This window comes from Ovis canadensis, chromosome 18 (genome assembly GCF_042477335.2).
Source record: "Ovis canadensis isolate MfBH-ARS-UI-01 breed Bighorn chromosome 18, ARS-UI_OviCan_v2, whole genome shotgun sequence".
NCBI classification, from domain to species: Eukaryota; Metazoa; Chordata; class Mammalia; order Artiodactyla; family Bovidae; genus Ovis; species Ovis canadensis.
Window position 1 is genome coordinate 37,742,601 of NC_091262.1, and position 72,089 is coordinate 37,814,689.

Genomic DNA, 72,089 nt, shown 5'->3' on the forward strand with positions numbered 1-72,089 from the left:
TTTGAAAGGAATGATGCTAAAGCTGAAACTCCAGTACTTTGGCCAACTCATGCAAAGAGTTGACTCATTGGAAAAGATTCTGATGCTGGGAGGGATTGGGGGCAGGAGGAGAAGGGGACAACCGAGGATCAGATGGCTGGATGGCATCACGGACTCGATGGACGTGAGTCTGAGTGAACTCCGGGAGTTGGTGATGGACAGGGAGGCCTGGCGTGCTGCGATTCATGGGGTCGCAGAGAGTCGGACACGACTGAGCGACTGAACTGAACTGAACTGAAGTAATTTTACTTATTCATTTGTCTTTGGTTGCACTGGGCCTCGGTTGCAGAAATCCAGCGCTCTCTATCTGCGGTGAGCGGGGCTACTCTCTAGTTTCACTGTCAGAATGAGGCTCCTCACTGTGGAGGCTTCTGGCTGCAGAACATGGGCTCTGGAGCACCAGGCTTCAGGAGTTGTGGCGGGAGGCCTCAGCAGTTGTAGTCCGGGGGCTCTAGGGCGCAGGCTCCACAGTTGTGGCACACGGGGGCTTAGTGGCCCCACTGATGTGGAATCTCCTGAGACCAAGGTTCCAATCTGCGTCTCCTGCATTGCCAGGCACATTCTTCACACTGTACCGCCAGGGACGTCCTAGAATTTATTCTTTAAGATGTTTTAAGACGACCATTCTGACCAATGTGAGTGCTTAGCTCCTTGGACTTGGAGTTGTGTTTTTCTAATAATTAGTGATGCTGAGAATAGTTTCATGTGCCTAAGTGCAATCTGTAGGTCTTCCTGAGATAAATAACCATTTTGATCTTTGCCCCATTTTGTTCCTGGTTGTATGTATTGTTGATATTAAGTTGCACAAGCTGTTCCTAGGTTTAGGAGATTAATCCCTTCTCGGTATCTTCCTTGGCAAATATATTTTCCTATTTCAAAAATTTATTCCTGATCTCAAAAATAGCAGAATAATCTGTTTGTTTCCAAGACAAATCATTCAATATCACAGTAATCCAAGTCTATGTTCCAGCCAGTAATGCTGAAGAAGCTGAAGTTGAACGTTTCTATGAAGACCTACAAGACCTTCTAGAACAAACACCCCCAAAAGATGTCCTTTTCATTATAGGGGACTGGAATGAAAAAGTAGGAAGTCCACAGATACCGGGAGTAACAGGCAAGTTTGGGCTTGGAGTACAAAATGAAACAGGTAAAAAGCTAACAGAGTTTTACCAAGAGAACACCCAGTTCATAACAAACACCCTCTTCTAACAACACAAGAGAAGACTCTACACATGGACATCACCAGATGGTCAACACCGAAATCAGATTGATTATATTCTTTGCAGCCAAAGATGGAGAAGCTCTATACAGTCAGCAAAAACAAGACTGAGAGCTGACTGTGGCTCAGATCATGAACTCCTTAGTGCTACATTCAGACTTAAATTGAAGAAAGTAGGGAAAACCACTAGGCCATACAGGTATGACCTAAATCAAATCCCTTATGATTATACAGTGGAAGTGAGAAATAGATTCAAGGGACTAGATCTGATCAACAGATCAGAAGAAGAACTATGGATGGAGGTTCATGACACTGTACAGAAGGCAGTGATCAAGACCATTGCTAAGAAAAAGAAACCTTTGCAAAAAAGGCAAATTGGTTGCCTGAGGGGGGCCTTATAAATAGCTGAGAAAAGGAGAGAGATACCCATTTGAATGCAGAGATCCAAAGAATAGCAAGGAGAGAGAAGACAGCCTTCCTCAGTGATCAATGCAAAGAAAGAGAGGAAAATAATAGAATGGGAAAGACTAGAGATCTCTTCAAGAAAATTAGAGATACCAAGGGAACATTTCATGCAAAAATGGGCACAATAAAGTACAGAAATTTTATGGACCTAACAGAAGCAGAAGATATTAAGAAGACGTGGCAAGAATACACAAAAGAACTGTACAAAAAAGATCTTCATGACCCAGATAATCACAATGGTGTGATCACTCACCCAGAGCCAGACATCCCGGAATGCAGAGTCAGGTGGGCCTTAAGGAAGCATCACTATGAACAAAGCTAGTGGAGGTGATGGAATTCCAGTTGAACTATTTCAAATCCTAAAAGACAATGCTGTGAAAGTGCTGCACTCGATATGTAAGCAAATTTGGAAAACTCAGCAGTGGCCACAGAACTGGAAAAGGTCAGTTTTCATTCCAATCCCAAAGAAAGGCAATGCCAAAGAATGCTCAAACTACTGCACAATTGCACTCATCTCACACGCTAGCAAAGTAATGCTCAAAATTCTCCACATGAGGCTTCAACAGTACATGAACCGTGAACTTCCAGATGTTTCAGCTGGATTTAGAAAAGGCAGAGGAACCAGAGATTAAATTGCCAACATCCGCTGGATCATCTAAAAAGCAAGAGAGTTCCACAAAAACATCTACTTCTGCTTTATTGACTACAAACCCAAAGCCTTTGACTGTGTGGATCACAATAAACTGTGGAAAATCCTTAAAGAGAAGGGAATACCAGACCATCTGACCTGGCTCCTGAGAAATCTGTATGCAGGTCAAGAAACAACAGTTAGAACTGGACATGGAACAACAGACTGGTTCCAAATTAGGAAAAAAGTACATCACCCTGCTTCTTATATGCAGAGTACACCATGAGAAACACTGGGCTGGATGAAGCATAGGGTGGAATCAAGATTCCTGGGAGAAATATCACCTCAGATATGCAGATGATACCACCCTTATGGCAGAAAGTGAAGAAGAATTAAAGAGCCTCTTGATGAAAGTGAAAGAAGAGAGTGAAAAAGTTGGCTTAAAACTCAACATTCAGAATACTAAGATCATGGCATCTGGTCCCATCACTTCATGGCAAATACTTGGGGAAACAATGGAAACAGTGAGAGATTTTATTTTGGGGAGCTCCAAAATCGCTGCAGATGTGATGTGACTGCAGCCATGAAATTAAAAGATGCTTGCTCCTTGGAAGTAAAGCTATGGCCAACCAAGACAGCATATTAAAAAGCAGAGACATTACTTTGCCAACAAAGGTCGGTCTAATCAAAGCTATGGTTTTTCAGTGGTCATGTATGGATGTGAGAGTTGGACTATAAAGAAAGGTTAGCACTGAAGAATTGATGCTTTAGAACTGTGGTGTTGGAGAAGACTCTTGAAAGTCCTTTGGACTGCAAGGAGATCCAACCAATCCATCCTAAAGGAGATCTGTCCTGAATATTCATTGGAAGGGCTGATGCTGAAGCTAAAACTCCAATACTTTGGCCACCTGATGCAAAGAACTGACTCATTTGAAAAGACCCTGATGCTGGGAAAGATTGAAGGTGGGAAGAGAAGGGGACAACAGAGGATGAGATGGTTGGATGGCATCACCAACTCGATGGACATGAGTTTGAGTAAGCTCCAGGAGTTGGTGAGATGGATGGGGAGGCCTGGCATGCTGCAGTCCATGGGGTCGCAAAGAGTTGGACTTGACTGAGCAACTGAACTGATTTTGAGGATTATCCTTGCCTTTCCTTGAGGATTTCCTTTAGGTATGCAAATGCTTTTAAGGCTAATTCAGTCCCACTTTCTGATTTGTGGTTTATTTTTCATTTTTCTAAGAGATGGACCCATAAAGAACTTGCTGCATTTTATGTCAGATTGTGTCCTGTTTATATTTTTCTCAAGGATTTCATAGTGTCCATCATTACATTTAGATATTTATGCTCTCTGGTGTTTATTTTGTGTTTGGTGTTAGGATGTTTTCTAATTTCATTCTCATTTTCATGGTTGAGGGAATCCTCATGGTGTCCTCCCGAGTGGGTGTTCCCCATTTGTATCCCAAGCTCCGTGGAGGAGGGTTCCCTTGTCTGCACACCCTCTCAGAGCTAATTGTTTGCAGAGTGTTTGGCAACAGCCATTCCTCCTGGTGTGATGTGATACCTCAGTGTAGTTTAGAATTGCATTTCTCTAATGTTTAGTGATGTTGACATCTTTTCGTGTGATTTTTTTAAAAAACGTGTGGTTTAAACTTACATCTTGAAATTGGCTTCTTTAACGCCTGTCTTGTTTTGGATTCTCTTTCGATGACAACGGACATTTCTGGAGGGCACGTGTTTTTTACTTACAGCCCCTGAATCCTGTGAAATAGTCAATTCCCAGCAGCATGGCTCGGCATGGTGTTATTACAGAAACTGGCCACAAGGCGGCAGCAGTACTTCACGCCGCATTGTCTCTCTCTCTGTCTTTTTGTCGGGGGGGAGGGGTGGTCTGTAAATTCCTTGTTGTTTTCTATTGGAATACAGTGGATTTCTGATGTGTTTGTGTCAGGTTACAGAAACTCGATTCAGTTACACATAGACATTTATCTATTCCCTTTCGGGTTCTTCTTCGCATATAGATGATTATAGTGTGTTCAATAAGCTTTCCTGTGCTATTCAGTGAGTACTTTAAATTATCTATTTGATATATATTAATATGTATATGTTGATTCCAATCTCTTAATTTATCCTGCCTGTCTCTGGAGGCTGGGGGCTCTCCAGAGGGCAACAGGCACTCCAGGTCCATTTTGGAGACACACTGCCTGCTACATGCTCCCAGCTCCCTCAGCCCCAGGACACTCCATCCTTGGGACCCGAACCAGTCAGGCTCCAGGGATATGACACCAGCCCAGCTCAGTATTTCCTGAGGGAAATAGTCAGAATTTCTTTTTCATTTTTTTTCTGTTTTCATCCCATCATTTGAACTGTGGGTTGGAAACATCCCCTGAAGGAGAGCATGGCAACCCACTCCAGTATTCCTGCCTGGAGAACCCCATGGACAGAGGAGCCTGGCGGGCTACAGTCCATGGGGTCGCACAGAGTCAGACACGACTGAGCGACTAAGCATAGCACAATGCAGCGAATTACAGTCTTGTGGGTGTTTTGTTTTTTGCTTTTCCTTCTACCACAAATTGTTTCGCTTTTGCGTAGATGTATATATGATTTGTTGGGGATTTTTCCCTCATAGATTAATACAGCGTGTGGAATAAGTTTCCTTGTGTTACACGGTGGGTCCCGATCACTTACTTTATCAATAGTAGTGTGCATATCTTAGTCTGAAGCAGCTCATTTCTCCATGCCCCATATCTTTATATCTGGTGACCGGAAGTTTCTTTTCTAAGTCTGGGAGCCTGTGTCTCCAGGCAATAAGCTCATTTGTATCCCTCTTTAGTTTATAGCTAGAAGTGATATCATCTGATACTTGTCTTTCCTCGTCTCCCTCACTTCACTTGGAATGATCATCTCCACTGTCTTTCCTGAGGCTGGACTTGGCATTATTTCCTACCTCTTTATGGTTGAGAAATAGTCCGCTGTGTACATGGACTTGTCTGAATCCATTCGTCTGTGCTTCTACAGCTAGCTTGCTTTCCTGTCTTGGCTGTTGTACCTACTGGGGCGAAATTGCAGGTTACGTGTCTCTATTAAAATTTTGGTCGTCTCGACCCAGCTGCCTCGACTCTAGCCCAGTCCAGACATGAGACTCAAGCCTGTTCAGGCTCCAGGAATGGGAGAGCAGCCCAACTCAGGGAGGTCGTGGGGAATAAACTAGGCACTGCTCTTCTGTTCCTTTTCTTTAGTCTCATGCCTGTGCTGTCTTGGAGTAGGGTCACTTTGCAGTTTCGTGCTTATCTTCAGATTGCAGCCACCTGACTCACTTATGACACATACAGACAGCATATCTGTTCTTTTCTGGATCCTGTTGCCATAGAGGTTACTGCAGAAGGTCGAGTAGAGTACCCTGTGCTGACCGTCAGGCCTTCCTGAGTGTCTGGAGAGAGAGATATTTCTGTGCATAGTAGGAAGGAAGGAAAGAGATAACCTTCTGGGTTATCTATTATAGACACAGATTTCTGTGTATATCTTAGCCCTGACGTCCTAATTCATCCTTGCTCTTTCACTTTTTCATGGGAACTTCTGGTTGTGTTTAAATTCTCAGAGTCACTATTTTTGTTGTAAATTTGTTCCGTTGTATCTCTTTTTGTATTTTGCCTATAAGGCAAAATTGTCTTTCTCCATCCAACTGATTTCACTTAGTCTATGATCCTCCAAGGTCGATCCTTGTGACAATTAGTGGCATAATTTCAGTGGCCATTTTTCATGACTGAGTAATAGTCCATTGTATGTATGTACACATCTTCTTTAACCTTTAATCTGCCGGGTGACAGCTGGCTGGTTCTGTGTCTTGGCTCCGTAGCGAATGATGGGGTGCCTGTGTCTTTTTCACTGGAGGTTTTCTCAGGATACAGGCCCAGGTGTGGGTATGTCAGGCCATGGGCTGAGCCCTTTTGAAGCTTTAGTTTCTGCGCTGAGGAGACTGTCCTTTCTAGGGGCTGTTTCCAGTGTCCATTCACACTGACCGCCTAAGGGGTCTCCTCTCCGCCTGGCTCTCGCCCTTGTTCACTGTTTGTAGACTTGTGAGGACGGCCATCCTGACAGGTGGGGACTGATGTCTTGGTGTCTTTTAGATTGGCATTCCCTCTGCAATAATTGGGGTGTTGAGCATCTTGTCCTGTGGCCGTTTGGGGATTGGGGGGATGTGAGGAAAATTTACCTGTTGCAGTTGGCTTCTTGAAAGTTCATTGTGTTTGGAATTTATTTCTTCAGTAGCCATCCCAGGACCTTTCCTGAGGGCAGCGGTCATTAACTGCCCCACAGACCTTGTGAGCTGGAGGTGCCAGTAAGCGCAAAAGATTGAGTTGTAGTTATAGGAAATGGCCACAAGGCGGCAGCACTTTCACATGCCCAACTCTGGTTCCCTCTGCGACCAGAGCCTTAGGGAAGGCCGGCTTCCTGGCCCAGTGAATTAGAGTGGCATATGTCTGAGCAAACACCCAAGTGCTTGAGTCTCACTACTCCTTCCCCCTAAAGCTTTACCCCTCCCCTCAAGATTCATGCCTACCTGGGGCACTGCTCCAAGTGCCTAGAAGGCTGCACTCTCAGGAAGGAGGCTTCAGCAGGGGACCCAGCACCAGGGCCCTGGATACTTGGTAGCTTTACCCTGTATCCTCGAGGCCAGCGGACCTCGCCACCATCTTTGGGTGCGATAGGGATGCTTGTCCCAGCCGGAAAAAAACAGACAGTACAGGTTTAAGAGGCATCTCTATGAAGGGGACCCTACCTGGCTGTCTCAACCCCACCCCAGTGCAGCCCTGGGACTCTAGTCTACTCAGGGTCCAGGGAGGGAATAGCACTGCAAGTTAGCAAGGTCGGGGGGTGGCGATATAATAGGCATTACTTTTCTTTTCTTTAATCTCATGCCAATGCTATGTCGAAGTATAGTCAATTTGCAGTTTTGTGATTCTCAGTGTACAGTCCACTGATTCAGTTAACACACACACACATATATATATATACACAGCATATCTGTTCTTTTTATCCATTCTTTTGCCATAAAGGTTATTGAACAAGGTTGAATAGAATTATTGTGCTAAAAATCAGGCCCTTGTGGATTATCTATTACAGATACAGAGTTCTGTGTATAAGGTAGTGGTAACCTCCTAATATGTACCTAGCACTTTCTTTTCTTTTTTCTTTTTTTTTTTTTTACAATTCTTCGTGTTTGATCTGAGTCTCTTTTTATGTTGTAAATTACTTCCTCTGTATGTCTTTTTTTTCCATTTTTCCCTCCAGGGACATCATCTGCTATTTTCTTTCTCTGTTGCTGACTCCACATAGTGTTTGATCCTCCAGGGTTCAGCCTTGTGGTGACCAGTGGCATAGTTTCATAATTTCAGTGGCAGTTTTCATGTCTGAGTAATGGCCCCCTGAATATAGACACCACATTTCTTTTAAGATTTAATCTGTCTATTGTAAGTAGTGGTGCAATGAAGGTGGGGGGCACATGCCTGTTTGAATGGTGGTTTTCTCAGGACATTGACCAGGTGTGGGAATGTCAGACCCTAGGGTTAGCTGCCTCAAGGGGCTGTCTCTACCCCACCCTAGTCCTTCCTTTTTTATTATCTATTTAGCTTTTTTTGTCCCAGGTTTGTATTTCGATCCTTACCAAATTCTAATGGAGCTGTTTAGTATGATTTGAGTATAGAGTCTTTATCTGATACGTGTTTTAGAAATGGCCTCTTTCAGTTTGTGGCTCATTATTTAATTTTCTGAATAAGATGTTTCATAGAGTGAAAGTTTTTAATTTTATAAATAATTTTATAAGTTTTCTTTTTCTGAGGAAGTTTTTAATTTTCTGGGAAAGTTTTTGGTCACGTGAAAGTGAGTAATTGTATGGAAGTGAGTAATATGAAAACTAAGATCACGGCATCCAGTCCCATCACTTCATGGCAAACACACTGGGTAACAGTGGAAACAATGAGAGACTTTATTTGCCGGGGGCGGGGGCGGGGGGCCTCCAAAATCACTGCAGGTGGTGACTGCAGTCATGAAATTGAAAGATGCTTGCTCCTTGGAAGTAAAGCTATGATCAACCTAGACAGCATATTAAAAAGCAGAGACATTACTTTGCCAACAAAGGTCTGTCTAGTCAAAGCTACGGTTTTTTCAGTAGTCAGGTATGGATACGAGACTTGGACTGTAAAAAAAGCTGAGCGCTGAAGAATTGATGCTTTTGAACTGTGGTGTTGGAGAAGACTCTTGAGAGTCCCTTGGACTGCAAGGAGATCCAACCAGTCCATCCTAAAGGAGATCAGTCCTGGGTGTTCATTGGAAGGACTGATGCTGAAGTTGAAGCTCCAATATTTTCGCCACCTGAGGCGAAGAGCTGACTCATTTGGAAAGACTCTGATGCTGGGAAAGATTGAAGGTGGGAGGAGAAGGGGACAACAGAGGATGAGATGGTTGGATGGCATCACCGACTCGATGGACATAAGTCTGAGTAAACTCTGGGAGCTGGTGATGGACAGGGAAGTCTGACGCGCTACATACAGTCCATGGGGTCATGAAGAGTCAGACACAACTGAGTGACTGAGCTGAACTGAGTAATATGAATGTTATTAATTTTATGAAAGTTATTAATTTTATGCCAGTTATTCAATTTATGAAAGTTATTTTTATGGAAGTTTTAATTTTATGGAATATATATATATTTATCTACCAAGAGATATAAATATCTATCTACCCAGAGATGTTCAAATCTACAGAGATATAAAAATTATATCTTGATAAAAATATCTATGTACATATCTGTTTATATTCTTTGGCTAGGTGTGTTTTTCAGCCTTTACCAAATGTAAATGGGGCTGTTTGGTCTAGTTTGAGTACAGATCCTTTATTTGATATGTATTTTGGAAATGACTTCTTCCAGGATATGGTTCATCTTTTGGTTTTCTGAATAAGCTGTCTCCCGGAATAGAAATTTTTAATTTTATAAATAATTTTATAATTTCAATATTATGAGGAAGTTTTTAATTTGATGAAGCAGGTTTTAATCTCATGAAGTTTAAATTTTCAGAAACTTCTTCATCTTATGAACCTTTTTAATTCTTTGTTGCTGTTCAGTTGCTAAGTTGTGTGCAACTCCTTGTGGCCCCACGGACCGCAGCACGCCAGCGTTCTCTGTCCTTCACTCTCCTGGAGTTTGCTCAGATTCATGTCCATTGAGTCAGTGATGCCATCCAGCCACCACATCCTCTGCCGCCCTCTTCTCCTCTTGCTCTCAATCTTTCCCAGAATCAGGGTCTTTTCAAATGAGTCCGTGTTTCACGTCAGGTGGCCAAAGTATTGGAGCTTCAACTTTAGCATCAGTCCTTCCAGTGAATACTCAGGGTTGATTTCCTTTAGGATTGACTGGTTTGATCTCCATGCTGTCCAAGGAACTCTCAAGAGTCTTCTCTAGCACCACAGTTCAAAAGCATCAGTTCTGCAGTGCTCAGCCTTCTTTATGGTCCAACTCTCATATCCATACATGACTACTGGAAAAAATATAGCTTTGATTATACAGACCTTTTTCAGCAAAGTGATGTGTCTGCTTTTTAACATGCTGTCTAGGTTTGTCATTGCTTTTCTTCAAAAGAGCATATGTCTTTAAATTTCATGTTGCAGTCACCATGAAATTTGAAGCACAGTGATTTTGGAGCCCAAGAAAAGAAAATCTGCCACTGTTTGCATTTTTTCCCCTCTATTTGCCATGATGTGATAGGCCTGGATGCCACGATTTTAAGCTGAGTTTGAAGCCAGTTTTTCACTCTCCTCTTCCACCCTCATCAAGGGGCTCTTTACTTCGTCTTAGTTTTCTGCCATTAGGGTGGTATCATCTGCATATCTGAGGCTGTTAATATTTCTCCCAGCTGTCTTGATTCCAGCTTGTGATTCACCCACCCAGGCATTTAGCATGATGTACTCTGCATATGGCCTTTATACAGTTCATGAGGTTCTCAAGGCAAGTGTACTGGGGTGGTTTGCCACTCCCTCCTCTAGTGGATCACGTTTTGTCAGAACTCTCTGCTATGGCCCGTCCATCTTGGGTGGCCCTGCATGGCATGGCTCATAGCTTCATTGAGTTATGCAAGCCCCTTCGTCGTGACAAGGCAGTGATCCATGAAGGGGATCCTTCATATTGTTGACCCTTTTCCAACAACACAAGGGATGACTTTACACATGGACCTCACCAAATGGTCATTACTGAAATAAAATTGTTACATTCTTTGTAGCTGAAGATGGAGGAACTATAATCAGTCAGCAAAAACAAGACCTGGAGCTGACTGTGGCTCATATCATCAGATTATCACAGAAAAATTCAGGCTTAAACTAAAGAAAACCTGGGAAAAACACTAGGCCAGCCAGGTATGACTGAAATCAAATGCCATATGGATTCACAGTAGAAGTAATGAATAGATTCAAGGGACTGGATCTAGTTAAGAGTGTTCCTGAAAAACTATGAACAAAGGTCTGTAATATTGTACAGGAGGTGACAAACAAAACCATCCCGAAGAAAAAGAAAAGCAAGAAGGCAAAGTGGTTATCTGATGAGGCTTTACAAATAGTGGAAGAATGAAGAGAATCGAAAAGCAAGGGAGAGACGGAAAGGTACATCCAACTAAATGCAGAGTTCCAAAGAGCAGCTAGAAGAGAAAAGGCCTTCTTCAATGAACAGTGCATAAAGCTAGAAGAAAACAACAGAAGCGGGGAGACTAGAGATCTCTTCAGGAAAACTGGAAACATTGAGGGAGCATTCCACCCAAAGATGGCATAATAAAGGGTAAAAATGGTAGAGACCTAGCAGACAGTGAAGAGGTCAAGAAGGATGAATACGTGGAAGCACTGCATAAAAAAGGCCTTGATGAGCCGCATTACTACGATGGTGTGGTCAGTCACCCAGAGCCAGACATTTGGGAGTGTGAAGTCAAGTGGGCCTTAAGAAGCACTGCTGTTAAGGAAGCAAGTGGATGCAATGAAATTCCAGCAGAATCATTCAAACCCCTAAAGGATGACGCCATCAAGATTTTGCATTCATTATGTCAGCAACTCTGGAAACCCAGCAGCAGCCACAGGACTGGAAAAGGTCAATCCTCATCCCAGTTCCCAAGGAGGGTAGTACCAAAGAACGTGCTAACCATCAGATAACTCATCTCCCATGCTAGTAAGGTCATGCTTAAAATCTTGCATGCTAGGCTTCAGTATTATGTGAATCAAGAACTTCCAGATGCCCAAGCTGGGTTTAGAAATGGAAGAGAAACTAGAAATCAAATTGCCAACATTCACTGGATTATAGAGAAAGCAAGGGAATTTTAGGAAAACATCTATCTCTATTTCATTGACAACACTAAAGCCTTTGACTTGGATTGTGACAAACTGTGGAAAGTTCTTAAAGAGATGGGAATACCAGACCATCTTATCTGTCTCCTGAGAAACCTGTGTGCAGGTCAAGAGGCAACAGTTAGAACCCTGTATGGAACAACTGATTGGTTCAAGATCGAGAAAGGAATACGACAGAGCTCTCTGTTGTCACCCTGTTTGTTTAACCTATACTCTGAGCACATCATGAGAAAGGCCGGGCTGGATGAGTTACAAGCCGGAATCAAGATAGGCGGGAGAAACATCAACAGCCTCAGATATGTGGATGATAGCACTCTAACGGCAGAATGTGAAGAGGAACTAGAGAGCTTCTTGCTGAGAGCGAAGGACGAGAGTGAATGAGCCAGCTTAAGACTAAATATTTAAAAAACTAAGATCATGGCTTCCAGCCTCATAACTGCATGGCAAATAGAAGGGAAAATGTGGAAGTAGTGACAGATTTCCCCTTCTTGGGCTCCAAAATCTGCAGTCGGTGACTGCAGCCATGAAATCAGAAGACGATTGTTTTGGCAGGAGAGCAATGACTAACCTAGACAGTGTGTTGGAAAGCAGACACATTAACTCTGCCGACAAAGGTCCATATAGTCAAGGCTATGGTCTTCCCAGTGGTCATGTGCGGTTGTAACAGCTAGACTGTAAAGAAGGCAAAATGCCAAAGAATTGATGCCTTCAAACTGTGGTCTTTGAGAAGACTCTTGAAAGTCCCTTGGATGGCAAGGAGATCAAACCAGTCAATTTTAAAGGAGATCAACCCTGAATATTCACTGGAAGGACTGATGCTGAAGCTCCAGGATTTTGATTATTTGATACAGATAACTCAATGGAAAAGTCCCTGATGCTGGGAAAGATTGAGGGTAGAAAGAGAAGAGGGCGTCAGAGGATGAGATTGCTGGATGGCATCACTGATGCAAAGAACATGAACTTGGGCAAACTCTGGGAGATGGTGAGGGACAGGGAGGCCTGGCGTGCTGCAGTCCACGGGGTCACAATGAGTCTGACACGACTGGGCAGCTGAACAACAATACTGCATGTAAGTTAAATGAGCAGGGTAACAATATACAGCCTTGACGTACTCCTGTCCCTGTTGGAACCAGTCCATTGTTCCATGTCCCATTCTAACTGTTGCTTCTTGACTTGTACCCAGGTTTCTCAGGAGACAGGTAAGGCGGTCTAGTATTACCATCTCTTTAAGAATTGTCCACAGTTTCTTGTGAGCCACACAATGAAAGGCTTTAATTGTTTGAAAATGTTTAATTTATGAAAGTTTTAAATTTTATGAAAGTTTTAAATTTTATTATATAAAAATATATACTTCTATTTCATATATGATATATTTGCATATATTGTCATAAAAGATATGCGAACACTTTCATATGATATACATATCTATATTGCCATTTTTGAAATATATATATAGATTACCCAGCAAAATAGCAAAATAAAAGTAGAAGATTTTTTAAAATAGAAGATTCCATTAGGAAACTAATTTTTATGAGAATTTTTAAAAATCACATAAAGTAGTTTTCCTCTTAATGTTTTCTTTACAAAGAATTTATCAGTCAAGTGTAGCCAATGAATCTAATTACAGGATCAGTTCAGTTCAGTCGCTTAGTCATGTCCGACTGTTTGCAACCCCATGGACTGCAGCACACCAGGCTTCCCAGTCCATCACCAACTCCTAGAGCTTACTTAAACTCATGTCCACTGAGTCAGTGATGCCATCCAACCATCTCATCCTCTGTTGTCCCCTTCTCCTCCTGCTCTCAATCTTTTCCAGCATCAGGGTCTTTTCTAACAAGTCAGTTCTTCACATCAGGTGGCCAAACTATTAGTTTCAGCTTTAGTCCTTTCAATGAACATTAAGGACTGATTTCCTTTAGGACTGACTGGTTGGATCTCCTTGCAGTCCAAGGGACTCTCAAGAGTCTTCTCTAGTACCACAGTTGAAAAGCACCCATTCTTCAGCACTCAGCTTTCTTTATAGTCCAACTCTCACATCCATACATGACTACCGGAAAAACCATAGCTCTGACTAGATGGACCTTTGTCGGCAAAGTAATGTCTCTGCTTTTGAATATGCTAAGTTGGTCATAGCTTTTCTTCCAAGGATCAAGCATCTCTTAATTTCTTGGCTGCAGTCACCATATGATCCAGCAATCTCACTCCTAGCCATACATACAGGCAAAGCTATAATTTGAAAAGATACATGCGATATTCTAAAAGAATGTGTGCATACCAGCTGCATATCTGACAGGCTGGGCTCCAAAATCACTGCAGATGGTGACTGCAGCCATGAAATTAAAAGACGCTTACTCCTTGGAAGGAAAGTTATGACCAACCTGTATAGTATATTGAAAAGCAGAGACATTACTTTGCCAACAAAGGTCCATCTAGTCAAGACTATGGTTTTTCCAGTAGTCATGTATGTATGTGAGAGTTGGACTATGAAGAAAGCTGAGCGCCAAAGAATTGATGCTTTTGAACTGTGGTGTTGGAGAAGACTCTTGAGAGTCCCTTGGACTGCAAGGAGATCCAACTAGTCCATTCTAAAGGAGATCAGCCCTGGGTGTCCTTTGGAAGGAATGATGCTAAAGCTGAAACTCCAATACTTTGGCCACCTCATGTGAGGAGTTGACTCATTGGAAAAGACTCTGATGCTGGGAGGGATTGGGGGCAGGAGGAAAAGGGGACAACAGAGGATGAGATGGCTGGATGGCATCACCGACTCGATGGACGTGAGTCTGAGTGAACTCCAGGAGTTGGTGATGGACAGGGAGGCCTGGTGTGCTGCGATTCATGGGGTCACAGAGAGTCGGACACAACTGAATGACTGAACTGAATTGAACCTTTACTCTCACATCTGAAATGTCAAATTTGTCTTCACATGTTGCCTGCTATATGTAGACCCTTGGTTCGTACTCTACATAATCACATACTGTCATGATTAAATCTATTTGAATTTTAGCTTTATTTTTAGGATGTGCTTTCCCTCTAACAGCATAGGAGCATTCCCTCTTCTCCAGGCCCTGTTTCCTTGGTATGACATTTCAACCCTCAAAAATGTTACCTGTTGATATGAAAATCAATTTCATTCTAGCTCACTTTGAACAGAGAAGCAAAAAATCAGGGGGCCTATGTTTTCTGTTTTCTTCATGGAGAAAAATGAAACTGTTAGAAGAAAAAGTACCTGCAGCTCATGTGCTCCTTGAATCGCTAACTGTTGGCAGGGACTTTCTTTTAAGTGTGACTCTTCATCCATAATATAACAAATAACAGAATTAGATGAAAGTAGTTTGAAATGATGGCTTGCTGCTACCTAGAAAATCTGAAACAAAGGAAACAAAGGAAATCGCAAAGATGAGGGTGCCAAGATTTGAAGAATATTTTAGGTTTGCAAGTAATAAGTAGTATGCTTGAAAACTCAACAATATATTTTTATACTGATAAAGTATTTTCCAAAAGACTTCCAGTGTGGTCACCTCCTGCTGGGAGCCTGGGATGCTGGAATCTGGCCACTTCCTGTCTGTCTTTACAGGACACTGGGCTGCACTCAGGAGTTCCTGGCTCTCCCCTGGATCCTGACCATCATGTGACCAGAGAAATTGCTAACATTGTTGTTTTGCCTATTGAGATGTTTAATGACATAGATCCTTTCGGTTTCCTGATGTGGGTGAAGTGTGGAGCCCAGCGATGATTTCTTCAAGAAATGTACATCCTAACTCCCACAGGAGGGTGAGCCCCCTGTCCAGTGATGACAGACCCTGCATACCAGTGACCTGTGCCTGCTGGAAGACCAAGTTTGAGCCTGACCAGGTTCTGTCTACATGGTAGATTTAGACTTCTCCAAGTCCTATCTACACTGATGATGTTTATGTTATGCTCCGAGCCCGTATCTCCGAACCAACCGAGAGAGCAAGTCCACCACAGTAATGCAAAAACAAGAAGGGAGTTTATCTCTAGCGCGCTAGGGCTCAAGTCTCATCTCACACAAGGGAATCCAACAAGAGCCCCGAACAAAGGAGTATGGCGGCTTATATACAGGCAGTTCTTTGTCTCAGTTACAGGAATAGATGGCGTTACATGATTGGCCAGGCAGGATGAGCGCATATCCTGTCTCTTTTTGGTAAACATGACTCAGGTCCTAGAGACCGTCGTTTGGTCCCTAACATTCCCCCCGTCCTTAGATCATATAGAGGAATCTTCCTCTTGGTCCTGAGACACAGTTTGATATTGTTGTCGAAGCACAAACAGCTGTACTGTATTTACGCGTTCCTTTACAAAGGCTACAAGTCTATTGATAATACATGGGCCAAGGGTAAGCATCAGTAGAAGTATTAGCAGGGGTCCCAGCAAGGTGGAGATTAGGGTGGTCAACCAAGGGGATTGTTGAAACCAAGACTCAAACCATCCTTGTTGAGCCTCACGTTCTCGTTTACGTTGGGCTAGTCCCTCTTTTACTTTGGCCATAGATTTTTTTTAACTATTTTTGTGTGATCAGCATAAAAACAACACTCTTTTTTAGGGCAGCACAGAGTCTTCTCTGTATTTCCCCACAGATCTTTTAGTTATGCCTGGGCGCACCTGGACATGCCCAGAATGCATGATTTGGGAGCTTGCCCCTCTTCCAGGGTACATTTACCACCGGCTTAAGGTCAAACTATAAGTCTGGCCACCAAGTATTTGGTGGATGTATTGCGGTGGTGGAGTTAAGCATCTCACGTGTTAGTCTATTTTCTATCTTCCAGGTGATTTTGACGGGTTGATGCGGGTTCACGCTGGCAGCTCCGGAGCAGAGTAACTGGGTCATCCACAAGACGGCCCAGCCAAGCTGTCCTGGTACTGTTGGCGCCTTCGAAGCTTTAGCCTCAGGGGGTTGGACGGGTGCAGAGATGCTTTCCATTTTTTTTTTTTTAGCGTCTTTCTGCTCTGCTGAAGCAGCTGGGCGTACGTGGTTGCAATGCACCCAAGGCCCAATACTGTCGACCTTTAGGGCAGTTGGGGTGGCAAGAAGAACAACATAAGGACCCTTTTATTTGGGTTCTAGTGCCTTGATTTGGTGCCTTTTGACCCATACCCAATCTCCTGGGCCAATGTCATGTGAGGGAATAGTTCCCTTATTTTGACCCACATGTATTTCCTGGAGCAGTTTTCAGACACGAGAGTGCACCTTGCTTAAGGCCATCAAGGCCTCTCGGAATTGTCTCAACGTGGGAGGCGGTAGTTTCTTTTCTTTAAATATTGGACATACAGGGGGAGGTCTCCCATACAGAATTTTAAATGGGGTCAGATTAAGTTGATAAGGAGTATTACGCGCACGGAAGAGGGCGAAGGGAAGGAGGGTCACCCAGTCCCCGCCAGTCGCTATAGCCAATTTAGTTAAAGTTTCTTTTAGAGTCTGATTTATTTTTTTTACTTGCCCTGAGCTCTGTGGACTGTATTTACAATATAACTTTCATTTAGTCCCCAGGGCTAGGGCAAGGCTCTGACCTATTTGACTCACAAAAGCAGGTCCATTATCAGAGCCGATGGTCACTGGCAGGCCAAACCTGGGAACTTTTTTTTTTTTTAATTTTTTTTTTTTTTTTTTGCCACTATCATCGCGGTTTTTCCTTTTGTAGGAAAAGCCTCCTCCCGCCCTGAGAAGGTATCCACCAACACTAACAAGTACCGGTAACCATATTTGCCTGGCCTTACCTCGGTGAAATCTATTTCCCAGCGTTGCCCTGGTCCTTTTCCCCGATACCTCAGTCCTGCATGTTGTCCTTTTCCTGGCCTCATCTGTTGACACGCCTTATAAGCATGCACTATGTTCTTTACAGTTGTCTGGTGCCGGGGAAATCACAGGCACGCAGTTTGAAAGAGCATCAGAGTCTTTTTTTTTTCCAGATGAGTAGACAAGTGTAAATGCTCACATAGTTGCCGTCCCAACTGAGCAGGGAGTATCAAGTAGCCGTCTGAGTCTCGGTACCATCCATCTTCACCTTTTTGAAGGTTGCTGTGTTTTTGGATCCAAGCAAGGTCTGTGGATGAGTACTCAGGGGTTGGGGGCAGAGTTCCCATACCTGGAGGTGGAAGTCCGATTGCCAACACAGGGGTGATGAAATCTTTATCAGCTACTTTTCGAGCTGCCAGGTCTGTGGCACGATTTCTTCGTGCCGTGGGGCTGTCACCCTTCTGATGTCCAGGTACGTGTACTGTTGACACAGCCCGAGGCATCTGTACAGCCTCTAAAAGTCTACGGATTTCAGGCAAGTTTTTAATTTCTTTTCCTTCAGCTGTTAAAAACCCCCGTTCCCAATATATTGGGCCCTGGATGTGTACCGTGCCAAAAGCATAGCGACTGTCAGTGAAAATAGTTTTTCTTTTTCCTTTGGCTCTCTCTAATGCTTGAATCAGGGAAATTAACTCTGCCTTTTGTGCTGAGGTATCCAGGGGAAGGGCCTCTGCCCATATCGTCTGTCCAGAGTCATCTACTACTGTGGCTCCCGCCCGTCTCTGTCCATCTTTTACATAACTGCTGCAATCTGTGAACCATTTTAGCTCACTGTTACCCAGTGGAGTATCGGTTAAGTCTTTTCGCATTGCTGTTACCCCGGCCAGTATCTCATCACGATCATGGAGGGGGCTATTTCCCTCCGGATTGGGCAAAAGAGTGGCCGGATTTAGAGTGCAGGGCGTTTGGAAATGAATCCGTGGGGTGTCAAGTAGCAAGGCCTGGTAGTGCGTCAAGCAGGCATTAGAAATCCATTTACCTGGGGGTTGCTTTAAAACTCTCTTTATGTCATGAGGAGTGTAGACCAAGAGTCTCTGTCCATAAGTCAGTTTATTAGCATCGTGGACTAAGAGCATGGTGGCCGCGATGATATGGAGGCAAGGTGGCCATCCGGCTGCCACTGGGTCCAATCCCTTGGAAAGGAAAGCTACAGGTCGCTTTCATGGTCCCCATCTCTGTGTTAGTACCCCTTTTCCTATTCCCTGCTTTTCATCTACAAATAATTGGAAAGGCTTAGATGGATCAGGGAGGGCAAGGGCAGGAGCTTCTAGCAAGGCTCGCCTAAGCTCTTGGAAGGCCTCTTTCATTGGCTCAGTCCATTTTCAGTCCTTGTTTTCTTTGGTCCCTTTATATAGGGGCCTGGCCTTTTCTGCAAACCCCAAGATCCATAACTGGCAATATCCCACAGTTTCCAGAAATTTTTTCACTTGTTTAGGGTTAGCCGGCTCAGGGATCTGGAGGATGGTTTTTCTTTATAGCCTGTGTTAGCCACCTCTGGCCCTGTTTTATCTTATAACCGAGGTATGTAACCTCTTGCTTGGCAATCTGGGCCTTTTTGGCACTAGCCCTGTAACCTAAAGTCCCCAAGGTTTGGAGAAGGTCACCTGTTGCCTCTTGGCACTCTTTTTCTGTAGCCGCTGCCAGCATAAGGTCATCAACATATTGTAATAAAACAACGGTAGGGTGTTCAACCCGATACTCATGGAGGTCTTCGTCCAGGGCCTCATTAAATAATGTGGACGAGTTTTTGAAACCCTGTGGTAAGCGAGTCCATGTCAGCTGCACAGGGGTCTGACCACCGTCTTCCTGCCATTCGAAGGCAAAGATCTCTTGGCTTGCGGGGGCAAGAGGCAAACTGAAAAAGGCATCTGTTAAATCTAAAACAGTGTACCAAATGTAGTTTGGAGGCAAGTTGCTTAGCAATGTATAAGGGTTAGGAACCATAGGATGAATATCATTTACCCGTTTGTTGACTTTTCATAGATCTTGAACCGGTCTAAAATCAGTTTCCCCAGGCTTTTTCACAGGCAACAGGGGAGTGTTCCATGGGGACCGGCACCTTTTCAAGACCCTAGCATCTATGAGGCATTGTATGTGAGGAGTAATTTTTTTCCGAGCCTCTTGACTCATGGGATATTGCCGCACTCTCACTGGTGAAGCACTGGCTTTTAGTTCCACAATAATAGGGGGCCTCTGTTTGGCCAGTCCCATTCCTGCTGTTTTAACCCAGGCCTGAGGGTATCTCCGAACCCATGGCTGTACTTCTGGACTTATTGTCGCTGGGGCCTTTGGCAAGTACAGTGTGTATTTATCTTTTAATGCCAGAGACAAGACCTGAAGAGGATGCCCGGTTCCATCTAAAACTGACACTTGCCCGTGGTCGAAATGAACTTGGGCATTTACTTTAGACAGTAAATCTCTTCCCAGCAAAGGCGCTGGACACTCAGGTATCACCAGAAAGGAATGGGTCACTTGGTGGGCCCCCAAGTTCACACGCCGTTTTGTAGTCCATCCATATCGCTTAGTCCCGGTTGCTCCCTGCAACCAGCTACTTTTCTTAGACATGGGTCCATCTTTTCGGTTTAAGACTGAGTATTGAGCTCCCATATCCACCATGAAGCCAACCGGTTTTCCCTCCACATTTATAGTTATCCAGGACTTGGGGAGGGGCTTCGAGCCCTGACCCCCCTAGTCGCTATCCTCACCCACATAGAGGATATGACTGTCTGGAGAGGGAGTCTCGTTCTTGGGGTTCTTGGGCCCCTCTTTTAGATTTTTCTTGGGGCATTTATCTTTCCAATGCCCAAACTCTTTACAAAACACACATTGGTTTTTCTCAAGCTTACGCCTTGTCGTTTTTTGTTTTTTTTTTTTCCAGTTTTTGAGTCCAATTTTTTTCCTTTCTGGAACCTGTTTTTGTTTTTAACCCCAGCAAAAAATATCTGGGCCAGCTCTTTTTGATTTTTACGGGGTTTTTTTTCAGCTCTAAATTTTTTTTTCTTTTCTTTTAATGTGGTCCTCTCTCTCTTCTGGGGTCTCTCTATGATTAAAAACTCTCTCGGCTGCCCTCACTATATCTTTCAAGGATTGTTCACTTAACCTCTCTATCTTTTGTAACTTTTTTCTAACATCGGGGGCTGCTTGGTTTATAAATGCTAACATAACTGCCGCTCGTGACTCATCTGCCTGTGGGTCCATAGGGGTATACTGTCTAAAAGCTTCCATTATCCTTTTCAGGAAGGCTGCTGGGCTATCATTTGGCTCTTGTCTCACTGAATTTATTTTGGCCAATTTAGTTGGCTTTTTGGCGGCCGCTCCAAGGCCAGCCATGAGAGTCTGACGGTACACTCGGAGACGCTCCTTACCTTCAGCGCGTTCGAAGTCCCAGTTGGGTCACACCAAGGGGAACCCCTCCTCAATGAGGTGAGGCTGTACTGTGGGCCTCCCATCCACCCCTGGCACATTTTACCGGGCTTCTGACAGGATCCGTTCGCGCTCCTCTGTAGTAAAAAGTAACAGTTGCTGACAATTATCTCAGGTGGGATTGTGAGTAAACAGGATAGACTCTAAAAGATCAATAAGACTCTGCGGTTTTTCAGAGAAGGAGGGAGTCTGGGTTTTCCAATTGTACAAATCACTAGTGGAGAAGGGCCAATACTGATATGTCCGTTTTCTACCCTCTCTGGCTGGCCCCGCCAGGACTGGAAATGCATGAACGGTGGAGGAGGGAACCTCCGGGTCTTCTTCTGCTATGCCGGCCATTTTTTTTTTTTTTTTTTTTTTTTGCCTTTCCCCGAGTTCCCTAGGCTGGGCCCCTTTTTTTGGGAGGAGCTGAAGGCTTGGTTTTCTTTCTGGCTTTTCCCAATGAAACCTGTGGAACCTGTGGAAGCAAGGGCAGGGAAGAGGGAAGGGAAGTGAGGGGCTGAAAAACAAAAGGCTTTAGCCAGGCCAGGGGGTTTTCCACCAGGTCCTGTCAGACCAAAATGTATGGAGTTTGGTCTGGCTGGGTGTCCCAAAGTGTAGGGGGCGAGCACCTTCTCTCTGACCGCTCGAATAGTAGGCAGGCTGAAGGTGCCTTCTTGTGGCCAGCTGACATCAAAAGCAGGCCACTCGGCAGAACAAAAAGTTACTAACTTGCTTTTCTTCACCAGCAATGATAGATTTTGTACTCTAGACTTGAAATCAGAGAAGTGGTTAATCATAAGAGATAAAGGAGTAGAAGGTGTTTGTCCCATGATCACAGGAAAGTACACTGGGAGCCAACAGAGCACACAAAGAGCACCGCAGACACCACGAATAGACAAACAGATAACAAACACAAGGTGGCCACCAACAATGTACTCAATCTTACCTGCAGGGTGTTCACAGAGCCAGCTGCCTCCCCAGCACGAAACCGGGCCCCGGCCTTACGCTGGGCTTACCTCTGCACTTTACACCCAGATGCCTCCCCAGCACGAAACTGGGCCCCGGACTTAATCTGGGCTTCTGCAACATTAGCACCTGTGCTCAGAGCTCTTATCTCTTAACGAGGTTACTCCCTTCTACCAGGAGAGTTGTCCTCCCTGGCGGGACGGAGATCCCGGACGAGCCCCCAAATGTTATGCTCCGAGCCTGTATCTCCGAACCAACCGAGAGAGCAAGTCCACCACAGTAATGCAAAAACAAGAAGGGAGTTTATCTCTAGTGCGCTAGGGCTCAAGTCTCATCCCACACAAGGGAATCCTACAAGAGCCCCGAACAAAGGAGTATGGTGGCTTATATACAGGCAGTTCTTTGTCTCAGTTACAGGAATAGCTGGCGTTACATGATTGGCCAGGCAGGATGAGCGCATATCCTGTCTCTTTTTGGTAAACATGACTCAGGTCCTAGAGACCGTTGTTTGGTCCCTAACAGTTTAGACAAGACCATGCGCTTTCTGCAGTGAGGACATGACCTGACTGTTCTGTGTGCGCTGGGCATGGAAAACTCCATGCCTGTGTCTGAGCATCAGTGCTCAGATGTCTGGGCTCTGGGGCTGGGTGGGCTTCTCTGGGAACCGTGCTCTCCTCTGAGTGGGCTTCCCTGGCCCTCCCGGGGGTCAGTGCTGCAGTTGGGCTCCTAGTCTCTCCCCTGCCAGATTCATCTTCCTGGGGCTCCTGGAGACCCCTCAGGTTGACTACATGGTAATCATTCCAATTTTCCAGCACATTCAGGTTGAGTAGGGAGGCAGGTTCACCTGGTGAATTGGTTCCAGGGCACAGGGATCAGGCAAAAAGTCAATGGGCAGCAGGTGAGGCTGCTGCTGTGCTCTCCTTCCCGTCGACTCTCTCCTCCGAAGAGAACAGAGCTGCCCCTCATCTCTCAGCCCAGCTCTCCTGTTTTCTCAGCACCTCAGCGGGACGAGAAAGAGCCTGCCAGAACCAAGGTAGTGTGTTCACTTCTAGCATGAGCTTTCAAAGCTGCAAAAATCACACAGATCCAAAGTGAAAACAGGAGGGGCCTGACTTCTCAGGGACGACTGAGGGGAGAGGAGATGGTCCCTGCACTTCTTTCTAGGGTCCCAGTGTCCTGGCTTGTTCACACATTGGGGGCCGGCTGACCACAGCCATGGTGTCCTGACCGAGGGGACATGTGACCCCAGGTGGGGGGTCTGAGCACTGTGTGAGTCTCACCCCGTCTGCATGGGTCAGGATCACATGTACGGGGAGACCACAAACAAAGTTGAGAAAAAGGGAAGAATACATGAGCGCTTCACTCGTGTTTAGGAATTAATGCTTCCCGGTATTCACTTTATACAGGCCTGTGCCTGTCTGCCTCTTTACCCCCGCGAGGTCCACCCTTCCTGGGGCTCCTGGAGACTCCTCAGGTAGGTGTCTACCTGGTAATTTTTCCAATTTTCCAGCATGAGCGTGGCGGGAGGGAGGCAGGTTCACCTGGTGAATTGACTGCAGGGCACACGGATCAGGCAAAAAGCCAATGGGCAGCAGGTGACGCTGCTGCTGGGATCTCCTTCCAGTCGACCGTCTCTCCTCGTCTCCCAGCCGTGCACCTGGCGTGTTTTCTCAACACTCCAGTGGAACAGGAAAGGACCAAGCCTGCCAGAACCAAGGTAATGTGTTCAACATTATCATGACAGCTGTAAAAACAGTTAATATCACACAGAACCAAAGGGAAAGGAGGAGGACTTCTCTGGGACAGTGCGGGGAGAGGAGACCGACCCTCCCTCTTTCTGCCATCCCAGGGGGTTACAGGAGCCCACTCATTTCCACCTTAGGGGCCCAACCAGTAGAGACCTGGGGTCCTAACCAAGGGTCGTGGGCCCAGGTGCAGGGTCTGGGGATTGTGTGGGTCTCACCCCTTCCACATGGATCAGGATCCTGTGTACACGGAGACCACATGTCTGCTCTTTGCCTGCAGTGTGTCTTGTCCCCTCTGAGATTCCCAACATCTAAATTGCGGGTGTTGCCCTGATTAACTGGTGGTCCTTTTTCTTCATCTTGTCACATTCATAAGAGATCAGGCACCTGTGAGTGGCTTGCTGCTCTGTGTTCTGCTGAGTGAAAACCTTTGCAGGCGTCATATTAATATCATAGCATATCCCATATCCAATTCATAGGGTCACCACTGTATGGTTCCCCCTACACCAGGCTCAGGTAATGTTATTTTGTGTTGGAGTGAGTTGCTTTCCAATGTTTTTGTTTGTATTGGATGTACATGAACTTGATTCAGTTATATATACATAGACATATATCCTTTTACTTTTTCCCCCTCATATATATTATTACAATTTTTTTCAGTACAGTTTCTTGTTCTATTCAGAAAACTTGATATATTATCAACTTGATATATATTAGTGTGTAGATTTTCATTCCAAACTCTCTTCTTTCTTTTGATAATTGGAATTTGGTTTTCTCAGGCTGTGAGCCTGTTCAGTACATTAGTTCACTGGTATGAATTTATATACCCCACCTGCACATATCACATATTTGTCTCTCTGACTTTCCTCACGTAGAATTGTAATTTCTTGGTTCATCCATGCCGCTGCCAATACCATTATTTCATCTTGCTCTATGGCTGAGTAGCATTCCAGTGTGTAACGTACCACGTGGTCTTCACGCTTCTGTCAGTGGACGCTGGTGGATTCTGTCCTGGCTGTTGTAAATAGTGCTGCCCTGAATATCAAGGCGCACGTGTCATTCTGAATGAAGACTTTTTTCTGAACCTAAGTCCAGGAATGAGATTGCAGGATCATATGATACCTCCAGGTTTAGTGTTTCAAGGAACCTCCATGCCGTTTTTCACAGTAGCTTCGCCATTTACATTCCCACCAAGATGTTAGGAGGATTCCTTTTTCCGTACGTTCTCGACGGTATTTATTCTTTGTAAATCTTCTCAATGATGGCCATTGTGACTAGTGTAAGGTGGTGCCTTATTGAAGTTTTGATTGGCATTGATTTAATAATTATTGATGAGTATTTTTCCATGTGTTTTTATTATTTTACGCATTGTGAGTACAGTTTACCTCCTGAAACTGGCCTCTAGAAACCTGACCCTGTTTGGAATTCTTTTGCGATGACTTACCCCAGGACATCTCTTGAGGGCAGGTGTCATTTGAAGCCCTGTGGAGCCTTTAAGAGCCGGCGCCACCTGCTTTACGGCTTCCCTGTTGGCTCAGCGGTAAGGGATCCGCCTACAATGCAGGACGCTTGCAGGAGACGTGGGTTTGATCCCTGGGTGGGGAAGATCCCCTGGAGGAGGAAATGGCAACAGACTCCAGTATTCCTGCCTGGAAAATCCCATGAACAGAGGAGCCTGGCAGGCCACAGTCCATGGAGTTGTAGAGTCACAGTTGAGTGACTAAACAGCAGCACCTGTTTTAATGTGTCTATAGTGATCTGAACCAGCTAATTACTCCCTGCCCCTGACCACATGTCTTTTTTGGTAAACATCAATTTCTTTTCCTGGTCTGTGAACCTGCTTCTCTTTTGTAATGAAGTCCATTTGTATCCGTTTCTAGGTTCTGCCAGCAGTGATGTCCTATGACTCTTGTCTTTCCCTGTCTCACTTCACTTAGTATGCTCATCTCTGGTTTTTCCCTGTAACTGGAAACGCCGTTGTTTCCTCCTTTATTTCCGAGTTATACTGCACTGGGTGTATGTGCCCCGCCTTCTGTGTCCACTCCTCTGTCTTCGTGCACTTCAGTCGCTCCTGCTTCTTTGCTACTGTACCTAGTGCTGCCATGATCTTTGGGATGCAGGTGTCTTTCAGTTTTGGTTTCCTCTGGATCTACGCCTAGGTGTGGTGTTGCTGGATCACTTGGTACTTCTATGCTTACCTTCCTAAGAACCATAATGCTCTCCCTAGTGGGTGTACTGATTTACACTCCCACCAACAGTGCAGGAGGGCTCCCTTCTCTCCACAGCCTCTGCAGAATTTACTGTTGTAGGATTTTTGATGAGGCCATTTTGATCAATGTGAGGTGACACCTCGTTGTACATTTGATTTGTTTTTCTCTAAGAACTCGTGAGGCTGAGCATCTTTTTATGTGCTTTATAGCCATCTCTACGCCTTCTTTGGAGAAATGTGCATTTGGACCTTTGGTTGATTTTTTTAATTGGATTGTTTGGTTTTTGATACTGCACTGTACATGCTGTTTGTATGTGTTGGATATAAACTCCTTGTGGGTATCTTTGTTTGCAAGAATTTTTTTCCATTCTGAGGGTTGTCTTTTTTCCTTCACTTGTGATTTCCTTTGCTGTGCAATTTTTAACATTTATTAGGTCCCATTTGTTTATTATTGTTTTATTTTTCATGATTCTGAGAGATGGATCACAAATGCTGCATTTTATGTCAAAGTGTGTTCTGATTTTGTCTTTAGTTTCATAGTATCTGTCCTTTCATTGAGATCTTTAATCTATTTGCAGTCTATTTTGTGCATGGTGTCAGGGAGTAGTCTAAATTCGTTCTCATTCTCACGCTAAGGAGCCTGCCCCGCGTTCTCCACAGGCCTGCTCCCAGTTTCCATTCCCAGCACCAGTGTAGGAGGGTCCCTGTGCTCTACACGCGCCAGCATTTACTGCTTGTAGAATTTCTGCCCGTGGCCATTCTGATCAGTGAGGTGATACCTCATTGAAGGTTTGATTGGCCTTTCTCTCATATTTAGTGATGTTGACATCTTTTCATGTGTGTTTTTTTAAACAGTATGAGTTAAACTTACTTATTCAAGTTGGCTTCTTGAATAAATATTCAAAACATCTTCCCTGTTTTGAATATTTTTCTGATGACCTCCCGGAGGACATTTCTTGAGGGCTGGTGTTTTTCACTCACAGCCCTGCAGGCCTTGGGAATATTAAGTGCCCGTGCACAACGGTTTCATAAGTTGTTGTTTTGGGAAATGGCCACAAGGTGGCAGCATGTCTTTATGCCGAACTCCGTTTACTGGAGGAACCAGTGCCTTGGGGAAAGTCCTGTTCCTGGATTGACGATTAGCACTTAAGGCTTGTGTCCCATTCCTTCTTCCTTCCTTACTCCTGTTCCCTGGCCAAATCCCAGTTCCTGCAACACCACTCTGGGGACGGTGCTTTCATCCACAGGTGGGACGACCCAAAGGAAGGAGGCTGGAACCCCACCACCAGGAGACATGGAGCCCACGGGGCTTTTCAAAGCTCTTTCAGCCCAGAGGCTCCACATCCTTTGGGCGCAGCACGCGTAGTTTCACTGCAGGAGAACCCGCCTGGATCTGGAGTTGTGGGCCCGGGCAGAGGGGAGTAGGCTTGCCAGGTCCACGAGGCGGGGCTCATTGGCTGGCAAATCCTTCCCAGCTCCGTCAACCCCATCACAGTCCATCCTTGGGAAACAAGCCTGCCCAGGCTTCAGGGCTGTGATAACAGCCCAGATCACTATGGCCGGAATGGAATAGAGTCAGCATCTTTTGTTGTTTATTCTGTTTTTATCCTGTCATTTGAACACTCCGTTTTCATTCAAACTTTGTCCCATTCTTTTCTAGCGGTGTATGAATTTTTTGATACTGAGTGGCAGGGGCTGTTTGTATATTTTGGAGGTGAATTCCTTGTGTTCATGTTTCATTTTTTTATTTCCTTTTGTATTCAAGTGCTTTTAAAGCTAATCAGTCCCCGTTTCTCGGAGAAGGCAATGGCACCCCACTCCAGTACTCTTGCTTGGAAAATCCCATGGACGGAGGAGCCTTGTGGGCTGCAGTCCATGGGGCTGCTAAGAGTTGGACATGACTGAGCGACTTCACTTTCACTTTTCACTTTCCTGCATTGGAGAAGGAAATGGCAACCCACTCCAGTGTTCTTGCCTGGAGAATCCCAGGGACAGGGGAGCCTGGTGGGCTGCCGTCTCTGGGGTCACACAGGGTCGGACTCGACTGAAGCGACTTAGCAGCAGCAGCAGCCCCTTTTTCTGGTTTGTAGCTTATTGTTCATTATCCTAAGAGATGGATTCACAAAGAATTTGCTGTAATGCATGTCAGATCATGTCCTGTTTATATTTTTCTCAAGAATTTCATAGTATCCGTCCTTATACTTAGATATACTATTTGGAGTTTATTTTTGAGTATGGTGTCAGGGTGTATTCCAACCTTATTCTCATTTTCATGGCTGAAGAAATCTTCAGAGTGTCCTTCATAGTGGCTGTTACCAATTTACATCCCAAGCATCAGTGAAGGGTTCCCTTTGTCTCCACACCCCCTCCAGCACTTGTTGATTGTAGAGTGTTTGACGAGGGCCGTTCTTTCCGGTGTGATGTGATACCTCGCTGCAGCTTGGATTTGCCTCCCTCTTTTATTTAGCCATGTTTCCATCTTTTCACGTGATTTTTTTTTTTTTCAAAAGATGTGAAGTAGTTCTTGAAGTTGGGTTCTTGAACGCCGTCCTCTTTTAAATTCTTTTTCAATGACCGCTTTTAGGACCTTTCTCAGGGGCAGGTGTTTCTCGCTTACAGCCCCTAAATCCTTATGAATATTAAATACCCAGCCGCACAGCTCTGCATGGTGTTGTTACAGAAAATGACCACAGGGTGGCAGCACTTCTCCAAGCTACAATGTTTCCCTTTAAAAAAAAAAAATTCTGTAATTTCCTTGTAATTTTTTGTCGGAATATAGTTGATTTCTGATGTCTTTGTTTCAGGTGTACAGGAACTCGATTCAGTTATACATAGCTGTTTATCCATTCTCTTTCAGGTCCTTTTTCGCATTTAGATGATTACAATGTGTTCAACAAACTTCCCTCTGCTTTTCGGTAGTTACTTCTGGATCATCTATCCGACACATATTAATGTGTATATGTTAACTCCAAGCTCTCAACTTCTCCTGCCTGTATCTGGAGGTTGGGGGCTCTGCAGAGAGGAAGAGATACTCCAGGTCCATTTTGGAGGTGCCTGCCACGTGTTCCCACCTCCCTCGGCTCCTGGATTCTCCAGCCTCCGGACGCAAGGCGATCTGGCTCCGGGGATATGACTCCAGCCCAGGTCACCACTGCCTGCAGGGAATAGAGTCAGCATTTCCCCCCGTTTATTCTGTTTTTAATCTATTATTTGAACTAGAATATATAGGTGAATTAAAATTTTGTTGGTTTGGGGATTTTGTTTTTTTCTTTTCCTTTTCAACGTGCTGCACCTGGTTCACTTCCACATAGATGTATACGTGTTTGGCGGGGGGTGGGGGTGGGGGTTCTTTTTCCATAGAGGTGATTACATAGTGTTGTGTAAGATTCCTTGTGTTACACACTGGGTCCTGGAGTCTTACTTTAGATATGGTTGTGTGCGTATGTTAGTCTGAAGCAGCTCATTTCTCCCTGCCCCACATCTTACGTTCTCGGTGACTGGAAGTTTCCCTTCTAAGTCTCTGAGGCTGTGTCTCTTTTTGAAAGGCCTTCATTTGTATGCATTTTCAGATCACACCAGAAGTGACGTCATGTGACACTGGCATCTCCCTGCCTCCCTCCCTTCTCCTGGAGTGACCACGTCCCCTTCCTTCCCTGCGGCTGGACTGTGCATCATGTCCTGCTTCCTGTGGTTGAGGTCGCTGCGTTGTGTGCGTGTACCCCACCCCGTCTCCATTCATGTTGCTCCTGTAATTAGCCCGCTTCCCTGTCTTGGCTGTCAGCGTTGACTACGAAGACCTTTGTCGGCAAAGCGATGTCTCTGCTTTTGAAAACACTGTCTAGGTTGGTCATAGCTCTCCTCACAAGGAACAAGTGTAGTCCGCCAGGCTCCTCTGTCCAACAAATTCTCCAGGCAAAAATACTGGAGTGGGTAGACATTCCCTTCTCCAGGAGAACTTTCTGACCCAGAGATTAAACCCAGGTCTATATTTCTGTATTTCATATATGAACATACAGGTGCATATTTCACATATGAAAGAATTTTCTGTATTTTATATACGAATATATAGGTGCATATTTCATGTATGAAAATAGAATTTTCTGTATGTCACATGAAAATGTGTATTTCAGTATGAAAATTGAGTTTTCTATATTTCATACAGAAAATATAGGTGCATATTTCACATGTGAAAATGGAATTTTCTATATTTCATATATGAAAATACCACGGCATATTTCACATACGAAAATAGAATTTTCTATATTTTATGTATGAAAATATAGGTATTTACATTTGTAGAGTGAACACATTTGCTATCATTCTTTAACCAAAAGGATCAAAAACATACAGTAATTTATAATGATATTATGTCTTTCCTTTCCTCCTTTACTTTTTGCTTCTCTTCTTTTCCCAGCTGTTTGTAAGACCTCCCCAGACCGCCATTTTGCTCTTTTGCATTTCTTTTCCACGGGAATGGTCTTGTTCCCCGTCTCCTGTACAATGTCACAAGCCTCAGTCCATAGTTCATCAGGCACTCTATCTATCAGATCTAGTCCCTTAAATCTATTTCTCACTTCCACTGTATAATCATAAGGGATTTGATTTAGGGCATACCTGAGTGGTCTAGTGGTTTTCTCCACTGTCCTCAATTTCGGTCTGAATTTGACAATAAGGAGCAGTACATGATCTGAGCCACAGTCAGCTCCCAGTCTTGTTTTTGCTGACTGTATAGAGCTTCTCCATATTTGGCTACAAATAATATAATCAATTTGATTTCGGTGTTGACCATCTGGTGATGTCCATGTGTAGAGTCTTCTCTTGTGTTGTTGGAAGACGGTGTTTGCTATGACCAGTGCCAGACCACCCAACCTGCCTCTTAGAGAAACCTATATGCACGTCAGGAAGCAACGGTTGGAACTGGACGTGGAACAACAGACTGGTTTCAAATAGGAAAGGAGTAGGTCAAGGCTGTATATTGTCACCCTGCTTATCTAACTTATATGCAGAGTATATCATGAGAAATGCTGGGCTGGAAGAAGCACAAGCTGGAATCAAGATTGCCAGGAGAAATATCAATAACCTCAGATATGCAGGTGACACCACCTTTATGGCAGAAAGTGAAGAGGAACTAAAAAGCCTCTTGATGGAAGTGAAAAAAAAAAGTGAAAAGTTGGCTTCAAGCTCAACATTCAGAAAGTGAAGATCATGGCATCTGGTCCCATCACTTCATGGCAAATAGATGGGGAAATAGCGGAAACAGTGTCAGACTTTATTTTTTGAGGCTCCAAAATCACTGCAGATGGTGATTGCAGCCATGAAATTAAAAGACGCTTACTCCTTGGAAGGAAAGTTATGACCAACCTGGACAGCATATTCAAAAGCAGAGACATTACTTTGCCAACAAAGGTCCGTCTAGTCAAGGCTACGGTTTTCCCAGTGGTCATGTATACATGTGAGAGTTGGACTGTGAAGAAAGCTGAGCACCGAATAATTGATGGTTTTGAACTGTGATGTTGGAGAAGACTCTTGAGAGTCCCTTGGACTGCAAGGAGATCCAACCAGTCCATTCTAAAGGAAATCAGCCCTGGGTGTTCGTTGGAAGGAATGATGCTAAAGGTGAAACTCCAGTACTTTGGCCACCTCATGTGAAGAGTTGACTCATTGGAAAAGACTCTGATGCTGGGAGGGATTGGGGGCAGAAAGAAAAGGGGACGACAGAGGATGAGATGGCTGGATGGCATCACCGACTCGATGGACGTGAGTCTGAATGAACTCCGGGGGATGGGGATGGACAGGGAGGCCTGGCGTGCTGCGATTCATGGGGTCACAAAGAGTCGGACACGACTGAGCGACTGAACTGAACTGATAAGGATATTAAGTCTGACAACTTGGGCTTGGTAAAATGTGAATTTTGCCTGGATTTCTCAAACTTCAGTGTGCTTCAGTGCTTCAGAATCACCTGGAGGGCTTATGAACTCAAATTGTCAGACGGCAGTTCCAGAGCTTTTGATTTAGTAGATTTGCAAATACCAGTCCAGGGATCAGAATGAAAATCATTGTGCCTTTTGAGTACTGCTCTACATCAAGTATACTGTCTTACATCTTAATACATATGAAAGTCTTAATTTGAAACCAGAAGATTGCTAAGTGACTTTTATTTATATGGCATTGTGAACTGAAATCAATATGTAGGCATCAAAAATAACATTAAACAAAGTGTTTGTTAGAGAACACTGAAAAAAGCAACTTTCAAAAAACCATATTTATTCTGTAGTTAGATTAATTGGCTTGACTAGTTTGTTGTGAAGCAAATTTTAAGAGACTAAACTACTTTATAGGTTATTTTAAATCTCATAAAAATTAATTTCCTGATGGATGGAATCTTCTATTTTTAAAAATACCCCAGTTTTATTTTGCTAACTTTTTTGTTGATTACTTTTTGTGTTAGTAGGTGGCCATTAACAATATTTTTAAACTGCAGCATAGCTGATTTACATCCCTATATTTGTTTTGGGTGTACAGCATAGTGATCCAATATTTTTATGGAACGTATTTAAAGGCATCGGAAAGTAACAGCTCCGTCTCCCTCTGCTGTGTGCTGCGTCACGGCAGCTTATTCACCTCACAGACAGCAGAGCGCGTCTCTCATTCCCCTGCCCCGTCCTGCCCCTCCCACCTCCCTCTCTGCTCTGCTAACCGTTAGTTCTCTACATCAGTGAGCTGGTTTCTGTTTCATAGATAAATTCATTTACATCATATATTAGGTCCCACATATAAGTGAAATCACATGGTATTTGTCATTGTCTTTCTGATTTCACTTAGTAGAATAATCCATGTTGCTAGTAGAACAGGTCCCTGTTGCTGAAAATGGCATTATATTACTACTTTCTATATTTCATACATGAAATTGTGTGCACATTTTATCTCCGAAAAGGGAATTTTCTATATTTCATATGTGAAAATAGAGGTCCATATATCATATATGAAAGTGGTTGAATTTTCTATATTTCATATATGAAAACAGGCACATTGAAAAGTAGAACTTTCTATATTTTATATATGAAAGGAGAGCTGCATATTTCTTCTATGAAAGTGGTAGAATTTTCTGTATTTCATATATGAGCAAGGAAGTGCATATTTCATATATGAAAGAGGTAAGATTTCCTTTACTTCATATATGAAAATAGAGCAACTGAACAAAGTCTGGTCTCTACTGTTTATGATTGGATGAAACTGTGTGCTCTCTGCAGTGAGAACACTTAGGCCTGACCTTGTACTCTTGGCACTGGGACATGGGGACTCGGGTGCAGGCCTGGCCTCTGTCTGGAAACTCCGTGCCTGCGTCTGAGCGTCAGTGCTCAGATGTCTGGGCTCGGGCTGGGTGGGCTTCTCTGGGAGCCGTGCTCTCCTCTGAGTGGGCCTCCCTGGCCCTCCAGGGGGTCAGTGCTGCGGTCAGGCTCCTAGTCTCTCCCCTGCCGGGTTCACTCTCCCTGGGGCTCCTGGAGACCCGTCAGGTGGGCAGCTGCTGCTGCTGCTGCGAAGTTGCTTCAGTTGTGTTCAACTCTGTGTGACCCCATAGACGGCAGCCCACCAGGCTCCCCTGTTCCTGGGATTCTCCAGGCAAGAATACTGGAGTGGGTTGCCATTTCCTTCTCCATTAGGTGGGCTACCTGGTAATCATTCCAATGTTCCAGCACATTCAGGCTGAGTAGGGAGGCAGGTTCACCTGGTGAACTGATTCCAGGGCACAGGGATCGGGTATAAAGTCAGTGGGCAGCAGATGAGGTTGCTGCTGTGCTCTCCTTCCAGTCGACTCTCTCCTTGGAAGAGAACAGAGCGGCCTCTCGTCTTTCAGTCCAGCTCTCCGGTTGTTTCTCAACATATCAGCGGGTCAAGAAAGACAGAGCCTGCAAGAACCAAGGTAGTGTGTTCACCTCTAGTGTGAGCTTTCAAACCAGCAAAAAAAAAAAAAAAAAAAATCACAGAACCAAAAGGAAAAGAGGAGGACTTCTCTAAAACAATTGAGGGGGAGGAGACAGACCCTACTCTTCTTCCTACCATACCAGGAGTTTACAGGAACCCATTCATTTCCACTTTAGGGGTCTAACCAGCAGAGACCTGGTGTCCTAACCAAGGGTCATGCAACCCCATGTGCAGGGTCTGGGGAGGTGGTGCCACCTTGGAGACTGTGGAAGTGTGTCCCCAGGTGCAGGCTCTGGGGACTGTGTGGGTCTCACCCCATCCACGTGGGTCAGGATCCTGTGCACACGGAGACCACATGTCTGCTCTTCACCTGCAGTGTGTCCTGTCTCCTCAGAGATTCCCAACGTGTGAATTGCGGGTGCTGCCTGATTAACCTGCGGTCCTTTTTCTTCTTGTCATCTTGTCGCATTCACATGAGGTCAGGCACTTTGGGTGGGCTGCTGCTCTGTGTTCTGCTGAGTGAAAACCTTTGGAGGTGTCATATTAATATCATAGCATATCACATGCTAATTCATGGGGTCACAACTGTCTGGTTTCCCCTAGACCGAGCTCAGATAATTTTGTTTGTTTTTTTTTAATTTTTATTTTTACTTTATTTTACTTTACAATACTGTACTGGTTTTGCCATACATTGACATGAATCCGCCACGGGTGTACATGAGTTCCCAATCCTGAACCCCCCTCCCACCCCATATCATCTCTCTGGATCATCCCTGTGGGTAATTTAGTTTGTAATTGAATTGTTATTTTATATTGGAGTCGAGTTGATTTCCAATGTTTAGTTTTAGGTGTACATGAACTTGATTCAGTTATACATCAGTTCAGTTCAGTCGCTCAGTCGTGTCCGACTCTTTGCGACCCCATGAATTGCAGCACGCCAGGCCTCCCTGTCCCTCACCAACTCCCGGAGTTCACTCAGACTCACGTCCATCGAGTCGGTGATGCCATCCAACCATCTCATCCTCCATCGTCCCCTTCTCCTCCTCCCCCCAATCCCTCCCAGCATCAGAGTCTTTTCCAATGAGTCAACTCTTTGCATGAGGTGGCCAAAGTACTGGAGTTTCAGCTTTAGCATCATTCTTTCCAAAGAACACCCAGGACTAATCTCCTTTAGAATGGACTGGTTGGACCTCCTTGCAGTCCAAGGGACTCTCAAGAGTCTTCTCCAACACCACAGTTCAAAAGCATCAATTCTTCGGTGCTCAGCCTTCTTCACAGTCCAACTCTCACATCCATACATGACCACAGGAAAAACCATAGGCTTGACTAGACGGACCTTTGCTGGCAAAGTAATGTCTCTGCTTTTCAATATGTTATACGTGGATCTATATATATTCTTTTTCTGTTTTTTTCTCGCATAGGTTATTACAGTATGTTCAGGAGAGTTCCATGTTCTAGTCAGTAGGTCCTTTTTCATTATCAACTTGACATATATTCATGTGTATACTTTCATCCCGAACTCTTAATCTATCCCTCCCTCCTAACTTTCTTTGGATAATCAGAATTTGGTTTTCTCAGGCTGTTTGTTTTGTACATTAGTTCAATGGTATGAATTTATAGATCCCACCTGTACAGGGTAACTTAGGATGTTTTCTTTTTCTCTCTGACTTACCTCACATAGAATTATAATTTCTTGGTTCATCCATGCTGCTGCCAATAGGATTATTTCGTTCTGTTTTAAGGCCGAGTAGTATTTTAGTGTACAGATGCACAATGTAGTCCCCATATTTGTGTCAGTGGACATTTTGGTGGGTTTTATGTTTGGGCCATTGTAAATAGTGCTGCCCTGAAAATCGAGGTGCACGTGTCATTGTGAATGATGATTTTCCTTGGATCGAAGCCTAGGAATGGGATTGCAGGGTCCTATGATACCTCTATGTTTAATGTTTCAAGGAACCTCCATGCTGTTTTCCATCATGGCCTCAGCAGTTACATTCCCGCCAAGACCGTAGGAAGATTCCATTTTCTGTACGTTCTCTACTGCATTTATTCTCTGTAGATCTTGTCGATGATGGCCGTTGGGACTAGAGTAAGGTGATAGCTTATTGAAGTTTTGGTTGCCATTGATTTAATAATTTTGATGTGGAGCATCTTCCCATGTGCTTTTATTATTTTACACCTTGTGAATACAGTTTACCTCTTGAAAGTGGCTTCTTCAAACTTGGCCCTGTTTGGAATTCTTTTGCAATGATTTTCCCAGGACATTTCTTGAGGGCAAGAGTCATTTAAAGCCCTGCTGGACTTGTGACTATTAAGAGCCCTTCAGCACCTGTGTTACAGCTTCCCTGCTGGCTCAGTGATAAAGAATCCACCTGCAGTGCAGGAGACATGGGTTCAATCCCTGGGTCAGAAAGCTCCCTGGTGGAGGAAATGGCAACCCACTGCAGTATTCTTGCCTGGGAAACCCCATAGACAGAGGAGCCTGCTGGGCTACAGTCCACGGGGTCACACAGAGTCAGACATGACTGAGTGATTAAACAACAGCAGCTCACGTTCTAATGTGTGTATATCGATCTGAACCAGGTAATTACTCCCTGCCCCTCCACATTTCTTTCTTAGTAACCGTAAGTTTCTTAGATTCTACGTCTGTGAATCTGTCTCTCTTTTGTAAAGAAGTTCATTTGCATCCATTTTTAGATTACAGCTAGGAGTGATGTATGATACTTGTCTGTCCCTGTCTCCCTTACTTCACTTGAAATGATCGCCTTGACCTTCTTTTCTGTGGCTGGACTTAGAATTATTTCCTACTTCTTTATGGTTGAGAAATATTGCATTGTGTGTATGTATCCCATTGTGTATCCATTCATCTGGAATTTCATCAATTAGCTTGCTTCCCAGACTTGGCTGTTGTACCTTGTGGGGCCAAGATTGCAGGGGTTCCTGTTTAAAAAACTTTAAAAAGTTTAAAAAACTTAAATTTTTTTTTTTATTTTCTCCAGATTTATGCCCAGACATGGGATTGCTGGGTCCTGAAGTACTTCTATGTTATTTTTAAAATGAACCTCCATGTGTTCTCCCTACTGGATGAACCTATGTACATTGCAATCAATGGTGCAGGAGGGTTCCCTTGTCTCCACACTCTCTCTAGCATTTATTCTTTTAAAAATAATTTTATTTATTCATTTACCTTTAGTTGCACTGAGTCTTGGCTGCTGAGCGTAGACTTTCTCTATCTGCAGCAAGCGGGGGGTACTCTCTAGTTTCACTGTGCAGCTTCTCGTTGTGGTGGCTTCTGGTTGCAGAATGTGGGCTCTAGAGCGCCGGGCTTCAGGAGCTGCATTGCAAGGGCTCAGCAGTTGTGGTTCCAGGGCCCTAGAGCACAGGCTCAGCAGTTTTGGTCCGTGGGCTTAGTTGTCCCACATATGTGGAATCTTCTCAGACCAGGGATCGAACCCGTGTCTCCTGCATTTGCAGGCTGATTCTTAATCACTACACCAGGGAAGTCCTAGCATTTATTCTTTAAGATGTTTTGAAATGGCCATTCTGACCAGTGTGAGTGCTTAGCTCATTGGGCTTTTGATTTGCGTCTCTCTAATAATAGCTCAGTTGGTAAAGAATCCAGCTGCAATGCGGGAGACCCCGGTTCGATTCCTGGGTCAGGAAGATCCCCTGGAGAAAGGATAGACTACCCACTCCAGCATTCTCGCACCTCCCTTATGGCTCAGCTGGTAAAGAATCCGCCTGCAATGCAGGAGACCTGGATTTGATCCCTGGGTTGGGGTGTTCTGGCCTGGAGAATTCCATGGGATGTATAGTCCATGAGACACGACTGAGCGACTTTCACTTTAGGGCCTCCCTTGTAGCTCAGTCGGTAAAGGGTCTGCCTGTGGTGCAGGAGACCTGGGTTCGATCCCTGGGTGGGGACGATCCCCTGGGGAAGGAAACGGCAACCCACCCCAGTATTCTTGTCTGGAGAATCCCATGGACAGAGAGGCCTGGCATGCTACAGTCCATGTGGTTGCAAGAGTCGGACATGATTTAGCGACTAAAGAGAGAGAATAATTAGTGATGCTGAGCATCTTTCATGTGCCTAACTGTAATTTGTAGGCCTTCCTTGGAGAAATACCCATTTCAATCTTTGGCCCATTTTGTTCTTGGGTTGTATTTATTTTTGATATTGAGTTGCATGAGCTGTTTGTATGTTTTGGAGATGAATTCCTTGTGGGTGTCTTTGTTTGCAAATGTTTCTTCCTGTCCTGAGGGTTGTGCTTATCTCTCATTTAGGGTTTCCTTTGGTAGGCGAATGGTCTTCAGGTTAATGAGGCCCCATCTTCTGATCTGTGGTTCACTTTCATTGTTCTGAGAGGAAGAGCCACAGCAGACTGGCTGCATTTTATCTCAGATCATGTCCTGTTTACATTTTTCTCAGGAATTTCATAGTGTCCATCATTACCTTTAGACATTTATACTAGTTGGAGCTGGTTTTGTGTATGGTCTTAGGAAGTTTTCTAGTTTCATTCTCATTTTCGTGTCTGAAGGAACCCTCACTGTGGCCTCCATTGTGGCTATTACAATTTACATCCCAATCCTCAGCAGAGGAGGGTTCCCTTGTCTGCACACCCTCCCTAGCACTTCCTGCTTGTAGCGTGTCTGGCAATGGCCGTTCTGACTGGTGTGATGTGATGCCTTGCTGTGGTTTAGATTTGCACTTCTCTAATGTTTAGTGGTGCTGACATCATTTCATGTGATTTTTTGAAAAGGGTATGAGTTAAACTTACACCTTGACATTGGCTTCTTTAATGCCTACCTTGTTTTGAATTCTTTTTTCTTGACCACCTATAAGACATTTCTTGAGGGCATGTGTTTAATTTTTTAGAGCCCCTAGATCCTCGTGAATATTAAATGTCCAGCAGCACAGCTCTTCATGGTGTTATTATGGGAAATGGCCACGAGGAGGCAGCACTGTTTCCTGTCCAACTCTGGTTCTTCAGGCAAACTGAGCCTTTGGGAAAGTGGTTTCCAGGGCTGTGAATAAGAGTGGAATGTGCCTGAGCAAACACCCAAGAACTTGTCTCACTACTTCTTCCCCTTAAGGCTTCACCCATGCCTTTCAGATGCATCCCAACCTGGGCTGCACTCTCAGGAAGGAGGCTTCAACTAGGGACCCCAGTACCAGGGGACCTGGTGGATAGGTGACTTTACCAAGGTCTTTGTGGCCAGAGGCTCAAGCCACCATCCTTTGGGTGCACGAGGGTCTGTGGTCCCAGCCAAGGCAAAACCTGTAACTACAACTTGTAGTTGTAGATGTAGTTACTTAAGAGCAGGCTCAATTAAGGGCACCCAGTCTGACTGTCTCAACCCCTCTCCTGCCCAGTCATGGACTCAAGCCATCTGGTCAGGTTCCAGATATGGCAAGCGGCCCGGGTCAGGGAGATTAGAGGGAATAAAATAGACATTACTTTTTTCTTTTCTTTAATCTCATGCCTACACAGTGCTGACCTGTGTTTGATTTGCAGTTTTGTGCTTGTCAGCGTAAGGGCTCCTGATTCTGTTATGACATATGCATACAGCACATCTGTTCTTTTTTCAATTCTTTGCCAAAGAGGTTATTGAACAAAGTTGCTGCGGTCCCCAATTCAAGGTTCTCTGAAGGGAGTGCAGCCTTGTAGGCCCCTCACAAGGGGCTGTAGCCAAACTTGGGAAGAGTCTGCAGAAGAGGGGAGAACCTTAGCAGTAGTGAGACACAAGCCTTTGAGTGTTTGCTCAGGCATTGCTGCTGCTGCTAAGTCACTTCAGTCGTGTCCAACTCTGTGCGACCCCATAGACAGCAGCCCACCAGGCTCTGCCTTCCCTGGGATTCTCCAGGCAAGAATACTGGAGTGGGTTGCCATTTCCTTCTCCAGTGCATGAAAGTGAAAAGTGAAAGTGAAGTCGCGCAGTCATGTCCGACTCTTCATACCCCATGGACTGCAGCCTACAGGCTCCTCCGTCCATGGGATTTTCCAGGCAAGAGTACTGGAGTGGGGTGCCGTTGCTCAGGCACATTCCACTCTAAATCACAGGCCAGGAGACCTGCTCTCCTTGTCTCTGGTTGCTTGAGGACGAGTTGGGCATGAAGAAGTTCTGCCACCTTGTGGACATTTCCTGTAACTACAACTTGTACACCTGTGCTTACTGGTACCTCCATTCACAAGGCATCAGTCAGTTCAGTTCAGTTCAGTTCAGTTGAGTCGCTCAGTCGTGTCTGACTCTTTGCGACCCCATGAATCGCAGCACACCAGGCCTCCTTGTCCATCACCATCTCCCGGAGTTCACTCAAACTCATGTCCATCAAGTCAGTGATACCATCCAGCCATCTCATCCTCTGTGGTCCCCTTCTCCTCCTGCCCCCAATCCCTCCCAGCATCAGTCTTTTCCAATGAGTCAACTCTTCACACAGGTGGCCAGAGTATTGGAATTTCACCTTTAGCATCAGTCCTTCCAATGAACACCCAGGACTAATCTCCTTTAGAATGGACTGGTTTGATCTCCTTGCAGTCCAAGGGACTCTCAACAGTCTTCCCCAACACCACAGTTCAAAAGCATCAATTCTTCAGCTCTCAACTTTCTTCACAGTCCAACTCTCACATCCATACATGACCACTGGAAAAACCATAGCCTTGACTAGACAGACCTTTGTTGGCAAGGTAATGTCTCTGCTTTTGATATATGCTATCCAGGTTGGTGATAACTTTCCTTCCAAGGCGTAAGTGGCTTTTAATTATGGGGCTGCTAATGACAGCTGCCCTCAGGAAAGGTCCTGGGTGGGTATTGCAGAAATAAATTCCAAACATAACTGACTCAAGAAGCCAAGTGCGGCAGGTAACTTTCCTCAAATCCTTAAAGGAAAAAAAGAAAAAAAAATGGCCACAGGACAAGCCCTTCAGCATCTAATTATTACAGGAGGAATGACAATACTAGGTTTAGCTTGTCCGAAAGGTTTTTCTTCCTTTGGCATGTGAAGACTGTCTGTTCTAAGGGCTGCTGGCAATGTCCATTCTCACCAACCGTGTAGTGGGGTTCAACCATCTCCTGGCTCTCTCCTGCATTTACTGTTTGTAGTCATGTGACGATGCCCATTCTGACTGATGGGATTTGATTTCTTGCTGTTGTGATTGTCATTCCCCTCACTGACCATCATGTCCTGTGGTTGTTCGGGGTTTTTTCCATAAAGAATTTAGGGTCTTTACCTGTCATAGTGGCTGATTGAATGTCGATCCTGTTTGGAATAAATTTCTGCAACACCTGCCCAAGATCTTTCCTGAGGGCAACTTGTCATTAACAGCCCTGCAAGAATTGTGAATTGGAGGTGCAAGTGTGCACTGGTGGTCAAGTTGTAATTACAGGAAATGTCCACAAGGCAATAGCAGTTCTGCCTGCCCAACTCTTGTTCCCCTTGCAAGGAAGTCCTTAGGGGAAATCAGCCTCCTGGGCTGTGAATTACAGTGGAAAGTGCCTGAGGAAGCCCTCAAGGGCTTGGCCTCAGTACTTCTCCCCCTAAATCTTCACCCCTCCCCTCTAGACTTCTCCCAATCTGAGCCACAGCATCCTGCCAAGGGGCCAAGGAGGCTCCGCTGTCAGGAAGGAGGCTTGAATTGGGCACCAGAGCACCAGGAGACCTAGAGTCTAGGTGACTTTCCAAGGTCCTGGAGGTCAGAGGGTTGGGCCACCATCCTTTAGGTGCCTGGGACTCTGTTCCCCGCCAAGCAAACCAGACAGTACAGGTTTGGGGGGGGCTCTATTACCAGCACCCTGCCTGCTGTCTGTACCCCATCCAGTCCAGTGTGGGCACCCATGCCTGCTCAGGGCCCAGGGATGGGATAGAGCCCAAGTCAGGGAGGCTGGAGGGAGCAAATGGACATTTCTTTTCCTTCTTTTCAGTTCAGTCACTCAGTCGTGTCCAACTTTTTGTGACCCCAGGGACTGCAGCATGCCAGGCTTCCCTGTCCTTCACCAACTCCTGGAGTTTACTCAAACTCATGTCCATTGAGTCGGTGATGCCATCCAACCATCTCATCCTCTGTTGTCCCCTTCTCCTCCTGCCTTCAATCTTTCCCAGCATCAGTGTCTTTTCAAATGAGTCAGTTCTTCACATCAGGTGGCCAAAGTATTGGAGTTTCAGCTTCAGCATCAGTTCCTCCAATGAATATTCAGGACTCATCTCCTTTAGAATGGACTGGTTGGATCTCCTTGCAGTCCAAGGGACTCTCAACAGTCTTCCCCAACACCACAGTTCAAAACCATCCATTTTTCGGCGCTCAGCTTTCTTCACAGTCCAACTCTCACATCCATACGTGACCACTGGAAAAACCATAGCCTTGACTAGACAGACCTTTGTTGGCAAAGTAATGCCTCTGCTTTTTAATATGCTATCTAGGTTGGTCATAACTTTTCTCCCAAGGAGCAAGCATCTTTTAATTTCATGGCTGCAATCACCATCTGCTGTCATTTTGGAGCCCAGAAAAATAAAGTCAGCCACTGTTTCCACCGTTTCCCCATCTATCTGCCATGAAGTGACAGGACCAGATGCCATGATCTTAGTTTTATGAATGTTGAGTTTTAAGTTAACTTTTTCACTCTCCTCTTTCACTTTCATCAAGAGGCTCTTTAGTTCTTCTTCACTTTCTGCCATGAGGGTGATGTCATCTGCATATCTGAGATTTTTTGTATTTCTCCCGACAATCTTGATTCCAGCCTGTGCTTCATCCAGCCCAGTGTTTCTCATGATGTACTCTGCATAGAAGCAGGGTGACAATATCCAGCCTTGATGTACTCCTTTTCCTATTTGGAACTAGTCTGTTGTTCCATGTCCAGTTCTAACTGTTGCTTCCTGACCTGCATATAGGTTTCTCAAGAGGCAGGTCAGGTGGTCTGGCACCAGTCATAGCAAACACAGATATTTTGTGTTTGTGGAACAAAGGAAGGGAAGAGATAATCCTTGTGAATTATCTATAGCAGATAGTTATAATACTGACAGAGATAGATTTCTTTGTATATGTTAGAGATACAGATGTCTGTGTATATTTGAAAGAAAGAGAGTAAGGAGAGGATAATCCTTGTGGTATCATTGTTGTTCAGTTGCCCAGTCATGGCCAACTCTGTGTGTGTGTGTGTGAAGATGACAATTCTTTTATTTTTTATTTTGTAAATGTGTTTATTTTAATTGGAGGCTAATTACTTTACAATATTGTGGTGGGTTTTGCCATATATTCACATGAATCAGCCATGAGTGTACATGTATCCCCCATCCTGAACCCTCCTCCCACCTCCCTCCCCATCCCACCCCTCAGGGTCGTCCCAGTGTACCAGCCCTGAGCGCCCTGTCTCATGCATCAAACCTGGAATGACGATCTCTTTCACATATGATAATATACATGTTTCAATGCTATTATCTCAAATCATCCCACCCTCACCTTCTCCCACAGAGTCCAGAAGACTGTTCTATACATCTGTGTCTCCTTTGCTGTCTCATATAGCATCATCATTGCCATCTTTCTAAATTCCGTATATATATGTTAGTATACTGTATTGGTGTTTTTCTTTCTGGCTTAATTCACTCTGTATAATCAGCTCCAGTTTCATCCACCTCATTAGAACTGATTCAAATGTATCCTTTTTAATGGCTGAGTAATACTCCATTGTGTGTATGTACCACAGCTTTCTTATCCATTCATCTGCCAGTGGGCATCTAGGTTGCCTCCATGTCCTGGCTATTGTAAACAGTGCTACGATGAACATTGGGATACATGTGTCTCTTTGAACTCTAGTTTCCTTAGTGTGTATGCCCAGCAGTGGGATTGCTGGGTCATAAGGCAGTTCTATTTCCAGTTTTTTAAGGAATCTCCACACTGTTCTCCATAGTGGCTGTACTAGTTTGCATTCCCATCAACAGTGTAAGAGGGTTCCCTTTTCCCCACACCCTCTCCAGCATTTACTGTTTGTAGACTTCTGGATGGCAGCCATTCTGACTGGTGTGAGATGGTACCTCATTGTGGTTTTGATTTGCATTTCTCTGATAATGAGTGATGTTGAGCATCTTTTCATGGGTTTGTTAGCCATCTGTATGTCTTCTTTGGAGAAATGGCTTTTTAGTTCTTTCATGGCAGACTCTTTGCAACCCCATGGACCTCAGCACACCAGGCATCCTTGGCCCTGACCATCTCCCCAGATTTGCCCAAGTTCATGTCCATTTCACTGGTGATTCCATCCAACCATCTCATCCTCTGAAACCCTCTTCTGCTCTCAATCTTTCCCAGCATCAGGGACTTTTCCAGTGAGTCAGCTGTTTGTGTAAGATGACCAAAATTTGGGAGCTTCAGCATCACTCCTTCCAATAAGTATTCAGGGTTGATTTCTCTTAAGACCAACTGGTATGATCTCCTTGCTGTCCAAGGGACTTTCAGGAGTATTCTCCAGGAGCATAGTTTGAAGGTATCAATTCATTGGCATTCTGCCTTCATGGTCCAGCTCTTACAACCACACAGGACCCCTGGAAGACCACAGCCTTGACTATTTGCAACTTTGTCAGCACAGTAACAGTACCGTCTCTGCCTGTCAACACACTCTCTAGGTGTGCCATAGCTTTCCTGCCAAGAAACAGTCATCTTCCCACTTCATGGCTGCAATCACCACGCACAGTGATTGTGGAGCCCAAGGAGAGGAAATCTGTCACTACTTCCACCTTTCCCCCTTCTATTTGCCATCAAGTAACGGGGCCGGATGCCATGATCTGAGTATTTTGAATACAGAGTTTTAAGCTGGCTCTTTCACTCTGCTCCTTCACCCTCATCAAGAGGCTCTTTAGTTCCTCTTCACTTTCTGCCATTATAGTGGTATCATCTGCATATCTGGGACTGTTGATGTTTCTCCCGCTTATCTTGATTCCAGCTTGTAACTCAGCAGCCCGGCCTTTCTCATGATGTGCTCAGCATATAGGTTAAACAAGCAGGGTGACAGCAGACAGCCCTGTCATCCTCCTTTCTCAATCTTGAACCCATCAGGTGTTCCAAACAGGGTTCTAACTGTTGTTTCTTGGTTTGCATCCAGGTTTCTCAGGAGACAAGTAAGGTGGTCTGGTATCTCTTTAAGAGCTTTCCACAGTTTGTTATGGTCCACACAGTCAGTGAAGTTGATGAACCAGAAGTAGATGTTTTTCTGGAATTCTCTTGCTTTCTCTGTGATCCAACGAACGTTGCAATTTGATCTCTAGTTCCTCTTCTTTTCCTACCCTGACCCTAACCTAACTGTCTGATAGTTAGCACATCTTTAACACTACCCTTCTTGGGAATCGGGATGCGGATTGACCTTTTCCAGTCCTGTGGCCACTGATGGGTCTTCCAGATTTGCTGACATATTGAATGCAACACCTTGTTGCATCATCCTTTATGGTTTTGAATAGCTCTACTGGAATTCCATTGCATCCTCTAGATGTTTTAACAGCAGGTACTGAGTTTCTCACGGCAAGTGTACCGGAGTGGTTTGCAGTTCTCTCCTCCAGTGGATCGCGTGTTGGCAGAGCTCTCCGGTGTGACCCGTTCACGTTGGGTGGCGCGGCTCACAGCTTCAGTGATTCTGCAAGTCCCTTTGCCACGACAAGGCAGTGATCCTTGAAGGGGGATTATCATTACAGATACGGACTCCTGTGTGTATGTTATTCGGGACCTCTGATTTTATCCCTGCCCATTTATTGTTACTTTTTTGAGACTGATTGATTATGACTGAATCCTCAGTATTTTGTGTTTTAAATGAGTTCCTTTGTATATTTTAAAAATTTTGCCTGTAAGAGATACCATGTTATTTTGTCTTCCTCTGTCTCTAGCTGACTTCACTTAGTGTATGATGCCCCAAGGTCCATTCTTTCAGTGCCTGATGGCGTAATCTCATAGCTTCAGTGGTAGCTTCTCATGGATGAGGAATAGCCCACTATATATGTTGCCACATTTTCTTTAATCTTTAATCTGTCGGTGGACGTTTTCTCATGTCTGTGTCTCAGCTGCTGTAAGCAGTGCTGCAGTGAACATTGGGGAGCATGTGTCTTTTGGATTCATGTTTTTCATGGGATATATGACCAGGTGTGGGTATGTCAGATCCTAGGCTTGACTCCTTTGCAAGTTTTTCCCTCGCATGGGGATGCTATCCTTTCAGTGGCTGTTGCCAATGTCAATCCCACCAACAGAGTCAGGCGGGGAGCAGGGGTGTTACATTTCTTGCCAGCCCACTACTGCATGTATTTGTAGCCTTCTTAGTATGACCATTCTGACTAGTGTGATTAGATTTCTTGTTGTTATTTTGATTGGTATTCTTCATGTAATAATTAGGGATGCTGAGCATCTCATCCTGTGTCCTTTTGGGGATTGTTTATCTTCTTCATTTTTCCTTAAAGTGTGAGAAGAAAATGTACCTGTTGCAGTTGGCTTCTTGAAAGTCAGTTGTGTTTGGACTTTATTTCTGCAATAACTGCCCAAGGACCTTTCCTGAGGGCAGTTGTCATTAGCAACCCCACAGTCCTTGTGAAAGAAGGTACCAGTGAGCAAGGTGTTTAAGCTGTAGTTACAGGAAATGTCCACGAGGGGGCAGCACTATTCCATGTCCAACCTGATGCTTAGTCCCTCAGTCTTGTCCCACACTTTGCAACGTCATGGACTGTAGCCCGCCGGCTGCCCTTTCCATGGGGATTCTTCAGGCAAGAATACTGGAGTGGGTTGCCATGCCCTCCTCCAGGGGATTAGCTCAACCCAGGGATTGAACCCAGGCCTCTCGCATTGCAGGAGGAATCTACCAGCTGAGCCACCAGGGAAGCCCAAGAATACTGGAGTGGGTAGCCTTTCCCTTCTCCAGGGGACCTTCCTGACCCAGGAATCAAACAGGGGTCTCCTGCATTGCAGGCAGATTCTTTACCAGCTGAGCTACCAGGGAAGCCCCCAGTCCAACTCTGGTTCTTCAGGCAAACTGAGATTTCAGGAAAGTCGGCTTCCTGGGCTGTGAATAAGAGTGGAATGTGCCTGAAAAACACCAAGGCCTTGAGTCTCACTGCTGCTTCCCCTTAAGGCTTCACCCTTCCTTTCAGACTCATCCCGACCTGGGACACTGCTTGCTGCTTACATGCCTAGGAGGCTGCACTCTGGAAAGAGATTTCAGCTGGGGACCCCAGAACCAGCAGACCTGGAGGCTAGGTGACCTTTCCAAGATCCTTGTGGCCAGAGCATCAGGCCACCATCCTTTGGGTGCATTAGGGTCTATGGTCCCAGCCAGAGCCAACCAGATGGTCAGGTTAAGAGGGGCTCAATTAAGGGCACCCACCCTGACTGTCTCAACCCTCTCCAGTCCAATCCTGGGGACCCAAGCCTGGTCGGATTCCAGGGATTGGAAAGCAGCCCAGGTCAGGGAGATCAGAGGGGATAAAGTAGTCAATAGTCTTCTCTTTTTTAAAATCTCATGGTGATACAATATTGACCTATATTTGTTTTTCAGTTTTGTGCTTATTGTTAGTATACAGGCTCCTGATTCAGTTATGACATATACATACAGAATATCTGTTCTTTTTCAAATTTTTTGCCAGAAAGATTATTGAATAAAGTTGAGCAAGCTCCCTGTGCTGAAAATTATGTCCTTCTGAAGTATCCATTCTGACTGTATGTGACACCAAGGACTGTAACCCTCTGAGATCCTCTTTCCATGGATTCTCTAGGCTTGGAAACTGGAGTGGGTAGCCATTCCCTTCTGGAGAGCTTTTGGATCCAGGAGTTGAATGCAGGCTCCCACATTGCCGTCATATTATTTACCTTTGAGCCACCAAGGAACCCCTCGTATCTATTAGAGATACAGATTTTTTTGTATATGTAGAAGAAAGGAGGAAGAAGATAACCCTTTGAATTATCTGTTGTGTTGTTCAGTCACTCAGTTCATGTCTGACTCTGTGACATCAGGGACCGCAGCATGCCAGGCTTCCCTGTCCTTCACCATCTCCCAGAGCTTGCTCAGTCTCATGCCCATTAAACTGGTGATGCCATCCAACCATCTCATCAGGCACAGATTTGTGTATATGTGGAAGGAAGGAAGGAGATATTCATTGTGAATCATCTATTACAGATACGGTTTGGGGTATATATGTTAGAGATACAGATTTAAGTGTATATGTGGAAGGAAGGAGGGAAGGGAAGGAAGGAGATAATCCTTGTAAAATACGTCTTACAGATACGGATTTCTGTATATACATTAGTCCTTAATTCATAATTCATCCCTGGCTATTTATTCTTTTTTTTTCGGTAATTCCTTATTTCTCTTTAAATTTTTAGAGTCTCTTTTGTGTTGTAAATTAGTTTGTATATATCACTTTATTTGCCTAGAAGGAACATCATATGCTATTCTCTTCCTGCCTGGCTGAATACAGTTAGTGTATGACCCTGCAAGGTCCATGCTTGCGGTGCATAATTTCATAATCTTAGTGCTGCTTGTGTGTGTCTGACTAATGCGAATGCATTTATGTACCACATCTGCAATAAGCTTTATTCTGTCAGAGGACATCTTGTGGTTCTGCGTCTTGGCTTCTGTAAGGAATACAACAGTGAATGTTGGGGTGCACGTGTCTTTTTGAACGATGGTTTTCTCAGGGATATAGGCCCAGGCGTGGATGTCAGATACGAGGCTTTGCTCTCTTCAGTGGTTTATCTTCTGGCATGCTGAGGCTGTCTTCTCTAGGGGTGGTGGCAATGTCCATCCCCACTAACTGTGTAGTGGGGTTCAATGATGTCCTGGCTCTCTCCTGCTTTTGCTGTCTGTAGACCTTTGAGGATATCCATTCTGACTGGTGGGATTTGATTTCTTGATATTGTTTTGATTGTCATTCCTCCTGTAATAATTACGATGCTGAACATCTTGTTCTGTGGCTATTTGGTTTTTTTTCTTTCTTTTCCATAAAGGATTTGAAGAAATTTACATGTCTCAATTGACTTCTTGAAAGTTGAATGTGTTTGGAAATTTTTCTGCAGTACCCACCATAGGACATTTCCTGAGGGCGGCTCTCATTAAAAGCCCCTCAATCTTGTGAACTGGGCTTGCAGTTAAGCACTGCCAGTCAAGTTGTATTTACAGGAAATGTCCACAAAACAGCAGCATTTCTTCATGCCCAACTGTTGTTCCTGGAGCACAGAGATCCTTAGGAAAGACTGGCCTCCTGGGCTGTGGATTATAGTGGAAAGTGTGAGCAAACACTCAAGGGCTTGTGTCTCACTACTTCTTCCCCCTAAAGCTCCACCCTCCCCTTCAGACACCTCCCCCCCGGGCCACAGCACCCTGCTGAGGTGCCTAGGAGGCTGCAACTCAGGAAGAAAGCTAGAACTGGGGACCCCACCATGAAGAGACCAAGAAGTGAGGTGAATTTTCCACGGTCCTGGAGGTCAGAGGACTGAGCCACCATCTTTTGGGTGCTCCCAGCCAACCAATTCAGATAGTAGGGGTTCAAAAGGGAGGTCAGTTAAGGACACCCTGCCCAGCTGTCTCATCCCCATCTAGTCCAGCCATGGGACTCAAGCCTACTCGGGCTCCAGGGATGGGTTGGTAGGCCAAGTTGGGAGTTCGGAGGGAAGAAAACAGGCATTCCTTTTCTTTCTCTTTTCTTTAACCTCTAGTGTTTTGCTTCAGGTTAGTGTACGGTCACCTGATTCAATTATGACATACACAAACAGCATCTCTCTTGTTATGGGACCTCTCAGCAAATGCTGACCGCATGTTTGACTATAAGGCTTCTAGGCAGATGCTCAGCTCACGTTTATCTAGAGACCTCAATGCTCTTGCTCAATTTGTGTCTCTATGAGGCCTCAAGGCAGACACTCACCTCATCTGTGACTATGAGGCATCTAGAAAGGCTCTCAGCTCATGTCCTCATCTTGTGTAGGCATTTGGGTTTTTCTTTTTTTTCCTTTCCTAAAAGGGTGCAAGGAAAGTTGACGTTGGAAATTAGCTTCTTGAAAGTCAGTTGTGTTTGGAATTCATTTCTGCAATACCTGCCCCAGGACCTTTCCTGAGGGTAACTGTCATTAGCAACCTCACAGGCCTTTTGAATTGGAGGTGCCACAGTCAGTACTGGTGGGCGAGTTGTTGTTACACGATACGTCCACAAGGGGGCAGCACTTCTTCACGTCCAACTCTGGTTCTACCTGCAACCGGAGCCTTAGGGAAAGTCGACTTCCTGGGCTGTGAATTAGAGTAGAATGTGCCTGAGCAAACGCCCAAGCCCTTCTATCTCACTTCTTCCCCCTGAAGCTTCACCCCTCCCCTCTGGCCTCATGCCTACCTGGGGCACCGCCCCCTGCTGAAGTGCCTAGGAGGCTGCACTCTCAGGAAGGAGTCTTGAGCTGGGGACCCAAGCACCAGGAGACTGGAGTCTGGGTGACTTTCCGTGTTTCTCAAAGTCAGAGGGTTGGGCCAGTAGGATTTGGGTTCACTAGGGATTCTGGTCCAAGACAGGACAAACCGAACAGAAAGGAGTGTCTATGATGGGCACCCTGCTGTGCTGGCTCTACCCATCCCCAGCCCTGCCCTAGGACTCAAGCCCGCTCCGGGTCCAGGGATGGGATAACAGCCCAAGTCTTGGAGGAGGCAGGGAATAAAGTAGGCATTACTTTCCTTCCTTTTCCTTAGTCTCATGCTGATGCTCTGTTGATGTCTAGTCCATTTTCAGTTTTGTGCTTGTCCTCGGTGTACAGTGAGCTGATTCAGTTATGACAGGTATATTCAGCATATGTGTAGTGTTGTTTTTTTTTTTTTTTTTTTGCCATAGAGTTTATTGAACAAGGTTCGGTAAAATTCTCTATTCTGATCTTCAGGTCCCTGTGGCGTATTTATTAGAGATACAGATTTTTGCACATGTGCAAGGAGCCAAGGAAGTAGTCCTTGTAGACTATCTATTCCAGCGACACATTTCTGTGTCTGTGTTAGAGACAGATGCTTCTGTGTATATGTGCACAGACGTGAAAAGTTGCCACTATGAGCCAGGAACGACGTCAGGATTCTTGGCCTCCGGAGGAGAGGAATGCAATCCAGGGCCAGAGACGAGGCTTGATCACGCAGAGCCTTCGTGTGATCAAGTTTTATTAAAGTATAAAAGAGATAGAGAAAGCATCTGACATAGACATCAGAAGGGGGCAGAAAGAGCGCCCCCTTGCTAGTTTTCAGCAAGAAGTTATATACCTATTAGCTAGCTGCTAATTAAAGAAAGGAAATGTCTCAAAACTCAGAAAGTGGCACCAGGCCCCTCACCCACAACATGCATTCTGAGATAACATTGGCACAAGGTGAGTCATCCAGGGCTATAAAACAGCTGATGTGAATCTTGATGAAAGGCAGTTTTCTGAGCAAATACCTAGTTTCGTTAACATAGGTTAAGAGAACATTTCCATGAGTAAAACATCCTGGTTTGCTGAGCCATTATTGGTTCTGAGTCTCAGGCAGAACTGACTTGAAGAAAGACAGAGTCTGACGTAAATACATAGTATATTAACGTAGCTTAAGAAAAGCATTTCCATAAGAAAAAGGCATTGGTTAGCTCCAGGTTTGAGAAAATTTCGGGTGGAACCAGGTGTCGTCATGGCAACACAGAATTTTAAAATAAACCTCTTAATTTTGTAGCGCCGAGGGGGAAACAAAGCCTGACACTTGTGGTTTGTTTCCTCCTGCCTCTTAAGAGAGAGAAAAAAATGTCAGACACTTGCAGCCCATTTCCTCAGTTTGGGGACCCTAGCCTTCCTGCCTGTAACCCTCTCAGCAGGAAGAAAGCAAGCAAGGAAAGAAGGCAGGAGATAAGCCTTGTGGATTAGCTCATACAGATTTCTGGAGGTTAGGTATACAGATTTCAGCGCCTATGTGAAAGGAAGGAAGGGTGGAAGGAAAGAGGCAATAATCCTTGCGGATTATCTACTACAGACGCAGATTTCTTTGTATGCATTAATACCAACCTCCCAATTCATGCCTGGCCCTTTCCTGTGTTTTGCTTTTATTTTTTTGAACTCTTAGTTTGTGTTTGCAACTGAGAGTTTCTTCTTATGTTTTAAATTACTTCCTCCGTATCTCATTCTTTCAGTTTTGCCCTCAAGGGACATCATCTGGTATTTTCTTTCTCTGTTGCTAACTTAAGTGTATTTTCCTCCAAGGCCCATCCTTGTTGGGACTGTTGGCCTAATTTCATAATTTCAGAAGTGGCGTTTCAAGTCTGAGTAATAGCCCTTTATATATATGTACCATATATATATACACACCATATATATCATATATGTATATAAGATTTCATCTGTCAGAGGGCCTGTTCTTGGTTCTATGTCTCGGCAATGGGAGGAACCACCGCAGTGAACGTTGGGTGCGTGTGTCACTTTCAATGGCGGTTTTTTGTGACATAGGCCGAGGCGTGGGTATGAGAATCCCAGGTTTAGCTCTCCTGAGATGTTTCACTCTGGCCTGTGGCTGTCCTTGGGGCTGTTGCCAGTGTGTGTTCACAGGGAACATGAAGGGGTCCCATCATCTCCCGGCTCTCTCCTCCATACACTGTTTGCACACAGTTAGGATGGCCATCCTGTCAGACAGGATTGGATTTCTTGTTGTCATTTTGATCGGCACTGCTCCTGTAATAATTCAGGATGCTGAGCATCTTGTCCTGTGGCCATTTGGGTTCTTTCCTGGTTTTTTGTTTTTTGTTTTTTTTTTTGCTTTCCTTAAAGGGTGTGAGGAAAACTGACCTTTGAAATTGGCTTCTTAAAAGTTGGTTGTGTTTGGAATTTCTGCAATACCTGCTGCAGGACCTTTCCTGAGGGCAGGTGTCTGCTGAGGCCTCTGGCCCTACGTCCAGCTCAGCGTGTCCCCGAGGCCTCGAGGCAGATCTCAGCTCCTGTGTGTCTGTGAGGGTTCTGGGCAGATGCTCAGCTCCTCTCTAAGAAGCCTCTCAGCAGATGCTCAGCTCCTGTGTGTCTGTGAGGTCTAGGCAGGTGCTCAGCTTGTGTGTCTCTGAGGCCTCTAGTCAGATGCTCAATTCCTGTGTTTCTATGAAGCCTCCAGGCAGATGCTCAGTTCTTATCTATAAGGCCTTTGGCCATGCACTCAGCTCAGTGTATCTATGAAGTCTTCTAGGCAGACACTCATGTCCTGGATGCCTGTGAGGCCTTTAGGCAGATGCTCAGCTCATGTGTGTCTATGAGGCCTCTAGGCAGATGCTCAACTCCTATGTGTCTATGAGGTCTAGGCAGATGCTCAGCTCATGTCTATGAGGCCTCTGGCCACACACTCACTCAGTGTAGCTAGGCAGACACTCAAGTTGTGTGTGTCTTTAAGGCCCAGAGGCAGATGCTCAGCTCTTGTGTGTCTATGACACCTCTAAGCAGACCCTCAGGTCTTAGGTGTCTACAGGCCTCTAGGCAGATGCTGAGCTCATGTGTGTCTATAAACCTCTAGGCAGATTCTCAGCCTGTGTCTCTACAGTGGCCTCTCACTGACACTCAACTTCACTATGACTATTAGATCTCTAAACTAATGCTCAGCCTGTGTCTACACAGAGGCCTCTAGGCTGATGCTCAGGTTGTGTGTGTCTATGAAGTCTGTAGGCTGACACTTAGCTCGTGTTTATCTAGAGATCTGAAAATAATGCTTAACCCGTGTGTATCTCTGAGACTTCTATGCTGACACTCACCTGTTGTTTGTCTATGAGGCCTCTGGTCAGACTCTGAGCACAAGTGTGTGTCTGTGAGGCCTCTAGTCAGATGCTAAACCTCCTGTGTTTCTATGAGGCCTCTATTCAGACGCTCAGCTCGTGTGTGTCTATGAGTTCTCTAGGCACGTGGTCAGCTCGTGTGAGTCTATGCAGCCTCTAGGCAGATGCTTAGACTTTGTCTATATACAGGCCTTTTGTCAGATGCTCAGCTTGTGTTTATCTTTGAGGCCTCCAGGCAGACTGTCATCTCGTGTATGTCTATGAGATCTGTAGGCAGACACTCAGCTCCTGTCTAACTACAAACCTGAAGACTGACTCTCATCTCGTGCATGTGTTTGAGGCCTCTAGTCTGATGCTCAGCTCATGTTGTCTATGAGGCACCTGGGCAGATGCTCAGCTTGTGTCCAACTAGAGGTCTGTATGCTGACACTCAGCTTGTAGGTGGCTATGAGGCCTCCAGGCAGACGCTAAACTGGTCTGTGTCTATGAGGCCAGATTATTTAATTTTGAGCCATTCAGGGGCTTTGTTCTCCTGATCTTAACATATCTAATGTGCACCCCATAGATCTTACCTTTGGGATAGATGAGAGTTTTCCCACTTTCATCAGCTGTATAATGCCAAACACAGAAGACACAGATTCCAACAAAACCGGCACAGATTCTAGCATCAATGCATCCAGATGAACTTATTCCCAGATCAGGTAATAAATTTACCTTATAAAATGAAGTAATTCCAACTAGGTTACCCACTCCCACAAGATTTACCTCCCAAATGAACCGGTTCCAACTGGACCAGCTCCCAAATCAGGTAAATACATTTACCCTACAATTGAGTTACTTGCAACTATGGTGGGCATGCCCCACGAGGACTAGTTCCCAGTGAAAATGTTCAAGGTAGAGTCCAACACCACCTCCCCTCTGGGCGAGGGGTACCCAACAAATGGTACCCAACCAAATTTGCTTATCCTGTAAACGAAAAGCCCAGATTGAGGGGAAAATATGTTTCTGTCAGACAAGTGGAATCTTGGTTCTGTCTCATCTCACCAAAAATTTGAAGCAATGGACATTAAAATCCTCGGCACATCACAGCTCTTGGACATACCGTGTTATAGCTCTCGGTTCCTGAACAGACCGTGTTATAGCTATTAGATCAGCGTTACAGCTCCGTGTTACAGCTCAGTTTTATTTAGAAAATAGCAGGAAAATACATCCTCGAGGCATGAGGGCATGTCAACCCAAAGACACGAAGAGAAGAGAGGGTGCCCCAGCCCTATGGCTCCTCTTTTTGTGTTTCTTCCTTGCCCCGGGCCTGTCCTGTGTAAACTGGGCTAGCCAGGAGTGCTGTGTGGTCTACCTGAGGTCCTCACTCCGGTCCTCAGACCTTCCTTTGACCTTCCTTTGTTCTATTTTTGAAGGCTTTTCCCTTCCTTGTCTTTTCAGTTCAGCTCAGTCGCTCAGTCGTGTCCGACTCTTTGTGACCCCATGAATCACAGCATGCCAGGCCTCCCTGTCCATCACCAACTCCCAGAGTTCACTCAAACTCATGTCCAGCAACTCGGTGATGCCATCCAGTCATCGCATCCTCTGCCTTCCCCTTCTCCTCCTGCCTTTAATCTTTCCCAGCATCAGGTTCTTTTCAAATGAGTCAACTCTTTGCATGAGGTGGCCAAAGTATTGGAGTTTCATCCTCAGCATCAGTCCTTCCAATGAACACCCAGGACTGATCTCCTTTAGGATGAACTGGTTGGATCTCCTTGCAGTCCAAGGGACTCTCAGGAGTCTTCTCCAATACCACAGTTCAAACGCATCAATTCTTTGGAAGTCAGCTTTCTTCATAGTCCAACTTTCACATCCACACATGACCACTGGAAAAACCATAGCCTGACTAGACAGACCATTGGTGGCAAAGTAATATCTCTGCTTTTGAATATGCTATCTAGGGTGGTCATAACTTTCAAGGAGTAAGTGTCTTTTAATTTCATGGCTGCAATCACCATCTGCAGTGACTCTGGAGCCCAAACAAAGTCTGGCACTGTTTCCACTGTTTCCCCGTCTACTTCCCATGAATTGATGGGACCGGATGCCATGATCTTAGTTTTCTGAGTGTTGAGCTTTAAGCCAACTTTTACACTCTCCTCTTTCACCTTTATCAAGAGGCTCTTTAGCTCCTCTTCTCTTTCTGCCTTAAGGGTGGTGTCATCTGCATATCTGAGGTTATTGATATTTCTCCCGGCAATCTTGATTCCAGCTTGTGCTTCTTCCAGCCCAGCGTTTCTCATGATGTACTCTGCATATAAGGTAAATAAGCAGGGTGATAATATACAGCCTTGACGTATTCCTTTTCCTATTTGGAACCAGTCTGTTGTTCCACGTCCAGTTCTAACTGTTGCTTCTTGACCTGCATATAGGTTTCTCAAGAGGCAGGTAAGGTGGTCTGGTATTGTCATCTCTTTCAGAATTTTCCACAGTTTATTGTGATCCACACAGTCAAAGGCTTTGACATAGTCAATAAAGGAGAAATAGATGTTTTTCTGGAACTCTCTTGCTTTTTCCATGATGCAACAGATGTTGGCAATTTGACCTCTGGTTCCTCTGCCTTTTCTAAAACCAGCTTGAACATCAGGAAGTTCATGGTTCACATATTCACATACTTTGCTAGCGTGTGAGATGAGTGCAATAGTGCAGTAGTTGGAGCATTCTTCTGCATTGCTTTTCTTTGGGATTGGAATGAAAACTGCTTTCTCCAGTCCTGTGGCCACTGCTGAGTTTTTCAAATTTTCTGGCATATTGAGTGCAGCACTTTCACAGCATCATCTTTTAGGATTTGAAATAACTCAACTGGAATTCCGTCACATCCACTAGCGTTGTTCATAGTGATGCTTTCTAAGGCTCACTTCACTTCACATTCCAGGATGTCTGGCTCTAGGTGAGTGATCATACCATCATGATTATCTGGGTTGTGAAGCTCTTTTTTGTACAGTTCTTCTGTGTATTCTTGCCACCTCTTCTTAATATCTTCTGCTTTTGTTAGGTCCATACCATTTCTGTCCTTTATCAAGCCCATCTTTGCATGAAATGCTACCTTGGTATCTCTAATTTTCTTGAAGCAATCTCTAGTCTTTCCTGTCCTATTGTTTTCCTCTATTTCTTTGCACTGATTGCTTAGGAAGGCTTTCTTAGGTCTCTTTGCTATTCTTTGGAGCTCTGCATTCAAATTGGACTGACTGTCCTTTTCTCCTTTGCTTTTTGCTTCTCTCCTTTTCACAGCTATTGTAAGGCCTCGTCAGGCAGGCATTTTGCTTTCTTGCATTTCTTTTCCATGGGGATGGTCTTGATCCCTGTCTCCTGTACAATGTCACGAACCTCCATCCATAGTTCATCAGGCACTCTATCAGATCTAGTCCCTTAAATCTATTTCTCACTTCCACTGTATAATATAAGGGATTTGATTTAGATCATACCTGAATGGTCTAGTGGTTTTCCCCACTTTGTTCAGTTTAAGTCTGAATTTGGCAATAAGGTGGCTTGTCTTTTAGCCACCGCCATTTTGGACTCCTGTTTCCTATTCTAACTACCTAAAATTTCCATGTGCACACTGGAACAACTTGCCCTACAAAATCTAACCAATCAGCCCTTAACACAAAAGGACACAAAAAACATCATACTGGCTGAACCGCTATCAAATTGCATATACTCACCCTACAATGAAATTGAGTCTCTCTACTCTAGAAGAGAGTCGGTTGTCGGTTACTTGGCTCACCTGCCAAGTGCTGGGGGTAGCCAGTGTCACTTCAGGGAATCCTGAAGGGAAGAACTTCAGGACAACAAATGGTCCCAGCAGCTGCTAGGGTCTTGCCCTAATATTTTCTGATTGGGGCCGGCTAGCCACAAGCAGCAAGACTCCTGGCTGGCTAAGCCAAATTGTTCCCGAGTCCAAGCTCACTCTGCTCACTGCACAATAGGCCAATGAATCCGAGAGATGAGGTGTTGAGGCAAGGAAGGGACTTTAATCGGGGAGCCAGCAGACTGAGAAGATGGCAGACTAGCGCCTCAAATTAACCATCTTATTGGGGTCTGGATGCCAGGTTGTTTTATAGACCAGAGAGAAAGAAACAATGAGGAACTGAAATCAGAAGGCAGAAGGAGAGGGAGATGCAGTGGGGAAGTAAATTGAGGGTCTCAGTCTTGCAAAACATTTCCAAGGGAATGAAAAGCCTTCTGAAAGGGTGTGTTAATCTCTTCTATTTACAGGTAGGCAAGGACAAATGATCTCTCCCTGAGCTGAACAAAGGCACTTTAGTTGACAGTCAAGCGGGGGTGGGGGGGGGGTGGGGGGGTGGGGGGCGGATAGGGACCTCCAGGCAAGTCATTGAGTGCAAATATAATAATTAAAGATGAAAAGCAGTCAAAAAAACAGTTTTCAACATGGAGTCAGAATTGGTTTCTCCATGCAACAGGATGCTGCCTGCAGCCATGAAATTAAAAGACACTTATTCCTTGGAAGAAAAGTTATGACCAACCTGGACAGCATATTGAAAAACAGAGATATGACTTTGCCAACAAAGGTCCGTCTAGTCAAGGCTATGTTTTTTCCAGTAGTCACGTATGGATATGAGAGTTGGACTATAAAGAAAGCTGAGTGCCGAAGAATTGTAGCTTTTGCACTGTGGTGTTGGAGAAGACTCTTGAGAGTCCCTTGGACTGCAAGGAGATCCAACCAAACCATCCTAAAGGAGATCAGACCTGAATAATCACTGGAAGGACCGATTTTGAAGCTGAAACTCTAATACTCTGGCCACCTCATGTGAAGAACTGACTCATTTGAAAAGACCCTGATGCTGGGAAAGATTGAAGGTGGGAGGAGAAGGGGATGACAGAGGATGAGATGGTTGGATGGCATCGTCAACTCAATGGACATGAGTCTGAGTAAACTCTGGGAGTTGGTGATGGACAGGGAGGCCTGGCGTGCTGCAGTCCATGGGGTTGCAAAGAGTCAGACACAACTGAGCAACTGAACTGAACTGATGCACCAAGATGCAGGAACCCCTTTCAAGTTCCCTAGGAACAGACATGGGCAACAACCCCTTGAAGGGACAGCCTCCACAGGCCAGAAGAAAAAATTTCAAGACAGTTAAACCTAGGATTCTAATACTCACATCTGGGCCTATAGTATAAAAAAACCATCATTCAAAAGGAAAAATGTACTCCAATGTTCACTGCAGTGGTACCTCCAATTGCCAAGACATAGACCCAAGATAAAGTCCAATGACAGATGAAATCTTAAACAAATGTGGTACTAATATAAAATAGTCTATTACTCAGACTTGAAAAATGAACACTGATATTATGAAATTAGGCCAATGGTCCCCAAAATGATGGACCTTGGAGGAAAAGATGCTAAGAGAAATCGGCAACAGAGGAAAAAAATAGCAGATGTCCTGGAGGGCGAAACTGAAAACTAGATAAAGTCATTTACGACATAGAGACTCTGAGATGAGAACACAAACCCAGAATTCCAAAGTGGGCAGGGGGGAGGGAAAGAGCCAGGGATGAATTAGGATGTCAGTACTAATGTATCCATGGAAATCTGTGTCTGAAATAGGTAATCCACAGATTATCTCCTCCTTCCTTCCTTTCACATAGGCACTGAAATCTGTATATCCAACCTATATCCAGAAATCTGTATCTGTATGAGCTAATCCACAAGGCTTATCTCCGTCCTTCCTTCCTTCCTAGACACAGAAGTATTTATCTCTAACATATACATAAAACTCTGTCGCTGGAACAGATCATGTACAAGGACCATTTCCTTCCTTGGTTCCTTGCACATGTACAAAAACTCTGTCTCTAATAAACAGTCCACAGGGACCTGATGGTCAGAATAGAGAACTTACTGGACCTTGTCCAAAAAACTCCATGGAAAAAAAAATCAAAACAACTACACATATGCTGAATATATCTGTCATAACTGAGTCAGTTCGTTGTATACTGAGGACAAGCACAAAACTTCAGATCGGCTAGACTTCAACAGAGCATAGGGATGAGACTAAGGAAAAGGAAAAAAAAGTAATGCCTACTTTATTCCCTCTGACCTCCGAGACTTGGGCTCTTATCCCATCCCTGAACTATGAGGAAACTTGAGTACCATGGCTAGCCTGTGGTGGGGTCAAGAAGGCCCACAGGGTGCCTTTCATAGACTTGCCTCTTAAACCTGTACTGTCTGTTTTTTTCCTGGCTGAGACCAGAATCCTTAGTGCACCCCAACGATGGTGGCCTGACCCTCTGGTATCAAGGATACAGAGTAAAGTCACCAAGTGTCCAGGGCCCTGGTTGGGAATGCCAGCTGAAGCCTTGTTCCTGAGAGTGTAGCCTCCTAGGCACCTCCCCAGCAGGTTTTGCAGAAATAAATTCCAAAAACAGCCAACTTTCAAAAAGCCAATAGGAACAGGTAAATTTTGCTCACACCCATTAATGAAAAAAAAACAAACAAACCCAAATCCAATCAGCCAGAACTAAGATGCTCAGCAACCCTAACTATGACAGGAGGAATGGCAGTCAAAATGACAGCAAGACCTGGAGAAGGCATGGCACCCACTCCAGTACTCTCGCCTGGAAAATCCCATGGATAGAGGAGCCTGGCAGGCTGCAGTCCACTGGGTCCCAAGAGTTGGACACGACTTGGCGACTAAACCACCACCACTATAAACATTGAAAGCAGGGAAACACGTAAAATATTTATTAGGAGAAAAGTACCACGCATGTGGATAGACACACGGCAGATTCAGAGTTAGGCCCTCTGGTAGTTGAATCATTTACAGCCAAGATGGATTCCAGTAAAAAGGACTATGGGTAGACTTGACATCATCCCTCTTTTGACCTCCAAGAAGCTTAGTCAGGAAGGTCTCCCTAACTTCGAGAATGAGAAATATGTGGTCTTTTATCTTTTATCAGGGTAGAGCCTGGCCTCCTCTCTCCATTGTCCTGGAGTTTCTGTCCACAGGGAATGAACTCAAATTGCTCACCCTGGAGGGGCCCATCTGCCTTCTGCCTCAGAAGCACTGCCTAAAAACCATGTGAAAGAGAATTTCTGTATTTTCTCTCCTGCTTTTATAATTTCTGTCAGGAAAACAGAAGTCTTACTGAAACATTGAGTCTTTCCCCACGGGGGTCCTTTTAAAAAGGCAAGTCTGGAAATTTTCAAAATTTCCCCAATAGCTGAGTGAAGGCCAAATTAAAAAAAGTTTTATTCTCAAAAAAAAAAAAAGAAGGTGACAACAAGAAGTTAAATCCCATCTGACAGAACAACCATCTTGACTATCTGCAAACAGTAAATGGTGGAGACGGCAGGGAAATGACAGAACCCCCAACAAGTGCCCTGGGAATGGACATTGACAACAGCCCCTAGAAAGAGAAAAATTCAAGAGAGCTAAGCCTAGGAATTTAATATCCACTCTTGGGCCTCTGTTACAAAAAACCATCACTGAGAATGATTCATGCACCCCAACGTTCACTTGCAATGGGACCTCCAGATGCGAAGAGACAGACATGAGAAGAGGTCCATCCACAGATGAAATCTTAAAGAAATGTGGTACGTATATACAATGGGCTATTTCTCAGACTCGAAGAACTGCCACTGAAATTATGAGATCAGGCCAATTGTCTCCACAGAATGGACTTTGGAGCATCATACACTAAGTGAAGCCACCAACGGACAAAGAAATAGGCAGATGATGTCCCTTCTGGGCAAAAATAACCGAGGTACAGGGGAAGTCGTGTACAACACAAAAAGAGAGTCTGACATTCTAACACATAGGATTCCCCCCAAAAAATAAATAAAAGGAAACTGCCAGGGATGAGTTAGGAAGTTGCTACTAAGCATACCCAGAAATCTATACCTGTAATAGGTAAACCACAAGGATTAGCTCCTTCCTTCCTTCCACACGTGCACTGCAATCCGTATCTCTAACATGCTTGTTGTTCTGTGGCCGCTAAGTTTTCTCTGACACTTTGCAACCCCATGGACTCTAGCCCACCAGGCTTCTCTGCCCATGGGATTCCCAGGAAAGAATACTGGAGTGGGTTGCCATTTTCTTCTCCGGTATCTCTAATATGTCCACAGGAATAGGCATCTCTATTAGCTAATCCATGAGGATTCTCCTCTGCCTGCCTGCCTGCTTCCTCTCCCTCAGGCACATATACAGAGAAATATTTATCTCAAACATAATTAAATCAGTAGCTGTAGTATGTAATCCACAAGGCCTACATCCTTCCTTCATTGCTTGCACATGTACCAAAAAGCTGCACCTCTAATAATGCCCTAAAAGCATCTGACGTCCAGCACAGAGAACTTACGTGACCTTGCTCAACAACCTCTATGGCATAAGAATCAATAAAAAGTAGTGAAGCCTGTGTGTGTGTCACAGCTGAATCAGTCCACTGGACACTGTGCACATGGACAAAACCGTAAATTGACTTCAACAAAGCATGGGCATGAAATGATTTTTTTAAAAAGGGAAAGGAAATCATGCCTAGTTTACTCCCTGCACCTGTTGGATTTGGGATGCTATCTGAATTCTGGAACCTAGTAGGTTTGAGTTCCAGGGCTGGACCAGGGTGGGGTCAAGACAGCCAAGCAGGGTGCCCATCATAGATACCCCTCTTAAATCTGTACTGTCTGGTTTACCCTGGCTCAGTCCAGAATCCTAGTGAATTCAAATCCTAACGGCCCGACCCTATTACTTGGAAGAACACAGAAAATCACTCCGATCCCAGGTCTCCTGGGATCCCCAACTCAAGACTCCTTCCTGAGAGTGCAGCCTCCTAGGCACTTTAGCAGGGAGCAGTGCCCCAGGTAGGCATGAGGCTAGAGGAGGGAGGGGTGAAGCTTCAGGGGGTAGGAAGTAGTGAGATATAAGCCCCTGGGCGTTTGCTCCTGCACATTCCACTCTAAATCACAGCACAGCACTGGACTTTCCCTAAGGCTCTGGTTGCAGGTGGAACCAGAGTTGGGCATGAAGAAGTGCTGCCACCTTGTGGAAACATCCTGTAATAGCAACTTGCCCACCAGTGCTGACTGGCACCTCCAATTCAAAAGGCAGTTAATGACAGCTGCCCTCAGGAAAGGTCCTGGGGAAGGTATTGCAGAAATGAATTCCAAACACAACTGACTTTCAAAAACCCAGTTTCAAAGGTCAATTTTCCTCACATCCTTTAACGAAAGAAAGAAACAAAGAACCCACATGGCCACAGGACAAGATGTTCAGCATCGCTAATTATTATAGGAATGATGCCAATCAAAATGACAACAAGCAATCAAATCCCATCTGACAGCATGGGCATCCTAAGTGTCTGCAAACAGAGCCAGGAGATAATGACTAGACAAGGGCAACAACCCCTTGAAGGGACAGCCTCCACAGGCCAGAAGAAAAAATTTCAAGACAGCTAAACCTAGGATTCTAATACCCACACCTGGGCCTATATTACGAAAAACTGTCATCCAAAATGACACACGCACCCCAACGTTCACCGCAGTGGTATCTCCAATTGCCAAGACACAAACCCAAGACAAGTGCCAATGACAGATTAAATCTTCAACAAACGTGCTGCGTACATACAATGGGCTGCTACTTGGACTTAAGAACTCACTGAAATTATGGAATTAGGCCAATGGTCCCCACAATGATGGGCCTTGGGGGATTATACATTAAGAGAAATGAGCAACAGAGGAAGAAAACAGCAGGTGAAATCCCTGGAGGGCAAAACTGCAAAAAGGGGAGACAGAGGAAGTCATTTCCAACATAAAAAGTGACTCTGAGATGCAAACACGAACCAGAATTCCAAAGGGGGCGGGGAGGGGGGGAATAAAAGGGAAAGAGTCAGGGAAGAATTAGGAGGTCAGTACTAATGTATACACAGAACTCTGTGTCTGTAATAGGTAATTCACAAGGATTATCTCCTCCTCCCTTCCTTCTTTCCTCCCGTCCTTCCTTCCTTTCATATAGGCACTGAAATCTGTATATCCAACCTATATCCAGAAATCTGTATCTGTATGAGCTAACCCACAAGGCTTATCTTGGGCCTTCCTTTCTTGATTTCTTTCTTCCTTCCTTTCACATATACACGGAAGTATTTATCTCTAACATAGATGTAGAAATCTGTTGCTGAAATAGATCATCTACAAGGACTGTTTCCTTCCTTGATTCCTTGCACATGTACAAAAAATCTGCATCTCTAATATCAGTCCACAGGGACCTGATGATCAGAATAGAGAACTTTACTGGACCTTGTTCAGTAAACTCCATGGGAAAAAATCAAAACAAAAACCACCACACATATGCTGAATGTATCTGTCATAACTGAATCAGTTCATTGTATACTGAGGACAAGCACAAAACTTAAGATCGACTAAACTTCAACAGAGCATCAGAATGAGACTAAGGAAAAGGAAAGAGAAGTAATGCCTACTTTATTCCCTCTGACCTCTAAGACATGGGCTCTTACCCCATCCCTGGACCTGAGGAGGCCTGAGTCCCAGGGCTGGCCTGCAGAGGGGTGAGATGGCCCAGCAGGGTGCCCTTCGCAGAGACCCCTTCATAGTGTTAGGGTCTCTTAAACCTGTACTATCTGTTTTTTTCTGGCTGGGACCAGAATCCCTAGTGCACCCCAATGATGGTGGCCTGACCCTCCGGCCCCAAGGATACAGGGTAGACTCCCCAAGCTGAAGCCTCCTTCCTGAGAGTGCAGCCTCTATATTTTGTAGTAACATAAATATAGAAATGTGAATCTGCAATAGATAAACCCAAGGATTATCTCCCTCCCTCTGTCTTTCCCTCCCTTTCTTCCACATATACACAGAAACCTGTATCTCTAACATACACAGAACTTTCTGTCTCTAATAGATAAGGTCCATATAAGTCAAAGACCTTTTAGAACTAACACCCCAAAAGATGTCCTTTTCATTATAGGGGACTGGAATGCAAAAGTACGAAGTCAAGAAACAACTGGAATAACAGGCAAATTTGGCCTTGGAGTACAGAATGAAGCAGGGCAAAGGCTAATAGAGTACTGCCAAGAGAACACACTGGTCATAGCAAACACCCTCTTCCAACAACACAAGAGCAGACTCTACACATGGACATCACCAGATGGCCAACACCGAAATCAGATTGATTATATTCTTTGCAGCCAAAGATGGAGAAGCTCTATATAGTCAGCAAAAACAAGACTGGGAGCTGACTGTGGCTCAGATCATGAACTCTTCCTTATTACCAAATTCAGACTGAAATTGAAGAAAGTGTAGAAAAACACTAGACCATTCAGGTATGACCTAAATCAAATCCTTTATGATTATACAGTGGAAATGAGAAATAGATTTAAGGGACTAGATCTGATAGACAGAGTGCGTGATGAACTATGGATGGAGGTTCATGACATTGTACAGGAGACAGGGATCAAGACCATCCCCAAGGAAAAGAAATGCAAAAAAGCAAAATGGCTGCCTGAGGAGGCCTTACAATAGCTGTGAAAAGAAGAGAAGCAAAAAGCAAAGGAGAAAAGGAAAGATATTCCTATTTGAATGCAAGGTTCCAAAGAATAGCAAAGAGACATAAGAAAGCCTTCCTCAGCGATCAATGCAAAGAACTAGTAGAGAACAATAGGATGGGAAAGACTAGAGATCTCTTCAAGAAAGTTAGAGATACCAAGGGAACATTTCATGCAAAGATGGGCTCAATAAAGGACAGAAATGGTACGGACCTAACAGAAGCAGAAGATATTAGGAAGACGTGGCAAAAATACACAGAACTGTACAAAAAAGAGCTTCATGATCCAGATAATCATGATGGTGTGATCACTCACCTAGAGCCAGACATCCTGGAATGTGAAGTCAAGTGGGCCTTAGGAAGCATCACTACAAACAAAACTAGTGGAGGTGATGGAATTCCAGTTGAGTTATTTCAAATCCTAAAAGATGATGCTGTGAAAGTGCTGCACTCAATATGCCAGCAAATTTGGAAAACTCAGCAGTGGCCGCAGGACTGGAAAAGGCCAGTTTTCATTCCAATTCCAAAGAAAGGCAATGCCAAAGAATGCTCAAACTACCGCACAGTTGCACTCATCTCACATGCTAGTAAAGTAATGCTCAAAATTCTCCAAGCCAGGCTTTAGCAGTATGTGAACCGTGAACTTCCAGATGCTCCAGCTGGTTTTAGAAAAGGCAGAGGAACCAGAGATCAAATTGCCAACATCCGCTGGATCATGGAAAAAGAAGAGAAGAGAGTTCCAGAAAAAAACATCTATTTCTGCTTTATTGACTATACCACAGCCTTTGACTGTGTGGATCACAATAAACTGTGGAAAATTCTGAAAGAGATGGGAATACCAGACCACTTGACCTGCCTCTTGAGAAACCTCTATGCAGGTCTGGAAGCAACAGTTAGAACTGGACATGGAACAACAGACTGGTTCCAAATAGGAAAAGGAGTATGTCAAGGCTGTATATTGTCACCTTGCTTCATTAACTTCTATGCAGAGAACATCATGAGAAACGCTGGGCTGGATGAAGCACAAGCTGGAATCAAGATTGCCGGGAGAAATATCAATAACCTCCGATATGCAGATGACATCACCCTTAAGGCAGAAAGTGAAGAGGAGCTAAAAAGCCTCTTGATGGAAGTGAAAAAAGAGAGTGAAAAAGTTGGCTTAAAGCTCAACATTCAGAAAGCTAAGATCATGGCATCCGGTCCCATCACTTCTTGGGAAATAGATGGGAAATGGTGGAAACAGTGTCAGACTTTATTTTGGGGGCTCCAAAATCACTGCAGATAGTGACTGCAGCCATGAAATTAAAAGACGCTTACTCCTTAGAAGGAAAGTTATGACCAACCTAGATAGCATATTGAAAATCAGAGACATTACTTTGCCAACAAATGTCCATCTAGTCAAGGCTGTGGTTTTTCCAGTGGTCATGTATGGATGCGAGAGTTGGACTGTGAAGAATGCTGAGCGCTGAAGAATTCATGCTTTCGAACTGTGGTGCCGGAGAAGACTCTTGAGAGTTCCTGGACTGCAAGGAGATCCAACCAGTCCGTCATAAAGGAGATCAGTCCTGGGTGTGCATTGGAAGGACTGATGCTGAAGCTGAAACTCCAATACTTTGGCCAGCACATGTGAAGAGTTGACTCTTTGGAAAAGACCCTGATGCTGGGAGGGATTGAGGGCAGGAGGAGAAGGGGACGACAGAAGATGAGATGGCTGGATGGTATCACCAACTCGATGGACCTGAGTTTGGGTAAACTCCGAGAGTTGGTGATGGACTGGGAGGCCTAGTGTGCTGTGATTCATGGGGTCGCATAGAGTCAGACATGACTGAGCGACTGGACTGACTGATATAGTCAAAGCTATGGTTTTTCCAGCAGTCATGTATGGATGTGAGTGTTGGATCATAAAGAAGGATGAGCACCAAAGATCTGATGCAACACCACAGTGGTGTTGGAGAAGACTCTTGAGAGTCCCTTGGAAATCAAACCAGTCAATCTTAAAGGAAATCAACCCTGAAGAATAAGATTGAAGGCAGGAGGAAAAGGGATGACAGAGGACAAGATGGTTGGATGGCATCACTGACTCAATAGACAGGAGTTTGAACAACCTCTAGGAGATGGTGAAGGACAGGGAAGTCGGGTGTACTGCAGTCCATGGGGTTGCAAAGAGTTGGAATGACTGAGCGACTGAACAAAGCTAGTGGAGGTGATTGAAATCCAGCTGAGCTGTTTCAAATCCTCAAAGTTAATTCTGTTAAAGTGCTACACTCAATATGACAGCAAATTTGGAGAACGCTATGATCCAATGGATATTGGCAATTTGATCTTTGGTTCCTCTGCCTTTTCTAAATCCAGCTTGTACATCTATAATTTCTTGCTCATGTACTGTTGAAGCTTAGCTTGAATGATTTTGGGTATTACCTTGCTGGCATGGGAAATGAGTTCAATTGCACAGTAGTTTGAACATTCTTCGGCATTGTCCTTCTTTGGGATTGGAATGTAAACTGACCTTTCCAGTCCTGTGGCCACTGCTGAGTTTTCCAAATTTGTTGTCATATTGAGAGTGCAGCATTTTAACAGAATCATCTTTTAGGATTTGAAATAGCTCGGCTGGATTACAATCACCTCCTCTAGCTTTGTTCATAGTAATGCTTCCTTCCAGACTTCCCAAGTGGTCCATCTGGGATGCAGGAGACATAGGTTCAATCCCTGGGTCGGGAAGATCCCCTGGAGGAGGGCCCAGCAACCCACTCAAGTATTCTTGCCTGGAGAATCCCATGGACAGAGGAGTCTGGCGGGCTACCGTCCGTGGGGTCACAGAGAGTGGGACACGACTGAAGGGACTGAGCACACACAGTGCTTCCATAGGCAAACCTGACTTCACACTCCAGGTTATCCGGCTCTAGGTGAGTGACCACTCCTCCATAGTTATCCAGCTCATTAAGACTTTTTTGTACCTAAGTTTTTCTGTGTATTCTTGTAACCGCTTCTTAATATCTTCTGCTTCTGTTAGGTTCATACCATTTCTGTCCTTTATCAGGCCCATCTTAGCATGAAATGTTCCCTTGCTATCTCTAATACTCTTGAGGAGATCTCTAGCCTTTCCCATTCTATTGTATAAGATACTCTACATCTTGCATTTCATAAGGCCTGGAGAACTGTTAATGACAGCTTCCCTGAGGAAAGGTCCTGGAACATATATTGCAGTCATAAATTCCAAACACAACCGTCTTTCAAGAAACCAATTGCAGCAGGTAAATTTTCCTCACACTCTTTAAGGAAAAGATAAAAAACAAAACAAATGGCCACAGGACAAGATGCTCAACATCCCTAATTATTATAGGAATACCAACCTAAAAGACAACAAGCGTTTGTAACAGTTTTTAATAAACATAAATGTAACAACAACAACAAAGACAACAAGAAATCAAATCACACTTTTCAGAATGGGCATCCTCACAAATGTATTAACAATAGATGCGGGAGAGAGCCAGGCAGAGAGGAAACCCCCTACATGGTCAGTGGGAATGGACATTGGCAATAACCCCTAAAAACGACAGCCTTCACAGGCCAGAAAATAAAATTTCAAAATAGCTCAGCCCATGACCTGACATACCCACACCTGGGACTATATCCCAAGAAATCCATCAACAAAAAGGTCACGTGCACCCAAAGTTCACTGCAGCACCATTTATAGTAGACATGACACCAGGGCCAGCAAGACGTTGTCTGACAGATTAAAAGTTAAAGGAGATGTGGTTTCTATATACAGTGGAGTATTACTCAGCTACGAAAAACCACCACTGAAATTTTGAAATTATGCCACTAATTTTCACAAAGATGGAGGTTGGAGAATCATAGATAAGTGAAGTCAGCCAAAGAAAGAAAGAAAATAGCACCTGATGTCCCTCTGGGCAAAATAAAAAATGATAAAGGAACACATTTATTAATCAAAAAGAGACTGAGAATTCAAACACAAAGATATCCAAGAAAAAGTGAAAGAGCAAGGATCAATTAGGAGGTCAGGTCTAACATATATACAGAAATCTGCATCTGTAATAGAGAATCCACAAGGATTATCTCTTTTCTTCCTTCCTTCCTTTCAAATATACACAGAAATTTGTATCTCAAACATATTCAGAGAAATCTGTATCTGTAATAGATAATCCAAAACCATTATCTCTTATCTTCCTTCCACATACACACAGAAATCTGTATCTCTAATAGATACTCAAGAAGGACCTGATGTTCAGCACAGGGAACTTGGTCTACCTTCTACAATATCATCTAGGGCAACAGAATCCAAAAAAGAACAGAGACGCTGTAGGTATATGTCATAAGTGAATCAGGTGGCTGTACCCTGAAGATAAACACAAAACTGCAAACTGACTATACTCCAACATAGCACAGACATGAGATTAAAGAAAAGGAACAGAAAAGTCAATGCCGAGCTTACTCCCTCTCCCCTCCCTGACCTGGGCTTCTCTCCCATCCCTGAGCAGGCTTGTGTCTTCACGTCTGGACTTGGGTGGAGTCGAAGCAGCCAGTTATAAAAACCAAAATTTTCATAGAGACAGGCAACCCTGTGATTTTGGCCCCACTAGGTACAATGACCAAGACCGGAAAGCAAGCGAGTCATAGAAGCACAGGAATGGAAACAGGCCATGGGGTACATGTACACAAGGAAATGTTTCTCAACCATAAAGAAGTAGGAATTAACAGCAAGTCCAGCCTCAGGAAAGAAAGGAGAGATGATCATTCCCAGTTAAGTAAGGGAGACAGGGACAGACAAGTATCATATGATATTGCTTCTAGGTGTAATCTAAAGATGGATACAAATGAAATTATTGCCCCAAGACACAGGACCACAGACTAAGAAACTTCCAGTCACTGAGATAGAGAGATCTGGAGCAGGGAGAAATGAGCTTCTTCAGACTAATATACGCACAATACTATTTATAAAGTCAGTCACCAGAACCCACTGCGTAACACAAGGAAACTTACTTCACGCTCTGTATTAACCTATAAAGAAAAAAACCAACAAATCACATATACATCTGTGTAGATGTGAAACAAGGTAGGCGTCCAAGCGGCCAATTGAAGAGGTAAGTTTAACTCACGCCCTTTAAAATATCTCACATGAAAAGATGTCAGCATCACTATTTATTAGAGCAATGCAGATCAAAACTACAATGAGGCATTTCCTCACATGGTTTACAACAGCCACTGTCCAAAACTGGAGAAACAATAAATGCTGGAGAAATTTGGGGAAAAGGGAACCCTTCTAGACTGTCAGTAAAAAGGTAAATTAGTAACAGCCACTATGGAGAATGATGTGCAGGTTTTTTAAGAAACGAGAATGAAATTAGAATACTCCCTAACAGCATACACAAAAATAAGCTTAAGTAAAAAGGATAATATGAAACTTGAGGAAAAAAGAAGAACATGCTTTGACATAAAATGCAGCAAGTTCTCTCTTGACCCACCTGTTAGAACCATGAAAAAATAATAACTGGCACTGAATTCCCCTAAAAGCAATGGCAGAGCAGAGGAAACCATAAAGACAGCAAAAAGACAACCCTCAAAATGTAACTAATATTTGCAGAAAAGACATCCATGAGGAACTTACCTCCAAAACACACAAACAGCTTATGCACCTCAAGAGCAAAGAAAAAACCCCAAACAGAGGCACAAGATTTAAATGGACATTTCTCTAAAGAAGACTTGGAGGTGGCCAGGAAGCACATGAAAAGATGCTCAGCATCTCTAAGTATGACAGAACTGTGGATCAGAGGTAAAATGTGGTATCGCCACACATGAATCAGAATGGTTAGCATCAAAAAATCTACAAAAATAAATGCTGGAGAGGGTATGTAGAAAAAAGAAAACTCCTACCTGTTGATGGGAATAAAGTCAATATTCATGAAGGAGAACAGAACAATCGTTCATTACAAACTAAACAGAGAAGTACTATAGGACTCAGCAATCCCATTACTGGGCATAGATCCAGTTCAGTTCAGTTCAGTCACTCAGTCGTGTCCGACTCTTTGCGACTCCATGAATCCCAGCATGCCAGGCGTCCCTGTCCATCACCAACTACCGGAGTTCACTCAGACTCACGTCCATCGAGTCAGTGATGCCATCCAGCCATCTCATCCTCGGTCATGCCCTTCTCCTCCTGCCTCCAATCCCTCCCAGCATCAAAGTCTTTTCCAATGAGTCAACTCTGCATGAGGTGGCCAAAGTACTGGAGTTTCAGCTTTAGCATCATTCCCTCCAAAGAAATCCCAGGGTTGATCTTCAGAATGGACTGGTTGGATCTCCTTGCAGTCCAAGGGACTCTCAAGAGTCTTCTCCAACACCACAGTTCAAAAGTATCAACTCTTTGGCGCTCAGCCTTCTTCACAGTCTAACTCTCACATCCATACATGACTACTGGAAAAACTATAGCCTTGACTAGATAGACCTTAGTCGGCATAGTAGTGTCTCTGCTTTTGAATGTGCTATCTAGGTTGGTCATAGCTTTTCTTCCAAGGAGTAAGCGTCTTTTAATTTCATAGCTCCAGTCACTATATGCAGTGATTTTGGAGCCCCAAAAAATAAAGTCTGACACTGTTTCCACTGTTTCTCCATCTATTTCCCATGGAGTGATGGAACCAGATGCCATGATCTTCGTTTTCTGAATGTTGAGCTTTAAGCCAACTTTTTCACTCTCCTCTTTCACTTTCATTAAGAAGCTTTTTAGCTTCTCTTCACTTTCTGTCATAAGGGTGGTGTCATCTGCATATCTGAGGTTATTGATATTTCTCCCAGCAATCTTGATTCCAGCCTGTGTTTCTTCCAGTCCAGCGTTTCTCATGATGTACTCTGCATAGAAGTTAATGAAGCAGGGTGACAATATACAGCCTTGATGCACTCCTTTTCCTATTTGGAACCAGTCTGTTGTTCTATGTCCAGTTCTAACTGTTGCTTCCTGGCTTGCATACAGATTTCTCAAGAGGCAGGTTAGGTGGTCTGGGATTCCCATCTCTTTC